The sequence below is a fragment of the Grammomys surdaster genome, unplaced genomic scaffold (assembly GCF_004785775.1).
Source record: "Grammomys surdaster isolate TR1022 unplaced genomic scaffold, NIH_TR_1.0 373, whole genome shotgun sequence".
NCBI classification, from domain to species: Eukaryota; Metazoa; Chordata; class Mammalia; order Rodentia; family Muridae; genus Grammomys; species Grammomys surdaster.
This window is the reverse complement of record NW_021604792.1, coordinates 11,053,380-11,124,735: the sequence shown is the minus strand read 5'-3', so window position 1 is coordinate 11,124,735 and position 71,356 is coordinate 11,053,380. Positions and strand designations below refer to the sequence as shown.

The 71,356-nt window shown below is 36.9% G+C and overlaps 4 protein-coding genes across 21 annotated transcripts in view; 2 read left to right on the top strand and 2 right to left on the bottom strand.

Moving 5' to 3' along the window:
- Positions 1-8,351: 8,351 nt before the first annotated feature.
- LOC114632530 (killer cell lectin-like receptor subfamily E member 1) lies at positions 8,352-16,116 on the top strand. Of its 4 annotated transcripts, none has more exons than XM_028781073.1 (8): positions 8,355-8,663; positions 10,369-10,568; positions 11,645-11,827; positions 12,600-12,701; positions 12,974-13,012; positions 13,667-13,812; positions 14,917-15,017; positions 15,874-16,116. In XM_028781073.1, exons 2-8 carry the CDS (start codon positions 10,388-10,390, stop codon positions 15,983-15,985), a joined length of 864 nt encoding a protein of 287 aa, XP_028636906.1. In that variant the 5' UTR covers positions 8,355-8,663; positions 10,369-10,387; the 3' UTR covers positions 15,986-16,116. The 4 variants fall into 4 exon arrangements, with proteins under 4 accessions (XP_028636908.1, XP_028636906.1, XP_028636905.1 ...); XM_028781072.1 differs by having other exon boundaries at positions 8,357-8,663; positions 11,642-11,827; XM_028781075.1 differs by lacking the exon at positions 14,917-15,017 and having other exon boundaries at positions 8,352-8,663; positions 11,642-11,827; positions 15,874-15,987.
- A 4,784-nt stretch (positions 16,117-20,900) lies between these two features.
- Positions 20,901-31,312, top strand: LOC114632527 (natural killer cells antigen CD94-like). 3 transcript variants are annotated; one of them, XM_028781068.1, is made up of 8 exons: positions 20,901-21,253; positions 21,639-21,697; positions 24,794-24,881; positions 26,153-26,245; positions 26,389-26,451; positions 27,905-28,056; positions 29,151-29,254; positions 30,886-31,309. In XM_028781068.1, exons 1-8 carry the CDS (start codon positions 21,232-21,234, stop codon positions 31,004-31,006), a joined length of 702 nt encoding a protein of 233 aa, XP_028636901.1. In that variant the 5' UTR covers positions 20,901-21,231; the 3' UTR covers positions 31,007-31,309. The 3 variants fall into 3 exon arrangements, with proteins under 3 accessions (XP_028636901.1, XP_028636902.1, XP_028636903.1); XM_028781069.1 differs by lacking the exon at positions 24,794-24,881 and having other exon boundaries at positions 20,902-21,253; positions 30,886-31,312; XM_028781070.1 differs by lacking the exons at positions 20,901-21,253; positions 24,794-24,881 and adding an exon at positions 21,307-21,454 and having other exon boundaries at positions 30,886-31,312.
- A 10,995-nt stretch (positions 31,313-42,307) lies between these two features.
- On the bottom strand, positions 42,308-53,229 carry Klrk1 (killer cell lectin like receptor K1). Of its 6 annotated transcripts, XM_028781062.1 has the most exons (9): positions 53,098-53,202; positions 51,807-51,819; positions 50,329-50,436; positions 47,682-47,720; positions 46,956-47,048; positions 46,466-46,501; positions 45,290-45,441; positions 44,591-44,694; positions 42,308-42,852 (listed from the first exon to the last, which is right to left on the bottom strand). In XM_028781062.1, exons 3-9 carry the CDS (start codon positions 50,432-50,434, stop codon positions 42,735-42,737), a joined length of 648 nt encoding a protein of 215 aa, XP_028636895.1. In that variant the 5' UTR covers positions 50,435-50,436; positions 51,807-51,819; positions 53,098-53,202; the 3' UTR covers positions 42,308-42,734. The 6 variants fall into 6 exon arrangements, with proteins under 6 accessions (XP_028636895.1, XP_028636893.1, XP_028636896.1 ...); XM_028781060.1 differs by lacking the exon at positions 51,807-51,819 and having other exon boundaries at positions 53,098-53,229; XM_028781063.1 differs by lacking the exons at positions 51,807-51,819; positions 53,098-53,202 and adding an exon at positions 51,967-52,018.
- A 9,260-nt stretch (positions 53,230-62,489) lies between these two features.
- Positions 62,490-71,356, bottom strand: part of LOC114632483 (NKG2-A/NKG2-B type II integral membrane protein-like) — a 41,079-nt gene continuing 32,212 nt past the window's right edge. The window contains exons 2-9 of one of the 8 annotated variants that reach the window (XR_003713096.1): positions 70,141-70,390; positions 69,710-69,811; positions 69,176-69,226; positions 68,494-68,669; positions 66,686-66,786; positions 66,183-66,337; positions 64,826-65,000; positions 62,490-62,636 (exon numbers count right to left, since the gene is read on the bottom strand). Coding sequence is in view for 5 of the 8 variants with exons in the window: in XM_028781008.1 (XP_028636841.1) it covers positions 66,208-66,337; positions 66,686-66,786; positions 68,494-68,669; positions 69,176-69,226; positions 69,710-69,811; positions 70,141-70,309 (729 nt within the window). In the remaining 3 variants the exon portion in view is untranslated. Of the gene's footprint in view, positions 62,637-62,696; positions 65,001-66,182; positions 66,338-66,685; positions 66,787-68,493; positions 68,686-69,175; positions 69,227-69,709; positions 69,812-70,140; positions 70,466-71,356 lie in introns of those variants that run through there. The other 7 variants (XR_003713097.1, XR_003713095.1, XM_028781008.1 and 4 more) reach the window with 7 other exon arrangements.

Here is a 71,356-nt window from a genome sequence, read left to right as displayed (position 1 = left end):
CAACCTTTTCAAACATTAATTATTTTCATACTTTGTGAACATATTTGCATAAGTCCTCTTTTCTTATTGCAGGGACCTACACAGGAGAACAAGTATGTAGGTGGCATAATTGACCTTCAGTGTTTGGAACAGCTGGTATTCTGTCACTCCAGCATACTCCATGAATACCTCCTTTAGATCAAAATAAAATGAGGTTTTGAAGAAGCTTTGGCCAATGTCAGATTCAGGAGTCTAAATCTTAGGCTAGAACAAAGAAATAATTTCAGACAGGAATATAAATCTTAGGCTGTAACAAAGAAGTAGGCTTCAGGCAGGAAAATGACTTTGGGCTAGGACAGGGAAGTTGTCTCCGATATTTTGGTCATCCTGATAAGCCCTTAGAAATAGTGCTCACAGGAGTGGTCACAGAACTTTGTTTATTGCCTTGTTTGCTCTTTGACTATTTGTGTTTATTGTTTTGATTATTCACTGACTATTTGGATCTATTGTATTGCTAGTTTCTCAACCTAGAACTGACCTTAATCCTTGCATGTGATTAAAATGGTATAAAGGTAAAAGGGAGGAGGAGGAACAGGGATGGAATAGAGGGTTTATGGGGACATAAGGAAAGGGAATAACATTTGAAATATAAATAAATAAAATATCCAATAAAAAAAGAAGAATCTTTGGAGACACGTGTCAGATGTGGATACTGCATCTTTCTTCCTTTGTTATTATAGTAACTGATTTCTAAAGCCCAGCATGAAATCATTAAAATGCATATGTCCGGTAGTTAACCTTATAAATTCCAATTTCTACATTTATAAACTGGAAATAACACAAAATTTTGTCATCTTTAATGTCTTTCCAGAGCCCTTAAATATCCCCACCTTCTCAGAAGTGTTCCTCCATTGTCTGGAGTCCTAAACTCCTACATTATGGTGATTCACTCCTGTTTCTTCGTATCTATCCCTTACTATAAAGTTTTGGTGATGCTCCAACAGCTGTGTAGTAATTAAGAGGAAATAGTGAACAGTTTATCATACTGTATAAATTATGAGCCATAAAAATGAGCCAACTGACAGTCCAGGAATTCTTGGAAGCAAAATTATGACTCTGAGGTCAAAGTCACATAATCCAAATAGTTATCCCCAGCCCTCTTTAAACTCAGGTCCTGAGTTCTCTTCCCTGAGTTCTCAGATGTGCCCCCCCACTCCGCCCAACTCCTCTCAACACTGATCTTTAAATGTCCTTTTCTTAAAGAGTCCTGTGAACTACGTTCATCAAAGTTAGTACTGTCATTGAAGAACTTGAAATCACCCCAGTCCTTGGGTGACATGGCTTTAAGGTAGGATTATCTACCCTGGAACATTTTCCTAAATAACTAATTAGAGATGGGGAGACAGGTTATGGGAGCTTTTAGTGAGACTAAAGTAGAGTAGAAGAATAGTATTCTTTGCAAAAGTGCAGCAAGGTGGGCACAGGAAAATAAAATCCACTAGCTGCTTCTATTTTTTGCCCATTGAAGCTTTTGTTGAAGTGAGCATGGACATGAGTCTGCCTAGAGCATGAACCTTGGGATTGAAAACTGTGGTATAACTCATGGGCCAACTATGGATGAAATAATCATACATTCTATATTGCTGGTTTAACTTAGTAGTCAGTTAAAGATAGTCTGCGTGACCCAGAACTTAGAGTGTCTGAGAGTATAAATATCAAATGTATGAATGTGATTTTACCTCTTAGTTTTGGGTCAGAAAGATACTTGTAGTTATGTTTATTGTCAGTTTAAACTTCATCTTCATGGAAAGTTGAGAGTTCCAGATCTTTTTCCCATTGGTTTATCATTAACTCTGCAGTGACAGACAGCTTGAGGAAGACTCTGTAGCAGGGAAAATATACATCATGCATTATATGGATCTATGCTTCTTTTCCCCCCGATGAAACATAAAATTAGAAATTCAGTTGTTTATCTGGAAAGTGAACCATTTGAGGGTATATCCAACAGAAGACAAGGACATGGGATTCAAGAATGATCTGTAGTTCCTGCCAGAGCTCTGGGGATAATGTAGGAGATACAGCTATAGCTTTTCTCCCTGACTCTGATAACAACACCTAATACAAAGACATCACACACCATTGCAGGTAGCACATCTTGCCTAGTGCTATGTTTTACAAAACTATCAAGGATGCTCCACTCAGGAGGTAGTGCTGCAGTGGCAGACTGGCAGAGGCAGGATTTCTTTTTCTTTCTTTTGGTTTTAAGAGAGACTGCAGGTTGCACCATCTTGCAGTCCCACCAACAATGGAGGCGTGTTCCTCTTTCTCCACACCCTCGCCAACATCTACTATCACCTGAGTTTTTAAACTTAGCCATTCTGACTGGTGTGAGATGGAATCAGTCTGGCGGTTCCTCAGAAAATTGGACATAGCATTACCTGAGGATCCAGCTATACCACTCCTAGGCATATACCCAGAAGATGCTCGAACATATAACAAGGACATATGCTCAACTATGTTCATAGCAGCCTTATTTATAATACCCAGGAGCTGGAAAGAACCCAGATGTCCTTCAACTGAGGAATGGATTCAAAAAATGTGGTATATTTACACAATGGAGTATTACTCAGCTATTAAAAACAATGAATTCGAGAGGTTCCTAGGTAAATGGATGGAACTAGAAATTATCATCCTGAGTGAAGTAAGCCAATCACAAAAGAACACACATGGTATTCACTCCCTGATTATTAGATATTAGCCCAATACCTTGAAATGCCCAAGATGCAACTCAAAGGCCACATGAAGCTCATGAAGAAGGAAGACCAAGTGGGAGTGCTTCGGTCCTTCTTAGAAGGAGCAACAAAATACTCAAGGGAGCAAATATGGAGACAAAGTGAGGGACAGAAACTGAAGGAGGGGCCGTCTAAAGACCATTCCACCTGAGTATCCATCCCATGTGCAGTCACCAAAGGTAGATGCTGATGTGGAAGTCAGGAAGTGCATGCTGATAAGAGCCTGATATGGATGTCTCCTCAGAGGTCTTCAAGAGTCTGACATATTCAGAGGCAGATGCTCAGAACTAGTCATTGAACTGATCATGGGGTTCCCAATAGAGGAGTTAGAGTGAAGGCCAGTGGAGCTGAAAGGGTTTGTGGCCCCATGAGGAGAGCAACAATTCCAACCAACCACAGCTCCCAGGGTCTAAACCACCAGCTGAGGAGCACTTAGGGAGGGATCCAGGGCTTCAGCTGAATAAGTAAGAGTGGAGGGCCCTGCTGGGCATAGGTGGAAGAAGAGATCCTTGACTTCGTGAAGGCTGGATGCCCCAGGGAGTGGGAATTTTGAGGGTGGGGAGGTGGGAGTGGGGGGTAGGCAGGGGTTACATCCAAAGAGAAGAAGGAGGAGGGGTGAGGGGATAGGGGGTTCCTGGGTGGGTGGGGGATGGGATAAGGGGACAACATATGAAGTGTAAATAAAATATCCATTAAGAAAACAGAGAAAAAAAAGAGAGAGACTGCAGGGTTCTATTCAGCAAGACTTAATCTGAAAACTTGAAAGCTGTCTCCTGCAAACACTGGTAGATCAAGCCTTTCCCTCAGGCAAAATATCAAGAAAAAGTCCTTAGGTATGAGCAGGGTCTACTCTCCCTCTCTGACTACTCCATGTTTCAACCCAGGGCACTAGGAGGGTTGAATCAAGCACAAGTTTTGAATTTTCTGATTTTCAATTCACTTGAAAGAAGCTTCTAGATCTTACTCTACTCTCATTAGTTGCTGGTTCTCTTCAGCTACAGAGTTGTTAGTCCTCTCCACCTACCCAAACACCATGTGAATAAATATGCACACACTGTTGACTTTACAAATCCTTTTGAGTTCCACTGCCAGGCAAAGTGCCATACTGACTCATGATGATATTCACTTAGCAGATAAGAAACCCACTCGAGGGTGTGTCCAAAACAGATACAGGGAGAGAGAGACATCTGCCCCTCTACCTTTAGTTTCCTTTTGTATGAAAATCAGAATTCCTGCTAAGTGTAGATGTATGGTCCTGTGAAACGAGAGGCACAAAAGCCCCAAGTGAAGCTCTTGTCTTGGGTGCCATCTCAGATTTCTTTTTCTTTCTAAGATTTAATGAGCATATAGCCTCAAGAAGGTGAACATCCAACTTACCACGTCAGGAGGAGACCAACCAACTTAAAAATGGATATTAACGCAGTTGTGGTTACTCACGTTCCGAATCATTTGGCTTTGATAAGCAAAGCAAAGGAACTGAACAGAAGACCACTCCACAACAGAGTGAATCTCATTGTTAGTACAGAAATCAGAGTAACCACCTAAGAAAGTACTAATACCATACTGTAAATATCTTATTTCTTGATATGAAATAATTTTTGACAGCCTAAACTAGCCTTGAAGTCTTTATAGAGTACAGATACTGATTTTGCCTTTTCTCTATGTTCTGTCTCTTTCTGCCAAATGGTAGATCAAAAGTTGCTTCATTTTCTCATGTCTTTCAAATTTGTTATCTTATTTACCACATAGGGAAGAAAATCTTACTTGGACTCAGGGTTTCAGCCCATGGCCTGGATATTGAACCCTTGTTATCATAGTGTATTATGGCAGCAGAAGCCATGCTGTGGAAGTAGATGGCTTACCCCATTCCAGCAGCAAAGCATGAGATCTCCATTTCCAGGATACATACCCCTTTCTACCAATAGGACCCCATCTCATGGTATGGCTATGATCCATTAATATCTCAGATGAAGTGAATGCCACAGGTGAACCAGTCTTTATACCTGTTGATAAATTCTTAGCAAGATGGAAATATTTGTGCATAGTTTTGATGGACAGGAATGAGGCTCCTATCTAAATCTTTCATTTAAATACATTAAATATGATATCTGTATATTGTTTCATAGTAGGGAGGCTTGGTTCCTTCCTCAAGACATGGACTTGTCAGACTACCTTACAGGATGAGACCGGGCTCAGAGAAAGATGGGTCAGTGATGGGATAGACCACACCTAACCTCAGGTCAGGACTAAGAAGCTGGGTGTGTGAGTGGGGAATGGCTACTGGATCTTTTGGACACATCAAATATATTTCTTTTTAAAATGATTTTTCTTACTAATGCTGTGCTTTCAGTTGATTTGTCAACAATATCATTATTCATTTGTAGGGAAATAAGCCAGTTATCATCTATGATCTAACATCTATTCTGACATGTGTTAGTGACCCTAATTAACTAATTTGCAAGGCAGTTCTGTGGCCCCAGATTTTCTTCACAGTTTGGAAGGCTGTGAGGGGGACCTTACAGGTAATCATAGTAGGCAGAGAAACGAACCTTGAAGAGGTGCAAATAAAAATTCAGTTCAGATTGACTTCATCAACCTGGATCAAGCCTCAGAGGTCTGATGCCAAGTGGTTTACTGCCAGCAGATTTAAACAGTATAATTTGGAAAAAAAGTTTCCTGGTACATTACAATTCCTGGTGTACAAGAAAGCATGATTACATTGAGACTCAACTTGTTTCCTCCAAGGAGATAGGTTCTAGAGATAGGCTACCTGTATTAGCTTAAAGGCCTACTGAGGATATGGCCTGGTCTCAGACATACACATAATGTAGAGATATTTTGGGCTATTGGCCATCTCTGGTCCTTGATGTGGGAGCTTGGTGAGCCTCTGGATATACAGATTACTATATATTACTAGCCATCTTTGGTTCTGACTGTAGGAGCTTGATATGACCCAGCCCAACAGATCAACAGGCTGTTAATCACTTCCAATTCCCAGCTTTGTAGATGGAAGAATAGGTTTTACATTTATTCCTTTGAGAAGATAATTATGCTTAACATTCTTAAGTTCTGGAGAACTGTAGGCACAAGAACTTTCATGTGGTGCCCTCAACAAGGCTAGATTTCTAAAGTAGCTATGGTTATTTTCTGCATAGACATTAGATGGCAGGCTAGATCCATTTAACAACTCCTTGAATCTGTAGCTCTCATAGAATAACCAATACCACATTAAAAACAAAACAACAAAAAGAAAAAACCCCAACAACTTCAGTGTATCAATATATCAAAGCATCAAATGCATCAGATTTTAATGTAAGACTTCCAACTTAAGTGTTAAGGGAACCAAACACCTTTTAAGTGAAAGTATATGTGGCCAATAATACATGGAAAAAATTATCCATAAAAATGCAAGCAAGATAGACTTCAAGAAAAACCACAGGCAATAGCCTTCTGGAGGACCCTAACAGTGCAGGAAATCACAGCTAGAATTGAAAAAGGAAATCAAAAGGTTCTGCACAGGTAAGGGGAAAACATTTCCCGAATGAGAAGATAGCTTAGAGAGTGAAAGACTTGCTAACTATTCATCCAATGACAAATATGCACATGAGAGTTCCTGGAAAGAATCTTGCCTGACTAGATTAGAATTGGCAGAGGATGAAATGTTGCAGATCCAGCCTTGTAGCTTCAAAACTCAAGTTTCTTCACACCCGTACTATGATGGAACTATTCATTCCTGAACTCAACCTATGTATCTATGGATGGATAAATGAGTGTGTGTGTGTGTGTGTGTGTGTGTGTGTGTCTGTGTCAATATTGCTCATACACAGACACACAGACACACACAGAGGAGTATTATCCAGCCATAAAGAAAAATAAAATTATGTCATTTTTGGGAAAATGTACAAAATTGAAGAGTGCTGTTTTAAACAAAATAACAGACAAGAAAGGAAGGAGGAAATGTTCATGAGGATCTTAGGAAGGGCAGAAGCCCTTATGCTCCCTTCCTTGGACTGTTTCTTGCTAGCTGAGTCAAAATTTCTAGAGTTTATACTTCCTAAAAATATCACACATATAATTGCTAAGATGGCTAATTAAGTATGCCCTGGTAGAATATGTTGCAAGATTTTGTTTGTATGTATATAATCTACATAAATTTTATTAATTAATTAATTTACTTATTCATCCATCCATCCATATTTTTGTTCATTAAAATTTTTTCTTTCTTGCATGTAAGCCTATCTAGTGTGTGCATAAATCACCCAGTGATTTCATTTATACTTCAAACAGTTAAAATGTTTTCTTTCTTTCCTCTACATAGTATAATTCCAAAATCCCCAAATCTCTTTCCATGGTTGATGACCCTGAGGAAAACTTCTCTGTGATACAATTCAAATTATATATACCCTTTCTCCTGATCAACAATCAAGCCAAGTTTGTGTCACTTTGACTCATCTTGAAATTCTTTACTGCAGTCTTAAGTCCAGAATCCAGACATCCAAGTTGCACATAAGTAGTAGAGGCACCAAGACTGTGAGTCAGGCTCCTCAAACTGTACAGCCAGGAGGATTGAGCCATTTCCCAGGCCACTGAATGAAGGGGAACTCTTAGGGATATGAAAAGAGACCCAGGATGAGAGCAGTTGGACAATATAAGACTTTCGACCAGACTGTGGTTCAGGGGATCATGGCCAGCGCCTTTCTTATCCTTCCATCCTCACAGCATTGGTAGCAGTGTTGGGGCTGCAACTTCTCAGAATCCCTGCCACTCTGTTGTCTATCTGGACTTCTCATTACTAGAATGTTAAGTCAGGCCTGGGGAGAATAACAGTAAAGTTTTGTTTCCCCTCTTTTTAGTTACTTAACTTTCAATTTTACAAAAAAGAAAGTAAAGCATAAGACAAAACTTCCGCATAAACTATTTCTGAATATGCAGGCAGAAAGAAATCCACTAGGAAGAATTAAATAGGCAAACAACTTGTTCAAGATGATAGAAATAGGGGAAAGAAATGGAGTTCAATTCTGAAGCAAACAGAAACAAAAGAAAGAGATAACATGAGCTGATGGGAAAATTCCAGAAGGCATTATGGAGGAGGTCAGCCAATGGCTTAGATGTTTGTTGTCCCAGTCTGTGCTTTCTGAAGCTGAGCTGGACAGAGAGCTTATTTTTTTCTCCTTAATGACTATATTAGTATTCTAAAGGAATGTCTTTACCTGAATCTTTGACACAGACATTTCTAGGGCACAAGTCTGGGAATAGGCTGAAGATTTATATCTCAAAACACACAAATCCAGTCTTCAAAAGTATGTACTTTGGAAAATATGTAGGTTAGCCAGTTATAGTCTGGAAGAAAACTGTCTAAAATTTAGTTAAGTTCAAAGGAAGGTTAAGGGTGACCACACCTTAACACACAGGCACGTGTACACACACACACACACACACACACACACACACACACACACATCATTCTCAAGCCATCCTGACTTGATTGAGTTTAAGCTGAGGTTCTAGAGAGTCAGATATAACAACATTTAGTGAATGGAATACTTGGTCACATCAATGTCTGCTTGTTGCTTTCAAGATCCAAGACTTGGTGTGCCTTGGAATGAATGTGTGGCCTCACTTGAGTAAGCTGTGAATGAATGCACAGCCTCCTGAGTACTAAGCAGTAGATGGACAGGTGATCTTACTTGAGTTCTAAGCCATGCTCTCACCCATATTGTGGGTGCTAAGGGGAAATGTAAAACAACCGTGAAGACTTTGTTATGGGGCTCTGAAGCGTGATCAAGCAGCTTCCTCCCCTGCTCCCAGTTGTGTCTTACATGCTCCTGACTCTGCTGGTTAGCACATATTAATGTTTTAGCGTCTGTTCCTGGACTTTCCTCCTTGCTTCAGGTATGTCTGACCATTTCTGGTTAAGAGTTTGGAACATATAACTAATACAACCTGTTCTTGGGGGAATAAATCCCCCTCAAGGCATGGTTTTAAATTGTTTTACTATATCTCTATTTTTTAAGTATGAGTGTTATATCTGTATATATGCATGTGCACTCTGTGTGTGCCTGGTGCCTCAAGTAACGACAAGAGAGCATGGAATATCCTGAATTGAGAGTTACAGAGGATTGTGAGTTACCATGTGGGTTCTGAGAAGTCCCTTGGAAAAGCAGCTAGTATTCTTAACTACTGAGCTATCTCTCCAGCCCTGGTTAAGGAATTTTAATTAAAAATAAACACTAACCAGAGTATGCCAAAAAGCAAGGTTTCATTTTATTTGATTCTTATTCCCAATCTACAGAAATCAATGACAGACCAAAGTAAGGATACCACGACCTCTATCTAGGCATAGTGACTTTCAGATATAACAATTTTTCACAGTAAAGCTTCTCTGGAACCTGAGTCACAAATGAATTATTATATTTTGGTCAGTGTTCTCAAGCTCTGCCATGGAGAATCAAAGTTAGGAAATAGCATACAACGAAATTTTCTTCCCATTTTGAGTTTTAGATATTTTGGTATTTTATCTATCTTGCTTGTTTTGTTTGTTTGTTTGTTTGTTTGACAAATCACACTCCTTGAATAACAAAGCAGATTTAAATTTTTTCACAAGATATATTTTGTCTTTTAAAATATGTTTTAATTAATTCTTGCAGATTTGTTTTTTGCTTTGTTTTTGTTTTGATTGTTTTTGTTTGTTTATTATTTTTATGGTTTTGAGAAAGAGTTTCACTATGTAGCTGGTTGGTCCAGAACTTGCAATGCAGATCTGGTGTGGGCTTCAAACTCAGGAATCTCCCTGCCTCTGCCTCTTGGATCTTTGAATTTTTTTTCAGTTTATATTATAGACAAGAGTTCCTTCCTTTTTTCTCCCTTCCTTCCTCCTTCCTTCCTTCCTTCCTTCCTTCCTTCCTTCCTTCCTTCCTTTCTTCTTTCTTTCTTTTCTTGCCTTCTTTTGTGCATATGTGCTTGTGTGTGTGTGTGTGTGTGTGTGTGTATGTGTGTATGTGTGTTTTGATAAAGATAGACTTAGCACCTCATACGTGCTAAGCACGGACTGTAAACTACGCAACCAGCCTAGTCACATTTAAGAACTAAGTTGGTAAAGCATAGTGATCCATGCTGGGAAAACTACCTCCTTGGGAAGCAGGAGAATTAGAAGTTCAAGGCCTGTCAGTTGTGTAGTGAGAATTTGTCTCAAAACAAACAGACAAACAAACAAACACCCAAACAGAAAACAAACCAATAAAACAAAATCAAAACAAGAAAGACCCAAGGACTGGGAATGTAGCCCACTGGTAAAGCATTTACGTAGCATGATTTTACTTAATTACATAGCACATTTACAAGGTGCTTGATTGGAGCCTAAGAACCACAGTGCTTTTAGAAAATAATTAACTAACTAAAATTAATTTACTTCTAAAGTTTCAGTAATCTGTTTTCATGTATTTTAGGCTTCAAAGTTAAAAGCATGCACTCATAAAAGCATATGGTCATATCTATTCCTCGACACAAATGCTTTTAGAATTATCGTGTTAAGCATTTTTTACTAAAATACACTTTCCCAGACTATAATATGCTGATATTTTCATTCCTTCCCTTACAGCACTTTTGTCTTTATAAAGATGAATGAAGCACCTGTAACCCGTTCTACCCTAAATGTGACTTCGCAGCAGAAGAGCAAAGCAAAGAACAATATTAGGAATACATTTCATTCGAATGAATTTTCATCCATTGAGCAGAGGCAAAAATACAAAAAACATTTTAAGAAAGACAAAAACACAGCAGAAGACATCACTGGTGAAGGTATGATATTGTATTCAGTAAACACAGGGAGACTGTTGAAAATTCAGGTTAAGGTTTGTTATATGCTAAGGTTATAAAAAGGGGGCTGAAAGGTTTCTTCCTCTCCTCTCCCCTCCCCTCCCCTCCTCTCCTCCCCCTCTTCTTTCTAAATCTAGTTAGAAACACAGAAGTTAAAATGAAATGTCAATTTAATCTCATATATAAGAAATACCAAATGATTAATATCACAATAATTACAGTTATGTAGATAGTTTACATTGTTTATTGTTAACGTGAGAATTGCTTTAGCCTTGAGTAGAAAAATAAACTTTAGAGAAGTTAAAAAGGATGAAATTGAATTCCCTAGCTGCAGGATTATGGAAATTAAAGTATGAAAAAATTACTGGATGTAGCTGGTTTTGGAACTTGTTCTGGGGCATTATGAATTTGATGGGGCTGATGGGTTTCTGACCACAGTATTGTGTACAGGAGACTCTTTGAAACTTTACTCTCGTATTATTCGGAAACAAACAAAAGATGGATGCATTTCCTACAGACTTGAAGCCCAAAACAAATTGGATATAAGTAAAGATAAAATCAAGTCTTTGTGATGGTTTTATACAGCTAATGTAGTTATAGGTTATGGCTAATTTCTGGAATGTTCCTTTGATTATCAGAGGCTTGCCTTAAATGTCTGGAAGATACAAGCTTAGATAGAGAAAGGGAGATTAGGAATTGGCAGAGGCCAATTCATAGATTGCTAAATAAGGAAGGAAGAAAGAAAGAAGAAAAGAAGAAAGGGAGGAAGGGAGGAAGGAAGAAAGGAAAATCGGAGCTTGAGTGACAAAATGCTAGGAACAAGAGTGCCACTTTCATCTTCAGTCTTGCCTTATTTTTTAAAAGACAGGAGCATTCCCAGTGAGGAACACTGCTAAAGTGGAGAGAGTAAAATATGAATTAAGTTTTCCATAATAACTCTAGTAGTCTGAAAACTTACCCCCAAATGAAAAGACAGCAAATCCCCATTACAGTGAACATAGGCTCCCATAGAATGTTCACTTAGAACACGTCTATCTTCTTTTCTTGCTCCTAAGAAGAGGATGTGTCCAGTCAGTGGTATTTGGAGGAGAATATTAGCAGCAAGGTCAAAAGAAAGAAAAGTCAAATAGATGAGAAACACCAAGAGGAAGAGGACTGCTGTGTGACACTGAGCATCCGGGTGAAGCTTGAGTCTATTATGGATGTGACTCAGTTCCAAGCTGCTTGCCAGCAGAGAGAAGGTAGAATCCATTCAAGTGTGGCCAACCCCCATTCTCAATTCCATTACTAAGTCTCATCCTTGCATGACACACTGTAAACCTTGAAACATGCTTGCTGGGTTAAAGAAAAGAGTCAGTAAGTATGGAAGGGAAAAGGACTGATCAAAAGACACTCGTTTGGCTTCCTAATTCAGAATGCAACCACCTGTACAGAGAAGAATTCAGAGCTAAACCAATCGTTCCCCATTTAGCTTTCAAACTGTATTCTTGTTTAGCTCCCCCACCACACACAGTCTCTTCACCCTAAAGAGGGTGGTAGAGAGTAGGGTTTGAGGCCAAATATAGGACTAAAATGCTGTTCTGTTAATTGATTATTTTAACCAAAAAAGCTTTCTACTTCAGTTCCTATATTATACAAATTGTGAATTAGTTACTCATGTTTTTGACTTATCTTTATCCAGTGGTATTTGTATTTTCTATATTGACTACTAACCCCTGTTTTAAATTAAAGACATTAAACTAGTTCCATGGAACATTCCAGATATATTAGCTTTCCATGTGATGTTCAATAAGCAAATATATTTCTGTTTTCAGGTATTTTTTTAAACTAATGTGCCATTGTTGGCTTTCAACATTGGGTGAAAATATTTAACAGGCTGGCTATGAGAATCAGAAGTCAGTCATTAGAATGTTCTGCTGATGAAAGTAACCCCTGGAACAAACTTGCCCATCCTATAACCTCATACTCACTACCTGATGCCTTTGATCCCACTCTTGGGTTTATCTTTCTCAGGGAATTGCTCACCTCCGTGGAGGCTCCTCTCTACTGTGCTTGGTGCCATATGTCTTCTCCTGATGTCTGTAGCCATGGTGATGACAATTTTCACCACACACTGTGAGTCACTCTTTTCCTCCTCTTGAACAGGTTTACAGAAACTTATCAAGTTCCTCCTTGACTCTGGGTACAATTGAAGTGCTAGTCTACTATTTATGGGACATTGGCTTGGATCTCTGGTACCATCACCAGAAAACAATCATGGAAACAACTTCATTTTTATCATTGTCTCTAAAATTGCTTATTTGTTATTCTAGAACAGAAGTTATTTTAGTAGTTCTGTTGATATGTCAATATAAAAGAACTAATTGTGATCTGGACTATTTTTGTAGTGTCTTCTGAAAGATCATCTTCTACTTTTCAGCAAGAAGGTAGGTATTGCTTTCCCAGCCTTGGTGCACAGATTTAGTCAGGAAAACATATTTATTGCTTATATTACTTCCACAAGTAGCAGACAGTCTTCATAGGCACGACATTTAAGAATAACTTAGAAAGGATAGAACATGGTACCAGACATTTAACATCTTACATTAATATGGAACAGAGGTTTTTGGATTAACCAACTGTAACACAATACAGAAGCACTGCTGGTATTATTACATAACTCTGTATACAACAAGAACATTCTTGTGAAATTCCATGGTTTTCAATGGGAATAGGATTAACATGAGTACAAATTTTGGATGGGCAATTTCTCCAACAACAACAACAAAAATAAAATGAACCTAATGATTATATAAAGGGGTGCTTCCACTCTGGCTTAGAAAAACTAATTGTCAGCAGTGAGAATGGATCAGTCTCAGCAGAAACATGTTCTATGAGATAGAAATGGTCTAAAAGTTCAGATAAAAATAAAAGCAGAAGTATGTGTTTCCAGATTAGAGTTTTATTATAATGACTTTAATTGTCTTTATATAATATTGTTACACTGTTATAAGTGGAAAAGCTCTCTGTTTTGAACAAGTAAAGAGCACAGTTGGGGTCTGTGAATCTCTTCAGTAGAGTGACAAGCACTCCTTCTCTAGGACTCCATCATCCCTGTCCAGAGAACTGGGTCTGGTTCAGGTGCAGTTGTTATTACTTTTCCAAGGAAGAGCTAACTTGCAGAGAGAGTCAGCGTGCCTGCTTGTCTCTCAACTCCAGTCTCATAAGGATGAACAAAAAGGAGATGGTAAGTTCTGCAACTGTGAGTCACGAGATGTGAGATCCCCAGAGAGATTAAATACGTTAAATGGAATGCCACCTACACTTGTTTAAACTTAGCACTAGATCCAAGGTTGAGGATAAAACTGTTTTATCTTTTGTTGCACTCTTTATGTCAAGTAGATCTACGTATTATGTGAAAAAGATAGAAATAGTAAAATGATATTGGGAATTACATTTCATGAGAAAAAAATATTGAACTTGGGCCTGGTGGCCCAGGTGTGTAATCCCATTTCCTTGGGAACCCAAGGCTGGAGGATCACAACTTCAAGACCTGTCTAGGCTACAGACTGAGTTGAAAGCAGGCCTGGGCAACTTTTAAAAAAAGCCTTCTCTGTCTCTCTCTTAAAAAATTAGAAATATAGGGAATTGAAGAATGTAGCTCAGTGATAAAATATTCATAAATGTAGAGCCTAAAGTTCTATCCTCAGTAATAGCAATAAACAAACAAACAAACAAAATATATAAAGGCATAAATATGTGGAATGAATTCAGAAAGAAACACTTGTTTTCAGTAACAAATCAGGCAGAGAGAAAAGAAAAACAAAACAAGACAAAATGGCACTGCGTAACCCAACATGGTCTAGAAGACCAAATGACAGTGACAGAGAATTTTTTTCTAACTCCAGCCATGATGTCAGAATAAAATTAAAATGTCTATGGTGTGCTTCCCCAATACCAAGTCTCGTTATTAGATACCTCAAGCTACCACAGTAAAGTTGTAGCTCCAAGAAACTTGTGAAAACAGTGTAAAAACTAAACCTCACTCTCGTCCTTTTGCTCACATTATTTGCTTATTTTTCAAATCTCCCAGGAGAACAGAAAATTTGTACTTTTCATAGCTTGGGCATGACTTGTAATACAGCATCATGTGAGTGAGGCTGCGGACTTCAGACATAGAATCAGTATGTACAGATGGAGTTGTAATACAGCATCATGTGAGTGAGGCTGTGGACTTCAGACATAGAATCAGTATGTACAGATGGAGTTGACATTTCCAAGGTCACCTCCATAGAGCTGATGGAGAAGATAATGATGGGAGCCCTGAATATCTTTGTTTTTTCACTTTCAGAATTTCTTCTCTTTGAAGACTTTCTTTTGGGTTGGAGTTTACTATAATGAAACTCGCAGACAGTGGCTGTGGGAAGACCATTCGGTTCCACCCTCTGGGATGTAAGTAGTCACGTGGCATCAGGTGTTTAGAAAGCAGTCCCCGGGCAGATGAAGATTATCCTCACACAGTTGTCTTGACATCCTCGTTCCTGATTTGGATCCACCAACCACCAGTTTCAACAGTCTTTTTCACCCCCTACGTTCCCACTCCACCCCAGGAAAGATTTTTCCTAGCCACTTACTCAAAAAATGATGGATTTAGCTAGCAATTCCTTTCATTGGATGAGGATAAGTTAGCACACTTTTATATAGCATGAATTCCTTTAATTTTAGGGTTCAGGAGCAACCTCATTAGTTCAGTGTTCTGCCTCTAGACTGTCAAATCAATGGCTGTATTACATAACTTTGGCCACAATATGTCATTAATATCCTCCTGGTCTTTAATATTGCACTTATCATGAGACCAAATAACTGCGGTGCATGAATGCATATTTAAGTGAGTTATTCACAGTTTGTTTTGCTCTATTTTATTTTTATTGTTGTACTGTGGTATCATGGATCTATTTCAGGTTCTTGATCTTGTCAATATCATGCTCCACCACAGAGCGATACCTCTCAGCCCTACTCACAGTTGTCTTTATTTATTTTTAAATTTGTCTCCCTCTACTCTGACAACCAATTGATATTCTTTGCCCTTAGACTCTTTCTTAGTTGAAATATTAATTGATATTTACAATTACATACTGATTTGATAACTTTGTGGTTTACTATCATTTTACTGATAAGAATTATGGGTTATGGAAATCCTACAGATTGGATTTTGTAACATTTATATGTAGGGCAACAGTTATGTATTCTCTTAGGCATTTGAATGCTATATCATTTCGTGATAACACTGGAATTTCTTTTATTTTAGGTTTTCTTATCTTGAAGCTAATATGAAAAACGTCTGTGCATCTTATAGATCAAAAGAAGCTTATTTGGCAGAAACCTGTACAGCTAAACTGACATATATTTGCAAGAAGTAGCATATTTAATCCTATGAGTTCATAAAAGATATGAAAATGAAACTTTTCTTATTTTTTCCTGGGGTGCTTATTTTATGAAGAAAATATGGCAAATGTTTGCCTTTCTTTAAATAAAACTGCATTCAAATATATTCCAGTGTCATTCCTTGTCAATGTTTACACTAACAGATTTATTGCATGCATTTTAGAAGATACTGTAATAAATGATTTCTGAATGAAATAATTAGGTAAAGCTGATGAGGTCAGGTTAAAGTGTAGCATATACCTTGTATGAAGCTTGCTTCTGTAACATGATATTTTGAGACATATTATTGTTGTGTGTGCAGCATGTCCAGTCAGGCATACAATGATGTCAAGGGCCTTGGTTTTCCTCAGATCCTCCAAACTTTATTCTCTGTGTCTTGAATGGCCTTGGCAGTCCTACCTCTAGGTCAGTATTTCTTTTTTTTTTCTTTTTTTTATTGGATGTTTTATTTACATTTCCTATGTTGCCCCCTTACCCCATCCCCCACCCACCCCGGAACCCCCAATCCCCTCACCCATCCTCCTTCTTCTCTGTGGATGTAACCTCTATCTACCCCCCCACCTCCCCACCCTCAAAATTCCCACCCCCTGGGGCATCCAGCCTTCATGAGGTCAAGGTTCTCTTCTTCCACCTATGCCCAGCAGGGCCCTCCACTCTTACATATTCAGGTGAAGCCCTGGATCCCTCCCTAAGTGCTCCCAGGCTGGTGGTTTAGACCCTGAGAGCTGTGGTTGGTTGGTATTGTTGCTCTCCTCATGGTGCCGCAAATCCTTTCAGCTCCTTCAGTCTTCACTCTCACTCCTCTATTGAGAACCCCATGATCAGTTCAATGGCTAGTTGTGAGCATCTGCCTCTGAGTATGTCAGACTCTTGAAGACCTCTGAGGAGATACCCATATCAGGCTCTTATCAGCATGTACTTCCTTACTTCCACATCAGCATCTACCTTTGGTGATTGCATATGGGATAGATACTCAGGTGGAGTGGTCTTCAGATGGCCCCTCCTTCAGTTTCTGTCCCTCACTTTGTCTCCATATTTGCTCCCTTGAGTATTTTGTTGCTCCTTCTAAGAAGGACCGAAGCACCCCCACTTGGTCTTCCTTCTTTATGAGCTTCATGCGGCCTGTGAGTTGCATCTTGGGGATTTCAAGGTTCTGGGCTAATATCCAATAATCAGTGAGTGAATACCATGTGTGTTCTTTTGTGATTGGCTTACTTCACTCAGGATGATAATTTCTAGTTCCATCCATTTACCTAGGAACCTCTCGAATTCATTGTTTTTAATAGCTGAGTAATACTCCATTGTGTAAATATACCACATTTTTTGAATCCATTCCTCAGTTGAAGGACATCTGGGTTCTTTCCAGCTCCTGGGTATTATAAATAAGGCTGCTATGAACATAGTTGAGCATATGTCCTTGTTATATGTTCGAGCATCTTCTGGGTATATGCCTAGGAGTGGTATAGCTGGATCCTCGGGTAATGCTATGTCCAATTTTCTGAGGAACTGCCACACTGATTTCCAAAGTGGTTGCATCATCTTGAAGTCACACCAACAATGGAGGAGTGTTCCTCTTTCTCCACACCCTTGCCAGCATCTACTATCACCCGAGTCTTTAATCTTAGCCATTCTGACTGGTGTGAGATGGAATCTCAGGGTTGTTTTGATTTGCATTTCCCTGATGACTAAGGATGCTGAACATTTCTTTAGGTGCTTCTCGGCCATTCGAGTTTCTTCCATTGAAAATTATTTGTTAAGCTCTATACCCCATTTTTTATTAGGGTAATTTGGTTGTCTGGAGTCTAATTTCTTGAGTTCTTTGTATATATTGGATATTAGGCCTCTATCAGATGAAGGATTGGTAAAGATCTTTTCCCAATTTGTTGGTTGTCGTTTTGTCCTATTGACAGTGTCCTTTGCCCTACAGAAACTTTGCAATTTTATGAAGTCCCATTTGTCAATTCTCGATCTTAGAGCATATGCCACTGGAGTTCTGTTCAGGAACTTTTCCCCTGTGCCCAAGTATTCGAGGCTCTTCCCCACCTTCTCTTCTATTAGTTTCAGTGTATCTGGTTTTATGTGGAGGTCCTTTATCCACTTAGACTTGAGCTTTGTACAAGGGGATAAGAATGGATCAATTTTCATTCTTCTACATGTTGTCCTCCAGTTGAACCAGCACCATTTGTTGAAAATGCTGTCCTTTTTCCACTGGACAGTTTTAGCTCCTTTGTCAAAGATCAAGTGACCATAGGAGTGTGGGTTCATTTCTGGGTCTTCAATTCTATTCCATTGATCTTCCTGCCTGTCTCTGTACCAATACCAGGTAGTTTTTATCACTATTGCTCTGTAGTACAGCTTGAGGTCAGGGATGGTGATTCCTCCCAAAGTTCTTTTATTGTTGAGAATAGTTTTCGCTATCCTGGGTTTTTTGTTATTCCATATGAATTTGAGAATTTCCTTTTCTAACTCTGTGAAGAATTGAGTTGGGATTTTAATGGGGATTGCATTGAATCTGTAGATTGCTTTTGGCAAGATGGCCATTTTTATTATATTAATCCTGCCAATCCATGAGCATGGGAGATCTTTCCATCTTCTGAGATCTTCTTCAATTTCTTTCTTCAGAGACTTGAAGTTCTTGTCATACAGGTCTTTCACTTGCTTGGTTAGATTCACACCAAGGTATTTTATATTATTTGCAACTATTGTGAAGGGTGTCATTTCCCTAATTTCTTTTTCAGTCTGTTTATCTTTCATGTAGAGGAAGGCTACTGATTTGTTTGAGTTGATTTTATAACCAGCCACTTTGCTGAAGTTGTTTATCAGGTTTAGGAGTTCTCTGGTGGAGGTTTGGGGGTCACGTAAGTATACTATCATATCATCTGCAAATAGCGATATTTTGACTTCTTCCTTTCCTATTTGTATCCCTTTGACTTCTTTTTGTTGTTTAATTGCTCTGGCTAGGACTTCCAGTACTATATTGAATAGGTAGGGTGAGAGTGGGCAGCCTTGTCTGGTCCCTGATCTTAGTGGGATTGCTTCAAATTTCTCTCCATTTAGCTTGATGTTGGCTACTGGTTTGCTGTAAATTACTTTTACTATGTTTAGGTAGGGGCCTTGAATTCCTGATCTTTCCAAGACTTTTATCATGAAGGGATGTTGAATTTTGTCAAATGCTTTCTCAGCATCTCGTGAGATGATCATGTGGTTTTTTTCTTTGAGTTTGTTTATATAGTGGATTACATTGATGGATTTCTGAATATTGAACCATCCCTGCATTCCTGGGATAAAACCTACTTGATCATGATGGATGATTGTTTTGATGTGTTCTTGGATTCGGTTTGCTAGAATTTTATTGAGTATTTTTGCATCGATGTTCATAAGGGAGATTGGTCTGAAGTTCTCTTTCTTTGTCAGGTTAGGTCAGTATTTCTAAAACATGATATTCTCATCTCATGCATCTGAAAAAAATCTGAACCTCAAAACAGCTTTTACCCCAAGAATTTTGAATAAATAACTTCACATTTATGTTTGTACAATATACTTTACTAACTTCGAGTTCTTCTTCCTTAAAGAGTTAGTGGGGAATATGGAGTGTAAAAGAACAATCACTGGCATATTTTAGATTGATTTCACTTTTGATGTTTTGACTTTGTTGGCACGACTGTGCCCTGGTCGGGCTATGCTCCTTGCTATCATAGATTAGAATACCATTTCCATATTAAAAACAAACTTAATCTGACTGCACCATATATGCATGTAGCATTTCAGTGTACTCAAAATACAATAAATTATTGTCAAACAGGAATGATGAGATACTGTAAAGTGTAAAATCTAAACTAAAAATTTCTACTTATAAAAGTTCTTAATCTAATATTGAGTCACTGCTAAATTATTACAGAGTGGTATAGCCATGTGGCTGACTGATAATAGTGAGTGGAATTCTTCTGAATCATCCTCCAGCCTTTGCCTGTTCATTACCTCTGCCCACAGGGATTTTGCCTCTGAGTCCTCTAGGAGAAGGAAGTGAAAGGATCCCATGGAAAATAGTGACTGGTATTTACAGTCCACTCAATGTATCATGTTCTTTAGGTTATCTTTGTGGTTGACACATTTATTTTTAAAGCTTCCTTTTATAGAGTAAATAATGTTATGGGCTCAAATGTTTCCTGTGGCCAGATGTTGTTAGAATCTCATCAGTGTTGCAGTTACAGAGATAATGATCAACCACAGCGACATTTACAACGCTCACTTATGGCCCCTTCTTTCTTCCATACTACGTCTTCTGCTACTTGGTCATGGCAATACTCTATTCCAGTAGCTTTTTTAGTCACATTTTACTGTTAAGACAGAGCATTCTTCCTGTCAACGCCCCTCTATTTCTCTCCTAGAATTTGTTGTCACACCAAGGCTTGAAATGCTGTTTCAGGTGACGGTACCTCTGTGATTGGAAGTATTCAGGAGTAGACAGTGATATATGTCAGGCCTACCTTTTATATTCATGGAGTGAACTGAGCGATTGACTTAAGCCAGACCCAAACAGTGGCTGAGCTCCTATCAGGATCCAGAGAAGTCCTTTAAGAGATCATCTCCAAGCCTGGAGCTTGGAGCTTAGCAGCTAAAAGTGCTTGCTGTGCTTCAAGAGGACCTAGTTTCTAGTATTTAAGTCTGGAGGCTCACAATGGCTGTAATCCCAGCCCCAGGGGAATCTGATACCTGTAGCCTTCACAAATAATTACTTTCATGTAACATACCCCCACATCTAGTTTAAAACATAATATAATTAAATCCTTTCAAAGAGTCAGTTTTCAAACTCATTGTAGCCAGTGATTATTGGCCGTTTTCCTGAACCAGGAATGCTAGCTGATACCTGCAGTCTCAGCCCTTAGGAGGCTGAGACAGGAGAATTACCTCCTCGACTTAAGAGTGAGCTCCAGGAAATCCTGAGATAGAGTGAGACCCTATCTAAAATTAAAGAAATGTGCAAATTGACACTCACACCCCAAGTGAAAGATTAGTCTCCTAAGGCTGAATTCTGAGCTCTTTACGTGGCCTGTCTGATTCTTAGCCTCTGTCTGGGTGCAGATGTGCTTTTTGTTTATAGTTAGGGAATCTTTGTAGTTGCCACATTCTATTTTCTTTCTGTCTGGTTTTCCTTAGCAGGTAGTGACCTGGTTAAGAAGCTAGATGATCTGCTGAAGGGCAGAGAAACAGACTCAGTGCTATGGCATTGATACTCACTCCATGTAAGTGCTTGAGCTTTGGATGTCAAGAACTGATCAATATATCAACCTTGCTGTCATATTTCAGAATGGGACCCAAAGACACACCAAACTCACCACAGTTAAACTATTTTCAGCTACTGAAGAGGTGAAGAGACAGCTCTTTCAGGAAGCTCTCACATTTGCTTAGATGGCCTCTGTGGTGGACAAACTATAGTTAGAACGGTACACTTGGGACTGAAATTACAAAGAAAATTGTATATGTTTTTTACTTTGGCTTTATAAATTTTCTTATATCCTAAATAACCAAGGAGAATGTGAATATTTTTGTCTAAGTTATCATTATGTTGTATTAATCTGGACACTTCCACAAAGAAATCACTCTTGGGTAAAATAATCACCTTGACAGGTCGGCACTCAGAAGGAACTTCAACATCCCATACCGTATGGCATCACTTCTCCTCCAGGGTAAGTAAAGTGTGACTGAACAAGGTGTGGGCTGATGGTTTTATTTTCTTAATTATCTGTTTAGCTTCTCATGAGATGTGGGTTTCCTGCTACTTTTAATTCATTGTGAACACAGAAAGGTGGTAGTTTATCTTATAATGTCTCTGGTTAATATCCATGATTAAATCTGCAAACAGTATTGAAACTGTAGAATGATATTATTGCATTTGTTAAAAAATAAGACAGATGCAAGCACCCAAATGATAACTGTAAAATTAGTACACAGCATATCAGAGGGCAAGTCAAACATGGTATGGGATTAGAATGGCAAGCACTTCTACTCTGTAAATTCTTCTTTGCCTGGATGGCAGGTACTGGGTGTTCATTGCTAAAGGACTTTAAAGAAGTACAGAGAAAGGTCATGAAAGAACAGTCTTAGTAAATCCATTGAAATGGTCAATGGCAGGGATGAATGACTTGATGCTTAATTAAAATCATATTAGAATCTTAAATTCCAGGAAGAATATTCAGGATAGGAAGAATTCCTTGTTGCTGGGTACATTTGTATGATCCTTTTGACATACATATACCATTATGGATAATTCTTTTCTATCAGTAAAATGGTGGAATGCCAAAATACTTCATTAAGACATACATCTATTTATCCATATACTAATGTATGTGTATATATATATGTATATATACACATATATAGCCACATTCATGTACATGTGTATTGAAATGAGACATACAAGTCAAACACTAAATTGGCATAAAATGTGTTAAATTCTCCTCCATTGAACGAAACTATTCACTCAAAAATTGGTCAACATTGGTAAAATTTTATGTATATCCTGTTTTTTTTATAATGAAACTGTACTTCACATTAACAAACTATTTAGTAATTATTATTATTTATAATACAAACAAATATATTATATGGTCATGATTACAAAATGTATACACTATGTGTGGTTTTGTACATACATCCACACATCAGCGTCTCCTTGAGATGATTGCTACTATCTGTTCTTTCTATTCTGAGTGATTTAGAAGCTCCAGGGCTGAAAGTGGGACTCACATCCATGACATTCAAGTCTCTCAGAGTTTCTGATCCACTGACCACAGGAAGTGTCTATTTAGCCCACTCAGACATAAAGCAGAGGAAAGAGTTTATGGATGACTTGTATGTAGACAGGAGTAAGCTTGCATAGTTTTCTGTTTCAGGTATGTGTCTTTTAAAAACAGGAAAACTAATCTATACTATTAGAAGTCAATAGATGATTCTAAAATTCATAAAGAAGAGGGAAGTGACTAGAGAGATAAATGGGGAGTGAACTCTGAAAATGTTTTGTTTCTTGGTTTGTAGGCAAGAAGAGGGGGAATTTTTAGGAAAAAAGCATATGATTTTATAAATTTATGATTAATAAAAATAGTAACATATTTTGAAAGATACCTATATTTCTGTCAGAGTTAATTGGCCTTAGTTATCAATAAAACACACTTATTCAACTTTCTTAGTCTTTTCAGTACACATGTATTTAAATATATTAGTTGAGACTGGTTTTGAACTCTTACTCTACATTCCAGATACTGGGATAACAGGTATGTGCCATTGTGCCTGGCAAGAAATGACAACTGTCTAATTTAAAAACTAACATAGCCTAATGAAAATATAAAATATGTAAGCGATTTAAAAAGCAAAGCCCACTAGAGTTTGTGAGGCTTTTCATTATAGTGATTACAAGAGACTTTATGGTAGGCTGAAATATTCCTTTTCAGGAACCCTCCATTAACGGAGTTTGCTTTGCAGCCTGGTGCACAATGGGAAGGCACAGTCTTTACAAGCACTGAAATGAAAATAAATATCTCCTTTGGAATGCTTCTTACCAAGCTGTTCTAGAGTCTTAGGTGTACATGTCTAGTTAAAGAAAATACTCCCATGCTCACATCTTCAGTGGACATTAAATTCCTTTCTCAGATCTTTCCTCAGTTTCAAAGATGTAGTTACTAAAGTCACCACTTATTTTGAACAAATTCGCTTTGTTCAAAGGACAGTAGACATAAGACCAGGGGATACAGAGGGAAGAGATGAACATTGGAAGAACGCATTATTGTTAGAAATAGATACAATGAAGCCCAATATTTCACTGAGTATTCTGTAAGTTATGAGATGCTCAATACCCTACATTCTCTTGTCTCAATGGCAACGTTGGTGAACTGTGTCAAATCCTGATAAATGTCCATAAAGGTCAACTTGGCAATAATTAGCCAGCACTCTGTACTCTCATGTGTGGGAACATCAAGGTTTCCAGAGTTCGTAGTTTAGAAAGAATTAAAGAGAAGGTTAAAAGTATGTTTTGGGGAGAGAGAGGTGGGATAGAGGGCGGGAAGAGGCAGAGAGATGGAGGAGGAAAGAAAAGTGAGAAAACATAGTGACACTGATTACTACTTTCATTCTCTCTGGGTTTTGCCAGATGTGGTTGAGTTCAGTGATCAAGGATTAGAAACAAAGAACAAGATATGGGTATTCCAACCAGTCTGTACTAAAGATGTGTGCAAGTACAAGGAGGTGCTTGGTTTGAGATAAATTCTATGTATGCTTCGGTAAAAGCTGGGCATCAAGCTTAAGTAACCTTAGTCAAATCAGTGCTACTGTACCTCAGTTTCCCCACTACCCAATTTCATATTTTCTTTATTAAGCCATCAAAAGCACATATTTTGGCAGATAATAGGTGATCTAAAATTTGTTTAACACAAAGAAAATAAGTATTTGTTATTATAAAGCAGAAATTCTGTGTGAGATTTATGATACTAAGTGGATTTACCACAGTTTATACACCTTGCCCTTGTTTTCTAAACTGCTTTTAGGGACAACTTTGTTGTATATGCATTGAAAACAATCTCCCACTAAACTTATTTTGCTGTAGTGTTTTGTAACAAAGTTAGAAGAGCAAATTTCCTGTGTGCAGTGGTTCCTGGGTCTTGTTCAAAGCTTGTGGTCTTTCTTCTGCTCATTCCTACTGTGCATCTGTGTACCACCAACAGATGATTCAATAGCATCACCACAACACACAATGTTTCTTCCTCTTTTAATGCTTACTGTCTCCTCCTTAGCTTCCTGCTCAACTCTGTGATCCACACCGTTCTTTCAAAAGCACAACCACATCTCTGCACCCTCCTTGGATATCACTTCTTATGGCAGGTACGTGTGTCCCTGTCAGCAGATGTAGTAGGAATGATAAAATAATAACCAGGAAGGATGCCTCATGGATTAACTAACTTCACAGCAGGTTTAAAAAAAAAACAGAAAGTACATAATCAGCAGTAGATATTTTTAGACTTTCCATGCTTTGATGCTTTCTGTGTTCATTGTTTTCCTGATTCTGTGTTTTGAAACTTGAGCATGATTTTATGAATACTTTTGAAAACTTTTCCTGAGTTAGGAAGTGATGTCTATTAGACATCATGTTATGTTCAGAGTAAAACAGAAATGAAATTGATTAACTGACACCATATTTCTAACATGGGAATAAGGATGGCCAAATATTAAGGACATTCACAAGTTTATAACTTTTCTTTCTGTGTTGTGGCCTTGATAATCACTCAGGCTCACTGGGACTGTGTACTGTTGTTAGTAGTAGAACTGTATTTGACAAGATTGTGTTACTAATTCAGATTCTTCTCATATTGAAATATCTGAGCCAATGGGAAGTGATTTTGAATATGACCTAACATAATGTTGAGAAAACAGAAACTCAAAGGCTGGTTTTGTTTCATAATTCAAAGTGCTATGAACTGAATCCAGATCTCCATTTATACTTGCTATGGAATATCCCACCATATTAGGTCTAGAAAGTTCCTCTTTATTTTCCTTCAGACCTTAACAAGCCACTAGTTAAAACACTGTCTGGATTCAGAAGGAACATATTGCATGATGGTATTCTGACAAGGATGGTATTTGATAAATGACAGATTCTAGGTCTTGACAATATTCTGTTTGATTTCGAGTGGGCATTTACTAACTTTATACCTTAAGAAAGTACATTGTGATTAACCTTTTTTTTCAATCATCTCTCTAACATAGAAGTTTTGATTCATGACATTCTCAAGAGAAAAAATGATTATTAAACAATCACAGCAAGCATCATGACTGCTTGTGGATCTGTTCTAAACGTAGAGATAAGTCTCACTGCCGATTTAAAGAGTCAGTGGTAAATGAGTCTAATGAGGCAGAAAATGTGTATGAATAACCTCATCAAAGAACAAGGTACACCACTTCAAAAGATTGCTAATGGGTGGTGTTCTGAAGGAACATCTCCATTCTCCAGTGTTTCACCAGAGACATGTCTGCGCCACAACAGGAAGAAGTCTTCAGATTCATTCTTACTGGTTTCTGTTCTTAAGAACATCATCTTCTATTGTTGTACTTTAATCTGTTAGTCATTAATCTATGTTTCTGATATTTTTCTATAGTTTTTAGGATCACTCGGTGGAGGTTGATGTCCCTGATCTTTGGAATAAAATGTCTTTTCTTGATGGTTACTTTGGGAGTTTTGGTGATAAATTGTAAGTGTTCCTAAGCAAATCTATTGAAAAAAATCAACATTGTGATGAAATAATTTAATAATAAACATTTAATTTTCTAACATATAGTATTTTATTTCACAAATACATGTCAAACTAAACAAATCTATCATAATTTCTTATAGCATTTACTATACAGAACACTCAATCAACACCTTCTCCTTCCCTCACTGTAGAATTACAAGAAGGTAGGTTCCATTTTTTTTCACAACCTTCATGACTCAGAGAGGATAAAACAGTAGCTAATTTTTCATGTGCAGTAGCATAGTTTCACTGAATAACATGGTCCCACTTTATAGTTCTATAATAAAAAATAAATAAAATTACATTGATTCGGGTATATTAAGCTAGCTTAAGAAATACTTTATGTAAACACTACATAGAGCAGAGGTTCACTTTTTCCTCAGAGGTTTAGAAGTTTTTGTGTGTGGTCATCTGGGCCTGTCATTCTTGCAGCTAAGCTGAGACATTGTGTCATGGTGGAAGCATGTGTGGGTGCAGAGCCACTCAAGTCATAGTTAGAAACCAGAAGAGAGGAAGGAGAAAATGAAGAGGAGAATTTCCACTCTTTGTGTAAGAGCCTCCCCCAGTACCCCAAAAAGAACCACTGTATTCTACATCTAAAAGGTGGTGTTGCTGCATCATCTCAAGTTGGATGCAAATGTTCTTACATATGGATCTTTAAGGAAAATTTCAGGTCCAAAGTCTAGCATAAAAATGTCATAGTTTTCATGAAAAGAGAAGATACTAGTCTGAAGTAGTACATACATGTTTTCTAATGAGTATTCATGAGTAGCTAAATGACAAAACACATTACAGACAAGTCTTATTTTGTGTTTGCTAACAACCTATGCTTTCATATTCTTTCCTTTCTTCAGTTTCTGAGATTCAGAATACAGTGTAGACATCTCTGTAATAATAGATATTACTCATAAAAGATAGGCTCAAACTCTATTTTAATATTCCCTTTGAAATGCTCCTCAAGTTTATAGCTTTCTGATCATAGGTACATAGGTACATAGGTAAATTTTATCTTATCTCAAATTTAGTGCCATTTACTTGATAAAGATTTGAGTGCCTACTATGCATTATGAGGTTTATTACTGAGGAAGAGAGAGACTGAGGATACACTGTCACCCCTAAACTATCAATGAGACTTAAAGCTAATTGGCTTATATATACTCATTTTTTTCAAAAGAAATTATTTGAACACATAAAGATTCTTTTAAAGAGCTGTCCCCTTCTTTGACTTAAGGAATTCATAGAGTGCATCCTCTGTAAGTCTCTTTCCCCTGACTACTCCTACATTCACCATCAGCCTCAGCAGTGGATACATCTTCAAAATTGTTCTTCTGACTCGGGTCCAATCCTGTCCTCTGCTATAGGCTGGATTTCTTTTGTCTTCAGATCTAGTTATCACAAAACATAACAAAGGATTGAGAATGGTGTCATTCTAAATCTATCTTTAGAATACCGTCTCCACAAGGCAAGATGTTTGGCTGAATAGTTCAGAAATGTGACATGTATAACACATTTTGAAGGAATGTTTGTAGAAAAATAAATAAATAGTGACAAATTATCTTTGAATGTCAACAAGCACCAAAGAAGTTGAAATCTGTAATGATGTGTTTTGTCTTTTAGTTTCTGAATGCTGTTCTTGCATGGAAAAGTGGATTGGACATCAATGCAACTGTTACTTTATTTCCAAAGAAGAAAAGTCTTGGAAGGGAAGTAGAGATTTCTGTGCTTCTCAGAATTCCAGTCTTCTTCAGCTCCAAACCAGAAATGAGTTGGCAAGTACTTCATTGTGTCTTAAGTCTTTATCACAGACATGTGCTATCTGACTAAACTGACCACTCTTACGTAAGTCTTTATTACCAAGTAGACAATGATGTTTCTGTCTGAGCTCATGACCCTCAGTTTGATGTACTTTGAAATATATACTTAGAAAGCCTCCAATGATGTGTTCAAAAGTTGTATTATAGAGGTTAATATTTTAATAGAGTAGGAGCTAATGTGCCCCCCCCAAACTGTTTCAGAATTAGTAGGCTAGTATTCTTAACAGTGCCAAAAGGACCCGAAGAGGAACTTTTAATTATCATTTATTGGAGCAGACTACACAACCACGTGCATATGCTATATAGCTTTTTGCCATCTTTCTGGAATATAATGTAAAACCAGAAATGGATGATATGATCATGAAATTACTCAAATCATTACTGTTCATATTGTGTGTGTCATAGGGGATTGAACCTAGGAACTAAGGCATGCCAGACAAGCACCCTACTATTTTTTTTTATATAAAAATTTACTATATACTTTGAGACAGAGGCAAGTATCCCTGCCTTTCCTTTAAGCTCCCTTTATAGCCTCCAAAATGAACCTTTGCTTCAGTCTCTTAAGTGCCAGGGATTATAGGCTTGTACCACCAGGCACATCTTGGAAATAACTCAGCTCTTATAAAGAAATTCTCAAGTTGTCCATGCCTTGCTCAGGTTGCAGAGGTTACAAGATGCTGACATTGGGGTCACATTTAATCTTTGATCCCATGAAGGAACCATAACATAGAATGAAGTTCTCGCCCTTTCTTTGATAATTTTCATCTTTCAAGAACCAAGATGTTGTAGAGTTTTTCTACATGAGTGAATGGCTTCATAACTGAGAAATTTAAGGTGTGTGATAATGTCTCCCAAATCAGAAAATCAGAATGATTTGAACCCAAGTCTGAATCTTATTCTGAATGCCTTTAAAGTACATGGATCTCAGAGCACATTCAAATTTCAACTTGAGTACCTACAGTCTGAATCTTATTCTGAATGCCTTTAAAGTACGCGGATCTCAGAGCATATTCAGATTTGGTTAACTTGTCCTTTCTGTCTCTATGTAGAGTTTTATGAGCTCCAGCCAAACCTTTTTCTGGATTGGAATCCACTATAGTGAAGAAAGAAATGCCTGGCTATGGGAGGATGGATCAGTTCCCTCAAAAGATTTGTAAGTTTCTGATTATTGAGGACTTTGGGGGTAGGTTTTGTGAATTTATCCTAGTTATGGTTATTGAGAACTCCCAGCCAGGGACTCAGAAATCCAAATATCTTGTGTGGAGCATGAGACTATATAAAATCCCTAGGGAAGAGCAGGGCAGCAGCCACTGCTCTACCCACAACATTCAAGTTTATGTTCAAGTGATATGAACATTGAGTGGCTGTTACCATAAGAGAATTTTAGTCTTTTTCTTACTGAAACATAATACAAACAACATATGTGTCTATGCATGCTCAAGTGATCTCAGATACAGGCAGGCTCAGACACCACAGCATATCCATTTTTTTGTTGTTTTGGTGTATCCTATATGTTTTATTATCTTTAAATATTCAGAAAATAACATTTTATAATATTTTCAGAAAATAATATTCAAATATTATTTTATTTTTTGTTTTTCAAGACAGGGTTTCTCTGTTTAGCCCTGGCTGTCCTGGAATTCACTCTGTAGACCAGGCTGGCCTCGAACTCAGAAATTCACCTGTCTCTGCCTCCCAAGTGCTGGGATTAAAGGCGTGCGCCACCACCGCCCGGCCAAATATTATTTTCTGTATAAATGTTATCCTGGATCTCATTCACAATCATGAAATCTAGAGACTCATATTATGACAAAGTTTATGTTTATGCTCTTTCCCCTAGATTAGGTCAACTCATAAATGTGTGTATATATATATATATGTGTATATATATATATATATATATATATATATATATATATACATACATATTAGGTTTTCTTTTATACAGTGTAATCTGATAACAGCTTTTCTTAACCTAACTCCTCCCAGATTGTCATTCCCTCAAAAAATACAAACCACACTTAAGGGCAGCCCCCATTATGACCAGAAGTATTTCAGAAGTATTTGACCAGTAAGCAAGTGGTATTTTTGGAGGATGTTTTTTTTTTTTTGTTTTGCTTTGAATGCTTTGTCAGGGCACTTTTTTCTTTAGTCTTTAAGATATGTTTTCCAACTTTGTTTTTATGGGTTTTCTGTGTCTGCTAATATGTATATCTCAGTGTGTGCATGTGTTTCTTGGGCTTTTATTTTGTTTATTTTATTTATTTATTTATTTATTTTTGTTTGTTTGTTTGTTTGTTTTGCCTTACTCATACATCATAACAAAATAGAACCCAGAATACTGTCAAAACCATTTCTGGCCAGACATGGTGGTACATACCTTTAATGTAAGCACTACTCAGTCTGAGGCAGGCATATTTCTTTGAGTTTGACGCCTGGTCTACGTAGTGAGTACTTAGAGTATCTCAAAAAGCAAAACTAACAACTCAACCATTTCTGATAGAGGGAGAAGCCCACAAACAAACACATAACAGAACCACACTTAGAATCACATTCTGTGGTCTTAGTGCTAGGGGCCAGTGAGGGAGTAACTGAGTTTCATGTAGCATTGTACTTCAGAACTGTGAAAGCTGATGCTGAAAGACAGCCAAGCAAGACCGAACAAACTCTCAAGCCACTCAGTAAATTTCCCCCTCAAGTGGTTTCCTACATCCTGAGTTAATAAAAATAACCTTAAACATCCTTACTGTTTTACACTTGATAACACTTTCTTCTTCGTTACAGATTTCCAGAGTTCTCAAATATCAGGCGAGAGCACTGCATTTTTTACAGTCCAAGCGACACAGTTTCCTCTGAGTCCTGTGAAAATAAAAACCGTTATATCTGTAAGCAACTGTCTATTTAAATGTTTCTTAAGGCAAAGGGTATAGACAAGAAAGGTCCAGGGTTACTAAAAACAGTAACAGCTCCCAGTGTTACTACCTTTGCATCTTGTGTCTGTAGAATGCTTCTGTTTGCTAGCACATCATTTTCATACATTTGAACCCGAGTAATTTATGCTTGATGACTTTTTCACACTTGTGCGTAAAATTAGGATGAATCAAAACAGAGAGGTTCTATAAATAGTTTGATTTATGAAATACAATTTTATTCACATGTTCCTGTAAAGTTTTCTTGGAAACATTAAATAAAATTTATTCCAAACCAAGTCATGCATCCCTGTGGTTTCAGTGTTTGTACCTGGAGATGAGTTGGAAGAACATGATCACTTCAGAACAGTAATTCTAGTCAACCATGAGCACAGGGGAAGATCTTTTCATCTCCTTGCAACTTCTTTTTTCCTTCAGCATTTCAAGGTTTTCATTTTAGATGTCTTATATACCTTGGTCAGCTAGGTATTGTTTTTAACTATTGTGACTAGATTTGCTTTCCTGATTTCATTTTCCACACATTCTTTATGAATTTTTAGAAAAGCTACTGATTATTTTGTTGATTTTGTATATTGTTTTGTTTTGTATATTGTTCAGGGAATATATATATATATATATATATATATATATATATATATAATTTTAAGCACTATATTTAATCATAAAGTGCCTTGTACCATTCTTGATTTTGAGTGAAATAACATCAGTTTAATCTCCATTTATTATCATTTTGGCCATAGGTTTATAATATATTAAGACATATTATATTGAAGTGTGCTCCTGATATTTCTGATTTATCTAGGGTTTGTACTTTGATGGGAAATTGAACTTTGTCAGAGGCCTTTTCTGCATCTATACAATTGAGAACAGTCCAAAAAATAACCTGTAAAAAAATGATAGATTACTTGATTTCAGTATGTATTTTCTAGGAAAAGTTAAAATCTTAGTAAATTATGCATTGTGACCAACTTGCAAGATCCACACCAATATAGTACTGAGTAATTTTCTTCTATAATATATCCATGAGAAAAACCATGACAAAGCAATTGAACAGAAAACAGAGTATATTGTGTAAAAGGCTAGATTATAAGATATTATTAAGCATTTTCTATCTCTTCAGTTGATCTAGAAGGACCCAGTGACAGTACTGGTAACAGCCCTGTTGAGCAGATTGTGTAAGGAAGAAAGACTGAAGAACACTCTGCAGGAGCTGACATCTTTTTTTGTCATCTGTGTAATGAACATGGATTTTGTAGCTCAGGGGAATCTTTCACATGACCCTAGCCCAGTAAGGGTCTTGGTGGCAATCTCATCCCTTGGGCATTTCCAGTAGGGCCAAGAAAATAGCACAGAGAGTAATTTTTTTCACACTTCATTTGTATGATTATAGTGGTATCAGCTAAATATAACCTGGCTAGAATAAGTGGTTATAAAGATAAAAATAGAAAACTGAACTATTTCCAATTTTCTGAGGAACCACTAGATTGATTTCTAGAGTGGTTTTACCAGTTTGTAGTCTCACCATCAACAGAGGAGTGTTCCTATTTCTCTACATCCTTGCCAGTATCTGCTGTTACCTGCATTTTTTATCTTAGCCATTCTGATTGGAGTGAGATGGATATTAGGGTCGTTTTGATTTGCATTTCCATGATAACTAAGGTTATTGAACATTTTTTTAGGGACTTCTTCTTGGCCATTCGAGATTTCTTAGTTGAGAATTCTCTGTTTATCTCTGTACCCTATTTTTAATAGGGTTATATGGTTCTCTGGAGTCTTAACTAATTGAATTCCTTGTATATATTGGATATTAGCTCTCTATTGGATGTAGGGTTAATAAAGATCTTTTTCCAGTCTGTGGGTTGTCAATTTGGCCTATTGACAGTGTCCTTTGCCTTACAGAATCTTTTCAATTTTTTGAGGTCCCATTTGTTGATTGTTGATCTTAGAGCATGAGCCATTGGTGTTCTGTTTCGGAAACTTTCCTCTGTGCTGATGTGTTCAAGGCTCACTTTCTCTTCTATTAGATTCAGCGTTCGTACTTGGTTTCATGTAGTGGTCCTTGATCCATTTAGACTTGAGCTTTGTAAAAGGAATATGAATAGATCTCAATTTGAATTCTTCCCCATGCTGATTGCCAGTTGAAACAGCACCATTTGTTGAAAATGCTGTTTTTTTTCTCCACTGGTTGGTTTTGGCTCCTTTGTCAAAGACCAGTTGATCATAGGTGTATGAGTTTATTTCTGGGACTTCAGTTATATGCCATTGATATACCTTCCTGTCTCTATACCAATACCATGTAGTTTTTATCACTATTGCTCTGTAGTACAGCTTGAGGTCAGGGGTGGTGATTTCCCCAGAAGTTCTTTTATTGTTGAGAATAGTTTTTGCTATCCTGGATTTTTTGTTACTCCAGATGAATTTCTGAATTGCTCTTTCTATCTCTGTGAAGAATTGAGTTAGAATTTTGATGGGGATTGCATTGAATCTGTAGATTGTTTTTGGTTAGATAGCCAAAACTATGTTAATCTTTCCAATCAATAAGCATGGGAGATCTTATCATCTCCTGAAGTCTTTGATGTCTTCAGAGACTTGAAGTTCTTGTCATATAGATCTTTCACTTGCTTGGTTAGAGTTACACCAAGATATTTTATATTATTTGTGACTATTGAGAAGGGTGTCTTTTCCCTAATTTCTTTCTCAATTAGTATATCCCTTGAGTAGAGGAAGGATAATGATTTGTTAGAGTTAATTTTATATCCAGACATTTTGTTAAAGTTGTTTATCAGTTGTAGGATTTCTTTGGTAGAATTTTTGGTGTCACTAATGTATACTAACATATGATCTGCAAATAGTGATATCTTGACTTCCTCCTTCCCAACCTGAGGACCCAGCTATACCACTTCTGAGCATATGATGCTCCAACACATAACAAGGACATATGCTCCACTATGTTTGTAGCAGCCTTATTTTAAATAGCCAGAAACTGGAAACAACCCAGATGTCCTTCAACAGTAGAATGGATACAGAAAATTTACACAATGGAGTACCACTCTGCTATTAAAAATAATGACTTTAAGAAATTCAGAGACAAATGGATGGAACTAGAAAATATCACCCTGAGTGATATAACCCAGTTATAAAAGAATAGGCATGGTATGTACTCACTGATAGGAGGATATTAGCCCCAAAGCTCAGTATACCCAGGGTACAACCCACAGACCATATGGAGCTTAAGAGGAAAGAAAACCAAAGTGTGGATGCTTCAATCCTATATAGAATGTGGGGCAAAATAATCACTGGAGGTAGAAGGATGGAGAAACCTGGGAGGGAAGGAGGAAGAGGAAGGAAAATGGGCAGAATTGGGTACTAGAAGGGGCAGGAGAGAAGTAGAGATGATCAGGAAATCAAATAGAAATATGTAGAAATTGGGGATTGGGAACTGGGGATCACCACTAGAAAGTTCCAGGTGCCAGGGAATCGAGAGGCTCCCAAGACTCAACTGGGATGATTTTAGCCAAAATATGAAGCAAAGGAGAGATAGAACCTGTAGATACCACCTTCAGTAGATATGAACAGCCCCCACTTGTGTGGTGAGGCTATACACCCATCTCAAAATTGTTAACCCAGAAATGTTCCTGTCCAAAGGAAAGACAGAGATAAAAACTAGAACAGAGACTGAAGGAAAGGCCATCCAGAGACCAGCCACCTAGGGATCCATCCCATCTGCAGATACCAAACCCTGACATTATTGCTGTTTCCAAGAAGTGCTTGCTGACAAGAACCTGGTATGGCTGTTCCCTGAGAGGTTCTACCAGCATCTAACCAATACAGATGCAGATACTCACAGCCAATCATCAGACTAAGACTGAGACCCCAGTGGAAGGGTTAGGGGAAGGACTGAAGGAGCTGAAGGGGATTGCAACCTTATAGGAAGAACAATATCAACTAACCAAACCATCTCAGGCTCCCAGAGACTAAACCATCAACCATAGAGTATACATGGAGGGATTCAAGGCTCCACCTGCATATGTAGCAAAGGATGGCCTTATCTGGCATCAATGGGAGGGGAGGCCCTTGGTCCTGTGGCAGCTTGATGCCCTAGCAAAGGGGGATGCTAGAGCAGTGAGGTGGGAGTGGGTGAGTGGGTGGAGGAGCACCCTCATAGAAGCAAAGGGGATGGGAGAGAGAGGGAATAGGATAGGGAGTTTGTGGAGGGGTAACTGGGAAAGGGTATATCATTTGAAATATAAAGGAATAAAATGATCAATTTAAAAATAGAAACCTGGGAGTATTTGTACAGTAGAGATCACATGTAAACAATCAGACTAAGTCACTGATAAATGTAATGTAACCAATGATACCTCAGTAAGTTAGCAGATTACCTGAATGAAATTAATATGCCGAAACCAAATAGCACTGGCTTACATCAATAGTAACCAGTTGGGAAGACATAATAGATGAAAATCTTCACTTACAGCAAAGAATAAGACAAAATATTTAGAAATAAAACTTAAAAAGCTATTAGAAACATATGTAAGGACCAACTGAAAGATAGAAAATTAGATAAGCATATAAAGACATTGATTTTTTGAGCATTTTTTACTAACTTTTTTTTTTTTTGAAGAATAAACTGTTCCCTTTAGAAACCTAGGGATATATTTGGTGGAACTGAGCCACTTGACAGAGATAATATGTAAATGTAGCCTCAGTGATTAAGCAACCTGAGACGGTACAACCATGATCAACAACAGCATCAATTAAGTGGGAGGATACATTTGTAAATATTAAAACAGACAGACCAAAGGAAGAGGCTAAAAAGGCACCCCCAATAGTCTCAAGTTCATATACAATAAAGTTGCATAGCCAGTGTGTATTATTAAATAAAGAAACCTTAACAGTGATGACTCTTCCAATCCATGAGCAAGGGTTCTCAATCTCTTTGCTTATGTTGTAGCTCTCCTAGAACACCACCCTTTTTTTTTGGTTTTGACAGAAATGACTTACTTTTATTAGACATTTATTAGACATTTTGTTAGACACTATGCATTTGACAGTTTTTGAGATACTGGGAAATAGACTTCAAATACTTTCATTTCCTAAAGAGTTACCAACATAAAATTATAAAACAGTTCTTTCTCAACTTAATTAAGCATAATTTACATGTACCAATGGGCATATATTCAAAGGGTACATTTGATTTCTTTATATATTCATATATCCATTAAACAACCAATAAGGTAATAACCATATTCAGATCACAAATGTTCCTGTGTCCTTAGTTTCTGTGTATGGTTGTCCCATGGAAATTCAGATTCAACCTTTCCTATTTCTGAGGATAGAGAGGGTTATGGGTTAGATGAACCAGTGGATTGACCATGGGAATTTTAATGTTAACATAGCCCATGTTGGGTGTGCTCCATGTTTATGGAGTTTGTAGGTAAACCCAAGACCTTTGGCCACACACAGAACTAATGGAACTTCTTTTCCAGCTGCCTCTTCTCTGATAGTATCCCTATATTCTATACCGGGTATACCTTTTTCTAGTTTGGGCAGATATGTCTCTGATTTCAGAGGGTCATGTGTCATTGCATTCTGAGAGTACAATGATATTAATCTTAGGTTTGCTGATATTATATGACATCGCCTCTCTGAAAATTATATTTCTTTCTTGCCTTCAGTTTGATTTTTACTAAGTTATTATAGCATCACAATACTAAGATTTCCCTGTAGTTCTACAGTTTAACCACTGAGTATTTGTGGTTTTTTTAAAAAAATAACTTACTGCATATGAATTCTTAAATTTCTTTGTTTATGGATCTGCAAATAAAAATTAAATGTGTTAATAACAAAAGCTGAGTTCTGCACAAAACTAAAATAAATTAAAAAGACATCGTCTAAGAGCAAAATGTAGGATTATAAAGCTAAACATTTGATAACAAAACACTGGTTCTGTGGCATGAGTTGAAATCCAAGACTATCATTAAGTTCTATTATACCATGGCAGTAAATTACAGTGATTGAAAGGTAGAAGGCAGTTGACTAGCAATATGTAATACTGGATTATTCTAGAAAAAAGACAGAAAATTTACATACTCATAATTATTGATGTAATTAGAAAGAAGCTACAGACAAATATAAAATAGAAGAGATTGATGATGCCTCTACATTTAGATTTTATACAACTTTTAAAGAATTATTCATCATCTAAAAGGTTGCAACGCTTCAAATTTGCTTTGTTCAACTTAAAAGCAAACTATAGGATACCTTCACATTTCACATATCAATAATATTTGGAACTTCCTGTGTCTGTCAGAGTTCTTGCTTCACCTTGGTACACTATTATTTTGATGTTACTAGCTGATACTGGAGTTCTCTAAACATCTAGGTTTTAGTACTTATGTGCATTGGTGTTTTGCCTGAATGTATGTTTCTGTGAAGGTGTCAGATCGCCTAGGACTAGAGTTATAGACAATTGTGAGGGGCCATGTGGGTACTAGAAAGTGAACATTTATCCTCTGGAAGAACAGCCAGTACTTTTAACTGCTAAATGCTAGTCTTAAGACAGCAGAATTGAGCTTTAGGAGAGAGTTCATGAGGCAAGACATTCACCCAGTGACTTGTCTTTTCTGTGTATATCTGTTTCATGCTTCTTACACATTCCACATATCCATGGTAATGTCTTCTACAGTCATGCTGATTGCCACAATTTCTGCTTCAACTTTTTAAAGTGTCAATCCTTGCTTTTCAGTCCCCTGTTTAAAATGTATCTGGCCCATCTCTATCTAATTTTCAAGGATTTCCTTTTGAAGTCTGTGGGTGAAGTGGGTGAAGCCTGCAGGTGGGTGAGCTTTTCCCCCATCTCTGAGAGAGCTGCCTAGTATCAGTGAGATCTTGGGTGTGAATCAATTTCCTGTTTGCCAGCTGTGGTCTTCTACTATGTACCACAGCTGCGTCCAAGCCACAAGGCAGTTTCCTGCTTCATTTCTAGAAGCAGATAGCTCTAACTGCTATCAGAGTAGTCTGGACAGTCTGGGATTCTGTGTTTTTCCCTAAGAGCAGCTGAGTTCCTTTTCCTAAGACTAGAACAAATAGGGTAGCTTAGGGTGCAAGGTTCCAAAGTGGTGTTGAAGAATCATCATGTTTGAATGCTTTGCACTGACCACTTGTCTTTACCTTGGTCCTAGATCAGGACACTACATTGTTTTGTGTCTGTTCTCAAAGAGAAACAAATCACTGTCCTATACTCAGGAAAAAAAAATCAGGGAAAGAAGATGCTGGATATCTCAGGGACTAGCTAGCTAAATACAGTTTCCTTCTGATGCCATCTTGTTTCTCTTTCTTGGTTTTGATCTCTCCTGGTTTTTTTTTTTTGAATTTATTTTTAATTGTTTTAATTTTTTTATGAAAAAGAGTTTGACTATGTAGCCTTGGCTGGTTTTGAATCACGACAAGGCTGGCCCTCAAACTCACAGAAACCTGCTTGTTCTGGTACGGAATTAAAGGCATACACTGCAAGCCTGGACTTTTATTTCCTACAATTACTTTGTATCTTAAGAACAATAGATTCTTAAGATTGGTGAGCATTTTCAGAAGGAGGAGGGAAGCTAAGCAACAGATTTGCTTTTGCCATAACACCACATGGAGGATTCTGAGAAAGCTCCAAAGTAGTGTCAATACTGACAGACAGACCAAGATGACCAGGACAGATACCATAAAACACCATCACCCCAACTCTTGCCCTGTTTTTCCTTCCTACTATCATAAGCACTTTGAAGAAAGATGCTAAATTGTGAGACTTCTATTCTTGCTGGTTTGATCATGCTTCAGTAAAACTCCCTTTTGCCTTTGATACTGCTGGTCTCTGCGTGACTTTCTAGGGCCAGTACTGATCTCTGTGCATCAGGACTCTTGGATCCAGGGCTTTTGACTTCTATAGCATCAGAGGGTCCTCTCTAGAGTTTCCTTGAAGCCCTAGACCTTTGCAGGCCCTGCACTTCTGTGATACATAGAGGGTAGATATGCTCAGTGTTCAACTGCTCCTTTCCAATCTTTCCATGGAATATCAGGTTGGAACTAAAGAGAACATGATTGGCAAGTAAGTGTTTGCTCTCTTGATCTGGGCCTGTAAGAAGCCCTAATATCTCAGAACAGCTTCTTCATATAGTGTTGGAAATTGAGCAATGCTTTAAACTCTGTGGTTCAAAACTTGCATGGGGCGCGGGCGGGGTCAGTGCGCACCCACGCTCACTGGGGGTGGGGGCGCAGGGCGGGTCAGGGCTCACCCGTGCCCCTCGACTGACTCCGTCCCGGGATCTGCGGTTGCAGAGGAAAGAGGGAGCATACGGCTGGGTCGGGGAGAGCGGGGACCCCGCACGCCTGGCAGCTGCGGCTGAGTTCTGGGGATAGCCCAGGAGAGGGTACAGGGACTGCTGCTACAGAGGAGAGAACCCCGCAGATGACTGGAGCATGGAGTGTGGGGAGAGGCTTTCCCCACTTACACAAAGAGAGTCTAGAGTCCCAGGAGACACGTGGAATTGAAGATATAGAAGTTTTATTGCCATGGTGATGTATCTGAATGGTGGTGCTCTCCCACAAAATACCAGGAGGGGATTGCTTATATTGGGGAGCAGGGGGAAAAGGGAGGGGCTAGGGCCTTTAGGTAATATGTAAATCTTGAGGCAGAGACCTGTTTCACGCCCTCTACCTGTGCCTTACGTGACCCACTACATGTTAGATCTCTGGGTCTGGAGGCATGGCCGAACACCCCAGGATTTCTACAGTCCCACATAACTGTTCTAATGGCAGCTGCCTTCATGCCTGTGAGTCACTTACCTGGGACTCTCAAACATTTAAACATAACCACCAAGTGGTAAGTTGCCCTTCCCCTAGGCACAATGGAACCTGTTTACATTGCAAAACTAACTCCATTTCTTGACCAAGTATAACACTCTTTGAACTAACCTGGAGACGGTAACCACAGAAATATCAAGTTGTTTCCTAAGCACAAGATGAAATGTACGTAAATTAGTTACACTTTTGCCACAATGTTTCTTTATTAGAAATGTTTTTCAAAACCTTTGGTTCTGGTAAAGCTACTCACACTGCTATCACAACAAGAATTTCTTCCCCTGTGGCCTGTTATATCAGACTGCCTTGCATTCTAGTGTGGATTTTATATTTTATTGAAGTCTATATTGAGCTCTTGGAAGCAAGTGGAATTTTATTGATTTCTCTTTTCATTTTCAGATTGAGTACATGTCTGGAACACAGAAATTCTCTGTAATGTTTTTCTTGTAGTGTAGGGCTAACTTTCTTTAACTATTCAATAAATCAGAATTGTACCTATCATCCTGGTTCCCTGGATACTGAAACACTGCCGTTAGCAAACTAACTGCCTCTCTCACTATCACTATTCTGCAATTTATATTTTACTCTTTAGGCTATGTATGAGAAATCTTTAAGGTCCGAGGTGAAGTTCTCTAAAAACAAACAAAACAACAAACAAAAAAAACCCACAAAGTGTTGTTGGGTGACTCTTGGCCAAATGGATACCCACTAGACTCGTAAATTAAATTGTTACAGGTAGAGTGTTATTTATCATAGACTTCTTTAAATTTGTTTTCTGGCAAACAGTGCTAACCAGACATTAGACTGTAAACTTAAAGGAAGCCCTTTCATGGCTGCAGAGGTTTCATGGAAGTTTTCTCTCCCCTCATCTCGTTAAAGGTAAAGATAGCAAGGATTCTTGTAGCTACTTTCTAAAGTGTGGATCTTACTTGTTATTCCTTGTATAATCTTATAGCCTTTGGGGAAATCCCTCATTGAGATGGTCCCAAAGATAAGGCTCATGTTTCTACTGCTTCACAAAAACTTTCAAAAGAGAAACCAAGGGCTACTACAATTTTGTTACAATCTCTCAGGTGAAAGACAGTTTCTGTGGTTGCTTTTTTGTTGTGATTCCCTGTCTTACTTATATGTGATATTCTACAGACGTTTTAACCTGTCTCTTGGTTTATAATATCTTCTATGTTGTAAAATAGTATATAACAATATTATAAAACTTTCCAATTAAAATTTATTTTTTAAATTTATGTGTGAGTGTTTTTCTTCATGTATATATGTACAAGGTGTGCATGCCATGCAGGTGACTGCAGAAGCCAGATGAGGGCGCTGTATCATTTTGGAATTGGGGATACAGGTGGTTGTGAGTTGTCATATGGGTGCTATGAAGTGAACTCAGGTCTTAACCTCTTGATCAGTGTTCTTAACCTCTGGGCTACCTCTTCAGTCCTCTTTTTAAATTTTTCAGTAAGACCTAATACTTAGCTATTTTCCCCTCTAGTTTCTGATTATTTGGGGTTCTATTATAAAATACCACAGACCAAGCTGTAAACAACAGAAATCTATTTCTCACAATTATGAAGCTTGGGAATTGATGACGGTGGTAACCGCAGATTGTATATCAGAATTATCCTATATTCTCTTATAGCAAAGAGAAGAGAGAGAGATGTCTCCCTGCATGCTTCCTTCAGAGACAATCCCACTTACAAAGGCTTTACCCTTATGACTTAAGACATTATATTCCAATGCCTGTCTCCTGGGAGTTAGGATTTTTAAATATGAAATTTGGAGGCATAAAAACATTCAGTGTATAACGTATACCTATGGCCCCAGGAATCCATCTCCTCATTTGCAAACTGTATCCATCCCACCCAAACAATGGGAGAGCTGGCAACATCTTCCAGCACCACCTTTCTGACTTGTAGAGTGAAACAAGCTATATACTTTCAAAATACAGTGACTTGCCTTCAAAAGACATTGTCATCTCAAGTGGAAAACATATGAAAGAATGGAAGAGTCTCAAGAAAGCACAAAAATTAACAAAGCCATAAGACTGTCAAGTTCAAAAAGCAGTCCTGCTTGACCTTTCTCAGACAGTCCCGTCTGTCTGTCTTTCCCAGCCAGCAGGCTGTTTTCTTGAATCACTGAGACGACAACACTGCTAGCACTGGGCTGACTACCTGTGGTTTCTGGTGTGGCCCTACACAGCCAGCAGTTTTCCATAGTGCTGGAGTTTAAACTCCTAGTGTGCTATATGGCTGTCGTCTCCAGTTCTCACAGACCCTCTAGGTGTTGGTTCCATCTTGAAATCGAGGCTCCTCCTTGCCTTTTTTTCATATCCTAGTAGTGGCCTGATCAGCTAGTGATCACAACAGCAGACCCCGAGACGGGAAGTGAGGCAAGAATGACTAGGAGTGAAAAGACTCTAGAATCTCTGGAGGCATCATGAATGAGATAGCTCATTTAATTGAGGGGAAAGGGCTATTTAAACCTTTGGGGATTGAGTAGCAGATAGCCGGGGTTGGGGGGGGGGAATTCCAGGTGCTGATGGACTTGAACTTATAAGGGGAGAAGCTACTTGGCAACATGACCTCCTCCCGTAGGGCAGGACCAGGTTTCCAGGGTTTGGATAGGTCTCAACCATACTCCTGGTCCTCCCGCTCCCTCTACCCCCTGTCTCATGGTTCCCTGGCCCCAAAGGCTTCCATTGTTTTATGGGACATAGTATGTCCAACTAATCATTTTGTGGAGTGCACAGACTCGCTGTTTTATTTTCGCCTTATGTTCAGTCTCTTATTAGTCCCTGCTTCCCCTGAAACAATTCTGTTGTCCTGGCTGTTGCTGAGATGGTCAATGAAATTTTTATGCTGCCCTTTTCATGCAGATGTATGTGTTTGGATTTGAACAGTCTTCTGTGTAGGCCTTAAAGCTCGAGCCATAGACAGCGCAGGATCCGTTCGGTATTTCCACGAGTGTTAATCTGGAGCAGAGAGAAAGGCATGTGAATCAGACTTGGTTAATGAAAGCTATAAACATAGAATCTTATTTATAGGATTTGAATGTGGGAATTTCAAACATATTTCAAATATTTTTAGAACCATGTATATTCCTCCTAACACATATGCAAAATAGTGCCAATCCAGAAGATAAAAGTAAAAATATCATTCTTAATGTGCTTATATCAGAAAATAATCACCTCAGAATTCTAAAACCTCTACAAATGTACCTGAGTAAAAAAGCTTCAAAATGTTCATTTAATATTAAATATTTACATTAGAAATGGACAGAGAATTAAACTTCAATTTCAATTGCTGTAATGTTTTGTGTAAAAATTAGCAGTCTTCCGTTGGTAAATAGGTTACCATTGTCAGATACAACTGACTATAGATAACAACCAAAACAAAGCCCACACCCATAATGGACATACAGTTTGCATCTTGCCTTGATTCACTAAATAATGCAGTGTGAGAATTGTTTATACAATATTTAGATTCTACTTGGCATATTCAATATAAAAATGACTTAAATTATACAGAATTGTCTGTATACAAGCAGGTTCTACATCATTCTGTATAAAAATGATAATTATTCATGGAATTCAGTATCTATGAAGAGAGCAATGTTTGAAGCCAGTCTCCCATGGATGGCTGCATACAAAATTTTATATGGTAAAGAAACAAAAGTAATTGTAAAATTCTCAACATAGATGCACACGTATATGCATGAATAACTGTATATGCATATGCATGTATGTGTGTGGTATATATGTGTGTACATATATATGTGCATGTATGTATGGTATATGTGATGTGTGTATGTGCACACTGGTGTGGTGTATGTGTGACGCATATGTATGAATGTGAATGTGTTTTACTTTTGTCTTAATGTTTGGAATTCCATGATTAATAAATAAAATTTCTCCTTCCCAGGAAAAAGTCAGAAATAGAAGACACAAGGAAGTGATTATGTCACTTCAGTGTAAAATTTAAAACCTATAAAGAGAAGGGTCCAATGTTATCTTTGTTTAAAAGGACAAGGTACAGAATACTATTGGTATAGAAACATACAGCTGGTCCCTGCAGGGAAATTCTACTAGGAACCGCTCTTTGTCGGTTGGAATCCAAATACACTAGAGCATCATTTTTAATTTTTAAGTTGAAACTATAATTGTGTCTATTTGGGGGGGGGGTACAACCTTATGATGTGTTACGTGTAAATGCTGTGTATTGATGAAGTAAAGACATTTAGCTTCTCTGTGGCCTCATGCATTTGTTATTTCTATTGTCTCATTGTAAAATAGAATGACCACAGCTAGCCATATGCTACTTCATATTTGAAAGTACCTGGGACATAAAAACTGACAAGAGGCTACTAGGGATGGAAGGCTACAGCTTATTGCATGTCAGTTTTATCTCCATTATTTGAGTCACAAATATACAAAAGAAAATATGTGGTGCTTCAGCCTCCTACCTAAAAAACTGATGTAATATTTGATTGATGTTTCTCGATTTTAACAGGTAGTAATTAATTTATGTCACCCGTTAATGCTCGTGTTGGCTACTCCACCACTCTCCCTGTCCTTTAGATTTAGAGTCGAAGAATTTTTCAAATCCTGTTAGAATATGATGATGTGTCAGATTGTGAAAAAGAAACTGAAAAGAGAGTGCCCATAGGGACAGCTGAACAACCCCCTTGAGACCTGCTGGGCAGAGACTCACTGGTTGGGTGAGAGAGAGGAGCCATCTTCCCACTGCCAGGAGCCATTGGATGGGATCTGGACTAGTCCCATCCAGTGATAGGACTTAATCAGCCTTAAGAAATCCTGTGAGAAACCGGAAGAGAAAGACAGATGAAATCCATGCCTAGAACATTAGAAACACATCACCAACTTCTCACTGAGCAAGGAGACAGTATCCCAGGGCCTCTGTAATTCTCACTTAACCATAGGCACTTGAATATCTTTGCACTCTTAATTTTTCTGTCTCTGGAGGCGATCAGCAGTATATATGTATATGAGTGTGCAGTTGCTCATCCTGCACATAGAAGCTAGGACAAAACATAATGTATCTCTCTCCATTGCTCAATGTCTCATTGTCTTGAAACATGGCCCCTCGATGAAGCGAAAACTCACCTTTTGAGCTAAGCTGTCTAGTGAGAAGCTTTTGGGATCTACCTGCCTCTGACCCTAGAGCTGGGTGTACAAGCATGTGCAGTAATGCCTAATGGGAGCTGTAGAGTTCATGTTCAGGTCCTTAAGTCTAACTCACTGAGCCGTCTCCCCAGGTCCTACTTTCTTATTTTTTATCACTGTTGTCTGGAATGAGGATTAGAACACCTTGGTGCCTGTTGTGTGTTCTAGGTTTGCACTCCAGTGACCTTCCTCAAGTATTGGAACTAACTGGAATTAAATACTCAACCTGCTCTTCTTTACTGTATATCTTCAAAAGGCTGGAATTTTGAGACAAACAGGAAGCTTGACTCTGGTTCCAGCTTTTGTTCTCATTAAAAAATTGGTAACAGTTGTTTCTGTGACATATCCAGTTGTTCGGACATGGGCCGCAGTAACCCTCTAGAAAGAGATTAGATTAATCCTGTGCACAATTGACTATTGAAGCAGATCTCATCTATGCAAGTCAAATACCTTTCTGTTCCAACTCTAAAATTCTGAATAATTGAATCATTATATATCAAGGAAGGAAGGTCCCAAAACTAAAAATTAATTTCTTTCTTTCTTTCTTTCTTTCTTTCTTTCTTTCTTTCTTTCTTTCTTTCTCTCTCTCTCTCTCTCTCTCTCTCTCCTTGTTTGTTTCTTTCTCACTGTCTTCCGCTCCCTCCCTCCCTCCCTCCCTCTCTTCCTCCCTCCCTCCCTTTCTTCCTTCCTTCCTTTCTTTCTTTCCTCTTTCCTCTTTCTTTCTTTCTTTCTTTCTTTCTTTCTTTCTTTCTTTCTTTCTTTCTTTCTTTCTTTCTTCCTCTTTCTTTCTTTCTTTCTTTCTTTCTTTCTTTCTTTCTTCCTTTCTTTCTTTCTTTCTTTCTTCTTTCCTTCCTTTCATTTCTTCCTTTTTTTCCTTCTTTCTTTCTATTATTTTACTGAAAACAGATTATTTTCTCATGCAATATATCCTGATTAATAATTTCCCTTCCTCTTACTCCTCCTAGTTCCTCCCCACTTTCCCTTCCCTCCAGATTCCCTTCCTTTCTGTTTCTCATTACATAATAACAGGCTTCTAAGAGATATCAACTAAATATAACAAAATAAAATATAATAAGATGAAGCAAAAACTATTCTTTGTTTACTGTTTCCAGATAGGTGCTCATGTAACCCATTCTGGCTTTGAATTTTCTACACAGCCAGGCTGGGATGTGAATTACTGATCCTCCTACCTTAACATGTTAAGTGCTGGATTTAAAGGAATACAATACCACAACTGGCCCTCTTCTACCAATTTCACAGTAAAAACAATAAAGTTTACAGTCAATTATGCACAAAATTCGACTATGTCATGTCTCTCTTTGGAATGTCTTTGAATATGCGTTAAATCCTGATACACATAGCTGTTTGCAATTTGTGCTTAATAGTAAAAAGATTCACTTACCTCTTGAGGAAACTGGAACTTGCTTGTTGCATAACACTATCAAAATAATTATAATTGTTAAAAGTTAGTAACTTCTACTGTAAACAAATGTGACTTGTATGTTTGTAGAATAGCAAAGCTATGGTTTAAACCACTCTTGCTTTTACTACTGTATGTTTCTGTGCTTCTGTATTTTCTTTCACTTTTTAAACTCTCTTTCTCTCTGTGATATGTGTGTGTGTGGTGTGTGTGTGCCCACATGTATGTGCGATCAGGCATGCACATGAGGATACCCCTGTGCCAGGGAGTGAATATGGAGGTCAGGGGTCAACTTTGTGGAGTCAATTCTTCCTTCCCCTTTCCTGTGGTTTCTGGGGAAGGAATTCAGGTCATAGGCTTATACAGCAAGTATCTGTACTTGACTGAGCCATCTCTCTGATTGTCTGTGTGCGTCTGAAGCCTAATTAAGGTAACACATTACACCTGATTGATTATCTGTCTTATCACTTACAAGTTAAGAAAGCGGTAAACCACATCATTGTGGTAACAATGAAGCGAATTGCCATGGCTACAGCAAGGACTCGAACAGCGAACAATGGAGATACTGTCGATGAAAAACAGGAGAGGTCAGAGCAAAAGGAAAGACCAAGGTGGCTTTCTGTTTAGTATAAATGTGCATCTCTATGAGAAGGTAGAGAAAATGCGTTTCCTTAGACCAAGCAGCATACGCACTCAAGTGACTCAAATATAAGAGTACAAAGTGAGGTATCCATTCCAATCCATTCTCCTTTGCAAGTTTTCTAAACATTTTTTCCCCCTTGTTAGGCAAAGTTTCACTATGTAGTGTCAGGCTGTACACAAATTTGCAGTCCTCCAGCCTCAGATTGTGAGATTACAAATTATGCCATTATTTTCTGTTCCCTGAATAAATCATACTACTCAAATTTTTTTTTACTATGTAGAATCAAGAGCTATTATGTATGAGTACTTTTATAGTAGATGCTTTTAGAACATGCATTTTAGATATTAGTAAAACATTCTGTATCTTTTTGTTAGGACAACATCCTAGGATCATGCCATATTTTGACATATAGTGAAGTCGAATTATGTAAATACTTTTATTCATGTTCACTGATAGCTGCTCAAACTCTATTAACAGATTTTTAACTTTCCCAGTAGATGTTTTAATAGCATGCTAAGTTTTGGCGTTAGAAATAGTAATACTTTTCATACTCACTTTTGAGTTCTTCTATAGGGGACCTTCCTCTTATGATACCTAGTGTATAAAGAGCACAAGTGTCATGCATTCTAGTGACTGAAACTTTTGGTACACAAATGTTACACTAATTTTATAGTAGCACAAGTAAATAAAATTTCCTGGTTCATTGCATCTTCCTCAACAATGAATATTATTTACATGTTTTTATCTATAAATTTGGTATGCAATATTTTTGTTTTAATAATTTTATTTCCTTTCATGATAAGGTTAGGCATTTTTATTTATGTTTAAATAATATGTATTTTTTATTTCAATGAGACTTTTCTTGTTTTTATTAAGTTACTGGCTTGTTCTATACTTCTCAGTTGGTGACTACAACACCATACCTTGTCACGTATTTTGTATACATATGTTTCAGATATTCTTTCTGTTTTATTCATGATACCTTCAGAGAGATGAAATGGCTTATTTTTTCCAGGTTAATTTTGTCAAGCTTCCTTTCTTGGCTCATATCTTAGATATGAGTAAAATGAATTTATAATAATGTCATATTTATTTTATTGGTCCAATTAATTTTGTGTTTGTGATATTTGGAAGGAATGAAATTTACAGAAGATATTCTTTGTTGAATGAACACTAATTTTTATATTATGGCTTATAGAATAAACTTGTGTCCTGCCACTGACATGAAGTGCTTTCATCAGCAAATTATGGCTTCACTACATATATTAGCATTTTAATACACATGCTAATCAGCCTGCCCATTTCCTACTGGTGTAACTTTCCTACCTTCATAACATGCTTGAATATTCAGTGACCCCTACAATATTACCACATATTTCCTTTTCAGAGTAGAATGGGGATTACATCACTTTATTTCTTCCTTAACATTTTAAAATAAGGGTCCTGAAAATTGCCTCATCAGTTAGGAATGAGTATGATTCTTTTAGAGAGGCCATAAGTTTTATTTCCAGCTCACAATAACCTGAGATTCCAGCTACTTGGGATTTGGCCCCTCTTCTGGGCCCCATGAGTACCTGGACACACACACACACACACACACACACACACACACACACACACAGGCAGAGATAGAGAGAGAAATGAAATAAAAATAATTATTTTTAACAAATCTTTAAAATGAGTTCTTTAAGAATACAACATTCTAAGCTATGATGTATTGACATCCTGATAGAATCACATTAATGGTGCACACACGCAAATATTTTATCTGTAAAATATTGTATTTATCCTTGAATTAGTTTCTATTTCTGTCATGTGTGCCTTATTCTTTGTTCATTAGCAGTTCAAAGTAAGCAATAATTTCTAGATTACTTTTAATATAAATGTTTATTTTACCTTTTTAAAATTTTTGGTCATAAAATTTTATTCTATTTTAGCTTGTTGATAGTTTCAGTTATGAAATAAATTTACTTTCATTTATGTGTTAATTTTGAACCAAGTCTACATTCAGATTATATTACTAATTTTAACATTTATTAAGTATTTATTTGTAAATTTTCAAATATTTTGATTTATATCTTTTTGCTTTTAAACTCTGGTGTGATAGATATTAGCAACATCAAAAAAGTATTTAACAGTGGGAATAATATTATTACATTTTAATTATTACATTAATAAACTCTTCTGACATTTAATAATATAATTAGCAATTTATACATATTCTATGTGTCTATATGTTCATACATATATTAAAGGCAACATTTATGGTTATAAAAATTTGAAAATCAAAGTTTCATAAAATAAACATTTGTATTGAATTTTATTCAATGTCTTTTCAACATCATGTACACAATTACATAAGCATTTGCTTTTGGCTACTACATATCACATGATTGAATTACTAAAACTAGCTTTTTAATGTAACTTTTGTTAATTTATTTCTTAGTTTTTATTTTATTCATTTATTTGAATTTACATTTTTTTTTTATTCTTTAATCTTTTTTTTACAGTTTAGTTGTCATCTTCCTCCTGGTCTGCCCTCTGACCATTCCTCATCCCATTCCTTCTTCCCCATCTCTAAGAGGATGTCCCTAATACACCCCCTCAGATCCCACCAGACCTCCTCACTCCCCGGGACCTCAAGTCTTTCAAGGTAATCCAAATTTATGGATGAATTTGTTGGCTTTCTTTGAAAGTTATTTATTCTATCTTATTTCTTGAAATGGTGTCTCATGTAACCATTTACTTCTGAAGATAACCTTCATTTCTAAATTCTCCTGCCTCTGCTTACCAAGTCCTGGGATGGAAGACTTGTGAGAATACACCAGACTCAGGTTTCCTCCTTTGTATCAATTGTTGCAAATTTTAATACTGATAATATTCTGGCTTGAAATGGTTTGAGTACAGATTGTCTCCACCACATTCATAAAGGTCCCTAAAAATTGCCTCAATTTATTGAGTTTATCATGCTTAAGAAGATAGTTGGATAATTTTTAAAATTTATTTTCTATAGTCTACCATATGTTGTTATGGAAAATTGTCTCATCACCTCTAACTTGATTATATGTTCTAATATTATTTAGAGCAAATACAGCTTACCTCTCTGGGGAGGTAAAAGGAGCCATGGTTGTAAACGACAAAAACAATGTTTCCACATTCACTTCAGCCCATCTTGAGGAGACAAATGTAAACTAAGACGTACCATTTTCTCTAGGTTGGATGGTAGTTAATGCTGATCTTTGTTTCTGCTGCCCTTGAGAAATATCCCACTTTACTGGCTTGAGGTCGTAGTTAGGACATTTGCTCATCTCTGCAGAAAGCAATTCAAGCAGATTCAAGTTCACGGACTTTCTGCCATTTGAAGAATAAGTCTCTGACTTTGACCTTGTGTTTCTATGGATGCACTTCCCATGAGCGGTCTTTGAAAAGACAGCACACTGTTCCTTTGCTTTTTGTTACCTTATTAAGATGCTTACACTTCCTAGCAGACATGGCAATGCTCATTCCTTGGAGAATTAGAGTTAGCAAAATAGTATGGACTTTTGAAATAAACCAGTTTATAGTATACAATGAAGTCTAGCATCAAAGCTAGAGATCTCTACAGAAGAGAAAAGGCATCAAAACAATATCCTATGGACATGATAACAATGAAATAAAGTGTGATGACCTTGGTATGAATAATGTCAACTGCATACAAACAGTAAATACTAGTGTGCCAAATTCCTTGAGAGTCAGGGGCATATAAAGACCTGAATAGTAGATTTCTCAGTCTCAGAATAAATATGATAGTCTTATCTTTGAAAAAAGCAAGTTGGAAAAAAACATTTTGCTCTTTTCTTAAAATTTCCATCATCAATTTGATCATTGTGTAAATGAAAAAAATATTATCCATTTTGTTTTAGATTTAAATATTAGCCTTAAACATTGTTTTCATATAATTTAATTATAAGACCTGAAGAGTACAGTCATTATGTTTAGTGAAAAATTTGAATACCAGAGATATTTAGCATAATATCTATGAGTAATTCATAACACTTTTAGAATAAGAAGCACTTTTAAATTCTATATTCCATGAGTTGGATAGTTTAGAATTTATTTTTTTTAAAGATTTATTTTTATGAGTACACTGCAGGTGTCTTCAGACACATACTAGAAGAGTGCATCGAATCCCATGGCAGATGGTTGTGAGCCACCATGTGGTTGCTGGAATTGAACTCAGGACCTTTGGCAGAGAAGTCAGTGCTCTTAACCACTGAGCCATCTCTCCAGCCCCTAGTTTAGAATCCTACTAAGGTAAATCCATCATGATTTATTTTTCTGTTAGTATAAAAAAAATGAAAATGCACAGAGATCGTGGACTGCTGTAATTTAAAGATGGAAAGCTTGGAAAGTTTGATTAAAACCCAACTCTTCTGATTCCAAATCCTCATGCCCTTTCATTATTTCAATCCATCCTATGTTATAAATGATTTCACAGTGGAGTAGGTAGATGATGAAGGAAAGAAAAACAATCTTTTCACAATCTCAAAAAACTAAATTTTTAAATGCAATATAACAGGAAATGAACATAATAAGAATAACAGTAAGTGGTTTTCCGTGCCTTACATTGCCTTTTATAGAGTCTGGGTAGGTTAACATTATAGAGCAGTAGACATACACATTCACATGGATACAACATACCTGGGTGATGAGACTTTCGATCACGAATCAATGCCATCATGTGATAATTTGAGAGATTTACTTCAGAGATTGATCCAGGTTCTAGTTTTTGTTATTTATTAATTAACATTTTTAAAAAGACAATGTGTCTCTCTGCAGCTCTGGCTATCTTAGAACTTACCTTATAGATCAGGCTGGCCTTAGATTTACAGAGATAGCCTGCCTCTGCTTCCTGAGTGCTGAGATTAAAGATATGTGACACCACTTCTGGCTGTGGCCTAATTTCTATAATGCAAAAGGACTCTTAAAATAGACAAGGTAAATTCTAACGGATTTTTTATGCTATTTCTGTGGTAAGATGAAATATTTGATTAGACAAGTGTAATATAGAAAAACTTTCCTTAAACATGAAATAATGGAAATAACAGCTCATCAAAGACAAAGGAAAATAAATTAACATTTTTATTGTAAAATAAAGAACCACTGTTTCAAAATACCAAAAAAATCAATTAAGTATTTATAATTTATTTTCATTGAAATATTTAATAAAACATTTTGGTTTCCTGACATTAAAATTTAGCACATAAGATTTTCTTTTTGTAGTTTTTATTTGGTGATGAGTGTTTTTTGTAAGGTAAATACATGTCAGGCACATAAGTTTCTATTGTATATTTTCTCATCATCTTTTAGTAAAACTTCTGTCCATTGCCATCAATAAAATGTTACCATTTTCATCATGTTTCATTGTTACATTGAATGATATAACATAAGAATTCAAATAATTTTATAGATTGTATATATTGTAAAATTTCCATTGTCTAGCAGTGTTCCCCTAGAGAAGATGTTTAATATATAGTGCTCAGGTCTCTTAAATGGGCACTATTCATATGTGATTATGATAATTGAATGAAATGCATACAACTTGTCTCTTCATGAATGTGAAGTTGTGTTATCTCTGAAGCAAATCGACCTTCCATAAGATTATTTCATTTGTGTGTTAATTCTCATTCAAACTTCAGCATTCTAATCCCCCAACATAAGTTTTGCTTAAGAGGTAGGGCTTATTTATCTCAGAAACACAATTTCTTACTCTTCAGTAGTACTGCCCTGATTCTGGACATCGGATATCGTGATACAGAGTATATTAAAACCTCAGACAAGCAAAGCACTATTTACTTTCAGTATTTCTACTTAAACATGTAAGCTAGAATTACCTTACATGTAAATAGAACTTTTCTAACTTGACATATCACTCCTATTTTCTGGAAAACCGTTTTTAGAAATATATGTATAAGCATGTACACTCACAGACCTGAGCAGAGAAGGGTCCTGTTTCTTGTGAATCAAAGCCTTCTACTCAACTAGAAAATGTGGACTTGTCACCAGAAAAGAATTGGAACTGAAAGTAGAGATGCTTGAGTAATTTCATCTCTGAGACTAATGTGATAGGGTTAGCTTTACCTTCCTGTAAAGAAACACCACAGAGCTACAACACTGCTATATTTCCTGTCACACACAATCTAGCTTATTTGGTGAATGAGGTTTGATCACAGTTTGTGAATAAGTGTCAAGTACTAAGAGCCTTTTAGGGCATCAAAGAGAAAAAAATATAAAATATGTTTTCAATCTCTGTTTGAAATTAATAGAAGAAAAAATTAAATGTTTTATACAGCCTGTGAAGAAGCTTTTGCTCATTTTATTGGAATCAAATCTGCTGCAATGTTTAAGTGGGAACCATGGGAATTATCTTTCTTGACATACACAGAAACTTACACATATATATACTATATGTGTACATATGGAAATAAAAATGCATAGTAATAATCCTATAAGGGTTGATGATTTGTTTATGTGCATAGAAAATAAAAATAATTTAATAGTCATTTAATAGGACTAGTGTTAGCATAACAGTGTAATATTACTTTGCAAGTATTATTATATTGTTAAAGATGAAAGATTAATAGCAACAACTATCTTGTTAAATGTATAGTTAAGATAATAATGAAAGCATTGTGAAACATTCGTGAGGAAATACAAAGCTTCTGAATATTCATAAAGCTGTCAAGTATTTGTAGTGTGCTTTGTATTTTTGTTTCAATTTTAATAAATACTCCAGATTTTGTTGTAGAAGAATCTTAAATATGTGTTAAGTACACAGTCAAGATCCAAGAAGCCACGATTGAAGAAACAAAAATTGGTGGCACCATTTTTATTGTTTTCTATTTTGTTATGCTGGAGAGATGACTCAGCAATTGAGAGTACTTACAGCGCTTGCAGAGGACTTTGGCTTAATTCCAAGCACTCACATGCTGGAGCATATAATTGCAGTTCAGTGGGAAGAGGGGTGGAGTGTCACCCTGTTCTGGCCTCCTCACATATCAGATATCTACATGGGGCACTTACACACATAGTTGCAGGCAAAGTACTCATATACACAGAATTTCAAAACCTGATTTTAAAAAGCCATTTTATTTTAAAATTTAAGTTAAAATATAATTACATCATTTCCTCTTCCCCATTCTTTACTTCAACCTCTCCCATGACCCCATATCCCCCTTTATTCTCTCTCAAATTTATGTTTTTTCTTTATCAAATGCTTCTGTTTTGTTATTCTTTAAATGTTATCTATCTATCTGTTTATCTATGTATCTATCTAGCTATTTAATATGCACATATATATGTATATATGAATGTATAAGTACAACTTGATTAGTGTTTTTAATGCTACATGTATGTATTTGATTATTTGATTTCAGGATCAACCACTTGGTATTTGTTAATGAATTCAGAGGCTCATTCCAAAGAAGACTCTCTTCCCCAAATCTCAGCACTTCTTAGTTGTCTGTAGTTCTTTGTCTATGGTAGAGTACCATGAAATTTCCCTCTTCCGTGTCAGCAATGTCTATAGATGTTATACTTGTACATATCCTGTGTCGTCAGCCATATTTGTGAGCTAGCATGACTGAAGCTTTCTATCATTTCTATAATCTCACAGCAGCTCTGAGGGTCCTCTGGCTCTCCGGTCTCCTGACCTGTCTTCCTCAGTGTTCCCTGAAATATGAACCACAACAATGATCAGGATGGCACGATATCCCTAAGGGTGCCACAATGGCATTCATATCTCAGCAGTAACTAACAGCTGCATAACTAGATGTAAGGCCTACTCAAGAGGATGGAAGTCAGGTCTAGTACTGGAAAAGTAGGCAGCTGGTTTCCCAAGGCTAGTGAGTTCATGGTTCTTAGAGGAGTCCATGGTATTATTGCTATCTATACCAGCCCAATTCCTAACTTCATCGTAAATACACTTTCTTACACCCACAGGTAAGTGGAGGTCACACCTCTCATAAACGAACCTTTTCTTTTTAACAGAAAAGCTATTTTAACTAAGAGAAACAAATAAGAGAGTAGAGATGGGCAAGTTAAAAGCGGAAGCATACAGACAAGAATAGATAAAAAATAGGAGGTCATTTTGCACACAATGTAAAAAAATTGAGGAAGTAGCTCCAGCAAGGCAGTTGGATCACATCCACAATTATGAATCTGAAGCTCAGCATTATTGGCTGCTAAGCCCTCAGCCTCAGTGCGTGAAGCTGGCAGAAACCTTCACAGGAGGCAAAACTTCAAGCCATGTCCACCCATTTAACATACCTTTCAGTAAGAATTCTGATCCTTCAGACTATCCATAGGTCATACTAACCTTGTTTTTTCCCCAGGACTTCAGACAAGATCAGAGTTTATCTTTATCGGGGACTGTTCCTGAGCTGTGGACAGTAACAGCCTGAGTTTTATGAGTTTGAATAGATAAGAAATGTCATGTAAGAGTTCCTACTCCAGGGCCGCATATTGGAATTCTACACAGACCTGCAGCAGCTCTGAACCTTGCTGCTTCATCAAGCATGCTGTTCAGCAGAACTCACTCCATGTGACAGACAAATCTGGATGCAGGTATTTATTAGGCCACACATCAGTTGATGCTCCTTACTAAAGTACTACTGTGTGTCTATGCTCAGGTCAAAGTAGACTCCCCATGCCTTGCTCTGGTGATGCTGATGGCCAGGCTGCTTTTGTTATTATAGTGGCTCCAAGTTGCCCAGAGTTTGACTCTAAGGAGTGACAGCTGGCTTTTATCTGCACCCCTGAGGGCAGTTCCATAGCACTACTTTCTTAAGGCCATGACTTTACTTCAAACAGTAATGTGTAGCCTTAGTCAGTCAGTTAAATACACTGGTAAAGAGAAAAGTTTCACAATAAACACCTTGGTGAAGCTGAGGATAAGCTGGACACTGAACCATCCCAAACAAGAAAATGTGGAAAGTAATTTTTTCAATATTTTTTATAGATTTTATTTATGTGTAGAGGGCAAAAGAGGGCATTGAATCCCTCTGAGTTGGGACTGCCTTTGTCAGGACACCCAACTTGTAAATGTAGATGCTGGATGTGAACTCCAATCCTCTGATTACACAGCAAGCACTCTATGTATTGAGCCATCTCTTCAGCCCTGGCAAGGAATCTTAAAGAGGAGAAAAAGAAGATGAGTCCTGTGCGGTGGGTTAAAATATTAGTTAAATAGAGAAACACCATGTTTAAGAAAATTCTCCCATTTTCAGTACGGAGCACAGGTCACTCTCCAACCATCATGTGGGAGCCATCATTTGGGCATCATTATTCTTGATTTGTGGAATTGCTAGAGGATGCAGTACAGTCATCAGAAGACATCCTTTCATATGTTTTGAATAAACCATAAAAGAATTTGTGGATTCTTGGCTGTCTAATTTCATGTATGGGTATTGTTTGGACAAGGTGCTATCCTTGTGAAATGCCTGGGATCAAGTCACTTGAGAAAAACCATCAACACAAAAGACTACAAATCTCTCCTATTAGTTGAGATTAACCACCAAGATGTAATTAATGGTTTTCTTGGCCACCAACCTCCTGGCACACCAGTTCTTCCTGTACACACCACTGAAGCTAATGTGCCCTTTGAGGTGAGAAAGATAGAGGCAGGCAGGATGCTTACCTCAAACTGTGAATCTAAAACTGGCTGTTATCAAAGGTAGTCACTGGACACTTGCTCAGAAATGAAACTAACAGATGTGTGGTTATGGCTAAGTGAAATTTCTCAGCCTTTCCAGAATTGTGTTTGAATTAATGAAAGACAAAAAAAAAGGGCAGACACTTGAATGTATCTTTGCAAAATGATATACATATGAAAGAAGAGGAAAATCAGAGTCACCCTGAGTTGTTGAATATGTGTGACATATTGCAGAAGAAGTAAAATGGTGCATAACCTTTAAAAGAGAAAGAAGATTTGAAGAAATATGTATTCATTTTCTCTCTCTGGCTAAGACTCTAAGCTCCATGTTGAATAACAGTTGAAGTTAGGAGACAATCTTGTCTCCTAACTTTAAATGATATGCTTTCAGATTTCACTGTCTGGTATAATGTTGGCTATAGGCCTTTATTATGCTGAGTATATTTCTTCTACGTTGTCTAACTCTTTCTGTGTCTCTGAGTCTCATTGTGTCTCTGTCTCTGCCTCTCTCTCCTCCCCTCCCTAAAAATGTTATGATTGAATTCAGGTTGCAAAATATTGTTGAGATTTTTCAGCTATGGTTATTGTGTATACTTTTATTTTTTGTTGTGTCTGTATCTAGTTTTGGTATCAGGGTTCTGGTAGAACTTTTTTTCTTAATTTTTAACATTTACTTTAAGTTTTTTGAGTATTTTGCATTCTCTCTATTCCCTCTTCTCCCTGCTCCTCAACTCTCTCCCAATTCACTACCTTTAATTGTTACTGACATATATATCATATATATATATATATATATATATATATATGATATATATAGATATATCCTAATGAATCCATTTAGTGTTGCTCATGGTGTATATGTTTAGTACTGACCACATTAGATAACCTATTAGAGAACTCACCAGCAAAGAAGATGATTCTCATTTGTTTACTAGCCATTAGTTGTCTGTACATCTTCACCTAAGGTTGGAGTTTCTGGAAATGTCCCACATCTACTTTAGAGACCATATTGTTGAGAGTTCATAAATGTAACTCTCTGTTATATATAAATGACACTATTTCACAGCAGACGCCCTGGTCCTCTGGCTCCTAGAATCCAGAAGACACTATCTTGATATATTAATTTCTTTTCTTGTTATTGTGCTAAAATAACCTGACAAAAGAAAGTTAAGGGGATAAGAGCTTATTGTAGCTTGCAATTCAGAAAAAACTCAAGACAGCAGGAGCTGGAAGTAACTGGTCACACTGTACCCACCGTTAGGAATCAGACATTAATGAATGCATACTGCCATTCTGTTCCCTTTCTCCATATATACAGTCCAGAATTCCAGTCAGCAAATGGTGCCACCGACAGTAGATGGGTCATGCAATCTCAATTAATGCCATTAAAATAAGAAGCATGTCCAAAGGTTGGTCTACCAGATTATTCTAGATTCTGTAAAGTTAACAATTAACACTCACGATCACAACTCCACCCTTTTGCACCTTGAGACCCAAACACTTTAAGCCACAATTTTTCACTCATTGTCTATGTAGTTTCTTGACTATGTTATAGCATAAAATGTACTCTGCCTAACTTTAAAGTTCCCATAGTCTTTAACAATTCCAACACATTAGAAGTCCAACTTCTTTTAACTGTGAGGTCCTATGGTTCAAGATGTCTCAGATGTGGATCAGTTATGAGCACCACACTATTGCAATTCTCAAGTGTGCAAAATTCTAGAGCAGTTAAGGGAATGCTTTTCCTCTCCTAAACATTCAAATCCTTCATCAGATGTTTGGATATAGGGTGACATTTAATATTTACATTTCTGTCATAAACAGTGTGAACAAGGTTGCATTCAGGGACCTAGCAGAGCAGAGCCACTGGTAGCCTGAACTGCCTACCTGGGGAAACTACTGATACCAGTTTTTAACTGCACCCAAGAAAATGGACTCAACAAAACACTAGGGGCAATAATACCTGACACACTTTGGATCCTTGTCTGGCAATGGCATACACTCTTTTGACACATTTCTCTTTTTGAGGACAGGAACATCTAACCTGACTCCTTGTCACCATTGCATATTGGAAGTGGACAACTTACTTGATTTCACAGATAAAATTTCAGACTTTAGAATTTTGAGTTAATATTGGGAAAAAAAATCCCTACTTTCATCAACTGAGGTGGAATAGCAATGTCTTACCTTATGCAGGAAACCATGGGCAGGACAGGGAAGGGAAGGGCAGGGCAGAAATGTGATGCTATGGTTTTATGTGTTTCTTCTTCAAAACTCATATTGAAATGTTATTTCTAATGCAGCAGTAAGAAGAAGAGAGGAGACTTTCAGAGGATCTTTGCATCACTGCAGGGACTACTGATACAGGAGAAGCTTGAAGTCAAATCTGACACTTCATAGGATGTGCTAACATACATGCTTAGGAAGTATTAAGTTACGCAAAGCAGGATTTAGCTAAAGGAGTGGTCACTGCCTCCAATATGACTAAACTTGTTAAAAATAGTAAGAGAGAAAATTTTGATGGTAATTGAAGTTTGGAGTTGCTGAGAAAACCACTTCTGCTAATGTTTGTTCTGAAAATTAGGTTCCAGTTAGGTTTTATTCATAATACAAAAGGAGACAACTGTGACTTAGAATTGGCCATTAGAACAACATTCACATCAAGGCACCTACCTCTACAGGCATTTCAAGGGGACAGCACAGGCTCACAGCCATCTTTAAGACCTAGTCTGCCCCTAAGTATCTGGTGCTTTTCTTGGGAGAAGCATAATTCTGTTATGTGGATAACATGAATCTGGATAACAACCATTCAAAAGAACAGTGCTACCAGACAGATCTTTTGCTTATATATTATGGTTTGTGATCTTGTGGTTTTAGTGATTTCTGTTGGGCCAATGTGTGTGTTTTTATATCTATCTATAACATTTCATGTGATTATTTTGTAAGGTGAGAAGGTGGGGAGGATCTTGAAAGAGTTGAGATAGGGTGGACCATGGTAAGAATGTATGAAAAAAATCTACTTTTGGTCAAAATTTTTAATTATTAAACTATCGATTAGTTTTATAGAAATAGGAAAATGGAATGTGTTTCTTTATAATTGGTAAATAAACTATATTCACTCATTCACAAAAAGTAGAATAATAAAAAAGAAAATATATGTGCTTTAAGAATGGAATATTTAGACCATATCTGTGTAGACTTTGCCAGCGTCATAATAGAATTTTGTCACCAAAAGCGATTAAAGTGGTACATATTTTCCTACATGACATAGATATTTAGAGAAAAAGATTGATCTCTAGCTAATAATTCAAAAAAGAGAGGGGAGAAGGAAGAAGAGGAGGAGGAGGAGGGGAGGAAGAAGAAGAAGAAGAAGAAGAAGAAGAAGAAGAAGAAGAAGAAGAAGAAGAAGAAGAAGAAGAAGAAGAAGAAGAAACAGAAGCAGAAGAAACAGAAGCAGAAGCAGCAACAGAAGCAGAAGCAGAAGCAGTAACCGAATCAGAAGCAAAAGCAGAAGGAGAAGGAGAAACAGAAACAGAATCAGTATACTGCGGTACTTAAAAATAATCTTGTCTAATTTTTCTTGTGTAACCTGCTTATGTGGCCGGACTAGCAGTCTTCTGTCTCTGATCAAAGGGGACAAATACTGTAATATGACTGAGATGCCTCACAGTCCTGCTGCCTTTACTTCCACACAGAATGAACTGTACCTTTACTATGTGTTAAACCTATGCTCTACAAAGTTGATTTTGTCATGGTGGATTGTCACAGGATCAGGAAAAGAAAATAAGACAGAAAGATCATTCTGTCTTATTTATTATTGTTCAAAGTATAACCTGAGTCTAGGACCTAAAGAGATTTAAGAATATCAGCATATGAGAAATATATAAGTCTAACTTGTATAAAGGTAAATTTTTTGTTCAAAGCTGGTTCCCTTCTATGTATTAGCTAAAAAAAAAAGTCATGCTCTGTTATTAAAGATCTTTTCCATTACTGATCTCTATGTTTGCAGTGTGATTTCTTACTGAAAAGACATTTTAAGTAAGCAACACTAATGCCTTTCTCATGGAAGTAGTTCCTAACTGTTTCTTTGGGGAGCACATGTTTTGTTCTCCTTTTTGTCTCAAGTTCCGCAGCTTGACACTGTCCAATGCCATCTCTGGGCTCCCATAATACAGAACATAAATGAGTATCAGCCTTAGAGACTGACCAGTCTGAGGTATTGTGTGTGTGCGTGTGTGTGCGTGTGTGTGTGTGTGTGTGTGCATGTATGAGAGAGAGAGAGACAGAGACAGAGAGAGACAGAGAGAGAGACAGAGAGAGACAGAGAGAGGAACAGTGAGACAGGGAGAAACAGAGAGACAGAGACACTGAGAGACAAAGATAGAGACACAGAGAAACAGACAGAGGCAGAGACATAGAGACAAAGAGAGACGGAGATAGAAAGAGACAGAAAGAAAATTTGGAAGGAAAAGGTTTTTAGTCTCTTTGTCTTTCATAAGAGTGGACATTTTTTATCTGGCATCATATTAGAAGGAGCTAAAATTTATATTGCTAAAACGTGGCCTTCACAATCCAATTGACTTTAATTCCATATAAGATCATTTTTATGTATGAGTGAGATGAATACATGAGGGGAGGAGATTGAGGGTTTTGAGCACTAAGAACAAAATGTCAGTTTTTACAAATAGAATTTAGTAGCTACATCATTTACTAACTATATATGAAAGATACTAAAAAAAAATACTTCTTTAGAGTTCTCATGTATTTGATATTGGATGAATTAGTTAAAGTAGATTGACTTTTGATGTCTGAATTTTAAGAAGTAATAAATATCTGATAGGTTAAAAGAATACCGTTTTTTAGAACTTGAATCTTCTTAAAAATTAAATTTGTTGAGTATTTGATGATTTAAGTACTGAAGACTTAGTGAATATTTTACGTGCCAATACATGTCTTTTAAGAGCTTTTGCAAGTATGCTTCAATAATCTCAAGTAACTCTATGAATAAGATGTCTTTTCTGTCATTTTGTAGGTCAGAACAGATGCTTGACTGATTACATAAACAATACAACACAACTAGGGTTAACAAAATGAAGTTAGATGAGTCAAGGAGAATGACTGTGGATTACAGAGAACTGAAAATCACAGCACCTCCATCTGTGTTGCTAAACCAAACATATTCTTTAGATGTAAAATAGCGGAGTGGTAGGATCTTTTCATATTGAGTTGGAATTTTATATAGTTTTGTCTTTGTATCAATTGTTCTGAATCTACTGACAAAATATTTTATCTTCAGTTCGTTCTTTCTGTCTTATTTTCTTTTCCTGATCTTGTGACAATCCACCTTGACAAAATCAACTTAGTAGAGCATAGGTTTAACACATAGTTCAGGTACAGTTCATTCTGTGTGGAAGTAAAGGCAGCAGGAGCAGGACTGTGAGGCATCTTAGTCATATTACAGCCACAATCAAAGAGCAGAGAGTGACAAAAGCAGGAGACTATTCACTTCCGTCAGTCTACTTACTAATTCCAAGATCCTGGGCAGGAAATGGACACTACCCACACATTGGCTTCGTCTTGTCACATCAATTAACCTGTATATTCCCCAGGTATACAACAACCCTGGTAAACATGAATGACTTTTGAAATACATAATATATGACATAATAAAATTTCCATTTTATTACGTGTTTTTATCTTTGAGAAATAGTAGTCTATGTAAAGATCATGTGCCAGGTTCTGAGAATAAGATACTTAAAACAGAGTTCAGCTGAAATTGTAGACTGAAGCCAAGGGCAGGCAAGTTCAGTTTAGGTCATCTGAAATCAAGGAGATCACAAACTCTGAGTGAGAAATAAATCTCTATATTTAAACATCAGTACAAGCTGGTGATTTTTATTATACAACTTAACAATTAGGTTTAGAAATAATTTATATATTTTACAAAATTTACTTTGAATACATAGTTCCTATTTGGGTGTCAAAATTTTGAGTACATTGATCCTATTTGGATATGAAAATTAAAAAAAGACATTACAAGACATATTTGAAATATAACCATAAAAGCATTACATTATTTTGTCAGTGATCTTTTCCCTGTTTTAAATAAACTACAGTCCCCTAATCACTATTTTTCCCAACAACAAGAGTCTTGACTTAGGAAAATCTTTTTTATCTTTTTAATTCTTATCTCTTCATTAGTTAATATATTGTTTTTTTTCAATTAAACTACTTTTCTAAGCATTACAGTTATGATAGAAAGGGAAGACATATAGAGTACAATTAAATCAACTGTCATAGTATTGTAAATACACTGGCAGAGAGCACACAAGTATAAAACAGACATAACAACGTTGATTATTCATGAAAACATCTGAGGCTGAAGATAGCTCCGTGTTTAAGTATATTTCATTGCTCTTGCAAAGGACCTGGGTTCAGTTTGCAGCACACATGTTAGGCAGCTAAAAATAGCCTGTAAGTCTAGCTCCAGGGGATCCAACATAGTCATCTGTCCCCTTTGAGATACTTCTTTGTCTCTTAATATGTATTCTGGAACGAATAGGAATTTCTGTGTGTTTCCTGAGGAAAAGTAATTCAACACATTGATACCCAAACAGAGACCCAACTGAACCCAAATGTGTGGGCGAATGTCCTTTTTATGGGTAATAAAGCACAGGTGAGTTTGAATGCTCTGGTAGTGGTATGTTTGTGAAGACAATTCCAAAGGGATCATACTTGCCTTTGTTGAATGGAACATGATTCCTAGCTATAGTGGTTATTACAAAGACATGCAGGAGACACCCTCTGATTCATCAGGGAAATTTGATGTGAAGATGGGGTGACATAATGAGTATGAGGAGAGAGGTTATTTTCAGATCATGTAAAAACTGATTCAACAAGGTTTTGGTTGAGCTTGAGTTTCTAAGGATAATCTTGACAGAATGTCAAATGTTATGCTTATGGACCTGATGGGATTCAAAGAATAAACAACTGTTCCTTAGTGGACATATTGAGTGACTATGGTTCTCACTGCAACTATTGCTCTGAAAGAAGATTTTCCTGTGAAACATTCTTAGCCATTTCTATAATGGGATGGCCAAAGTTGCCTACAGATGAGGATCATGCAGGGTAACTAGAGGTCCCAGGGTACAGTTGTGAAATTATTGGTTTTCTACTGAGGTTCAGATCACTGTTTTAGCATGGAGGCTGGGTCCAGAAATGCCTTGGATTCTGATGTGCCTCAGTGAGCTTTACAGGCAACAGGCAGCAGTATATAGATATGTTGATAGAATAATACAGATAGAAAGCTGGTTGTTTCCCCAACTCCAGATACTGTGTTCCTTTTTCCCAAGCAAGAAAATAGGTTGGGGGTGCAGATATCAAGAAGTGCAATCACAGAACTTTTGGTAAATTTCTCCTGAGGGTGAAAAATGAAGCTAGATGACTCAAGGAGAATGAATGTGAATTACAGAAAACTAAACAGCATGACATCTCCATCGATGTGGCTATACTTAGCATTACTCTTTGGATGTAAAATTGCTATAAGTTTAGGGTATTTTCATGTTGTGTTGTAATTTTATAAAGTTTTGTTTTGTCTTTGTATGTCCTTCCATCCTGAATTCCAAGCCAATTTGGTAGTGCCTTGGAGATTTTAAATATTTTAAAGATTTAGAGAAATATTTCAATGAAATTGTCCATATACACAGAGGGTAAAAGACAAAATATCATTCTGCACAGGATACAGGGCCCAAGCAGTAGAAATTCTTTGAAGTTTTATGGTTGGGTAATATTTGGATGATGCTTAGCAAGATGGTTGAAAAAACTCCTACAGCTTGTGTCTATGAAAATAAAACTAGCAGTTAATATATTTAAACACAGAAGAGATAGTACACAGGGGAGCTCAGTAATTCCAGTGAAGTAGAATTACTTTGCTTCACATTATTGTCTAAGGAGGTTCCTGAAGACTCACACATTATAGAGATTATTGCAATGGATATTGGCTACATACGAACTTGATGATAACTTCATATTTCCGAAGTCCTCCCCTCCCGATGCTCTAGTGGCAGGGCACATGGAAATCAAGCTGGATTTCCTAGAGGTTTCATTTTTTTCTGGGTAGTATGTAGTTCTGGAAGGCACTATGCAGGCCGTTGGGTAAAACTGTCACCAGTGACCCTGTTAAACTACAGAACCTATGTGTTAATGATATGATCATGACAGGCAGAGTGTGCCCTGTTGTGCAATAGTAGCATGAATGATATAGAGTAACCAAGTGCCTTTTAACTTCTGTAAGGTGCCCTCTGACCTCTGTGCATGCTCCATGGCATGGACGTGCACTCATATGTGTGCATGTGTGTGTGTGCAGACACACAAACACACAAAAAACCTAACGGACATAAGTAAAAGACATGTGAAAGTTTAAAAACCAAAAAGAAGAAACAAAAGACAGATGAAGATGATTATTGGTCCTTGAAAATATATTAAGGAGCTGTAAATATCTTATGTCTATATTGATAAAAACATTTCTTTAAAGTTTTACATACCTTATATATTGTAACTATATTAAGAAAACATTTAAATAGAGCTATGAGACAAAAGGGTCTTAGAACACATTTGTATGTATATACAAATATACACATGTGCATGCACATGTGTGCATGTACACTTGTGTGTACATACACACACACATACACACATGAAAATGTAGATAACAAGGGAATGAACTAAATATACTAAAGAAGTTGAATTTGCAATGTATAACCTGCCATTCTACAAAGTCCTACAATAGTACATTGAAATGTAAATTTGAAATGTAAGTGATTCTCCACAAAGCCTCTTGAGATATGTGTAATCTGTTAAAAATATTAATATTTTAAAGAATATCTTAAGCAAAAAGGCTCAGATACAAAAGTAATATTTGTTACTTCTGTGTGCTTACTACACTCCAATGATTGTTTTTGAAAGAAATGTGTCATTAGAACAAATAATATAATCCAGTTTAAGATATACACAATCACAACTCTATTTTCAGGTTATGAAATGTAACATTACCTGTCAGACTTCACAAGCAGGTGTTTCAGATGGTGTGCTTACACTTGCAAATATATGTGTGTAAAGCTGTACAGTTATCTGCTGTGAGAAAAGAAACTGACTGACAGCATGGCACAGTCATGTTCATCATGGGAGGTCTCTGCTATCCTACAATAGTGTAAACACAGAATTCACACACACACACACATGCACACACACACACACATACACTAATCTATCAAATGACTAATTTGTTATTAGAGCAAATAATGTAATTCACTTTAAAATATACACAATCACCAATTCTATTTTCATGTTATGAAATGTAATATTACCTGGTAGATTTCATATGCAGGTGCTTCAGTTGGTGAGCTTACACTTGCAAATATAAGTGTGTAAAGCTGTACAGTTATCTGCTATGAGACCAGAACCTGACAGCAGCATGATACAGATGATACAGTCATGTTCATCATGGGAAGTCTCTGATATCCTACATCATTGAAAACACAAAATTATTTATCTGTCTCTCTGTCTCTCTGTCTCTCTCTCTGTCTCTCTCTCTCTGTATCTGCACTAATCTACCAAATGCCAAATGAGTGAATCTTATAAGTCATTGCAAAAGAAGGGTCTCATAAAAGTTGTGAAAGTGGGCAATGGCATATTCACTAATAGTGTGGTAAGAACTTATTTGTTATAAAAGCCAAGTAGACTATGAGCAGGCTGAGAAGGTCCACATCATTCTGCCAGTCTATAATTCAGCTTCATTTATTGATACTATTCTTCTGAGGTTTTCTTTGTATGTTTTTTCTTGTCTATTGTATCATTCATGTTAACTTACTGTGAATTGAAAGTTGAGTCTTTTATCTGAACCCAGGGCTGACCTCTGCTTTTCTGACAGACTCTAGCCCATGAGACCAGTGAAAGGGATTCCAGGAAGTCCTACCAGAGAAACAAGGAATTTTCATCATTATGAAGGCTTTTACTATTTTTAAAATATGTTAGTGTATTCTGTCATACTATGGTTATTATCTAATACAAATCAAATTATTGAAGTGAGAACACTTCTTATGTTTCCAAAACATTCACGTATGTATAGAATTTTGGCTTAAAATTAACTTGCAAATGCTTATATTTAGAAGTTTATTCTTCTATTAGAGGAAAATGTGGTGATCTTTTTAATTTAATAGTTATTCATGCTAACAATATATACATAGCAAGTATTTAAATAAAGTTTCAGATACTATGGATGAAATTCTCTGGATGCTGTGCCCAAATCAATCTGTTTTTCTATAGTTTCTTAGAGTTCTGGGATGTTATTGAAGAAATGAGTGATGTAATACATTAAAATCTATTTTCTGTGTACTTCCCCTGCTGTTTTCTTCGAGTGTCCTGATGCATTAATATGCAATTGAATTAATGTTTCTCTTGGCTACTGTGATAAAACAAGGATAAACTTAGAAAATAATCATCAAAAGCACAAGCAACTAATTGGCAAGTCCAGAAATAGATGTTGAAATGGTTTTGCACCTAAAGGTGAGAGAAGATAGATATGCAGGCATCTTTTGTTCCTCACATGACAGAAGGAAATGACCTTAAATGGCCTTAAATGCTGTCCTTAAGTGCCCACTCTCCAGCAGCTGAATCCTATAAGTTTATCCCTCCTGTGTGGAAGGGAGTCTCACCAGAAACCACAGATAAGACTAAAGGTGCTAGACTGTAGGATCTGTCATCCATCCTGGGCCAGCGTGACAGCTTACAAAACTGGTAAGCATGGTTAACCAGAGGGAGAGGATTTTTTTTTCTCACTAAAGGACACCATGGTAGGGCTGTGGTAATATAAATCTTATGTGTAGAAAAACTCTGTGCCCAAAAGTATGACTTTCACCGCTGCTACACAGGAAAATGGTTTTCAGAATGGAATACTCACATAATACAGAGTTGATAGCAAGCTGCAGATATCAGGGCAATAATGTGGATGTGCTTCCACAAACACCGTCAGAGGGCCAAATGTACTAAGATAAAAATGCTCGTAGGCTGATTCTACTCACATACAGCTCAACAGCAAAGATAATTTATGAAAGCAAAAGTTAGGAAAATTGTTTTGGACAGAAAGGCCTGATGAGAGAATGCAGAGGGGAGGGCCATGGAGGAAATGGATACGTCTGCCTAGTGATCTGACTATAATAACCTCCACCTATCACTCTGAACCCTCAGTACTTATATAGATTTTTTTTCATTTACGGTAAAACTAAATGGCAAAGTTTATTTCAGACTAAAAGCTCTTGTACAAGGATGGGTTTCGTAAAATCAAAAACTAGAAATAGAGATTTGTTACCAGTACACAAATACAAATAAAACATTGTACAATAAAACAACCAAATATTTTTACAGTGTTGTAAATAAATGATACATGCATATGGATAGGAGCGAGCATGTCAGTGGTGGCACACACCTTTATTCCGACCACTCAGGGGGGAGAAGCAGGCAGATCTCTATGACTTTGAGGCCAACATGGTCTACAGAAGGAGTTCCCGGACAGATAAGGCTACACAGAGAAACTCTGTTTTCTAAAAACAAAATAACATGAATGGCTCTATGAACATCATATTGACAAAAAAGTAATGATTGACACATGTGAGCTCTTACCATCTCCTCTTCACTATCTATATAAAGCAGACTGCAGTTTTTGGAAACACAGGACACCAAACCGTCACTCCAAGATTTTTTCTCCACACTGATGTAATAGCAATTATGAGAATATGATATCCACTCCTTAGGACAATGAGCACAAGGTTGTGCTGAAGAGAGGTTGTGGTTTATATCTAGAAGCAACATAAACTTAATAATGAAAATAAGTTAATGTAATTTTGAACATCCATGTATAAATTATTCCTATGTACCCCATATGCTTGTACATAGAAAACAAAATGCACACTCAAATACACTCAAACACAGAGTCAACTTTTGGTCTATAGTTTATATAGCCACAGAAAGCACATAAACACATGACAAATACTCTCTGTACAAATTTCTTCATATGCACTGAATATAACTTCTATTCTAGAAGACTGAATTCGTTTCTGGCTCATCATAGTTTGCCAGTAGGAAATTTAAGTCAATTATCAAAATTATTGTATAGTTATTTTATATGATTATTTCTTCTTATTGTTTGACAGAAACAATTATTTTACTTTAATATTTATGAGAATGTAGTGTGAATGTTTCTAGGTTATTCTTTTCTTAGAAATTTAACTTTTGCATAGCTTAACTTAGACACAAAATAGAATGTGCATAAACAACAGAACTTTGACAAGCAAGGTATGTGTACCTTTCTGGTTTCTAACCTGGAAGGGGGGCATCTGCTTCTTCTGTTCAGTATCTGGAGAGTTAAAGCCATTCTTAAGAAATTTGAAATTTAAATTATCATAACAAATTTTAGTTTCATAGTTTGAAGTTTATGTACTATTTGAATCAAAATAGTGAGTACATTTGCAATTACTAAAATACAAATAATGTGTTCAAAACTTGGAAAAGTTAGTTCAATGAAAGCCTACATTTCAACATCTTCAGTGTTCAACCCATGCTGGGGTTTAAAACTTTCAAAACTTCATTTGTATTTTTCAGTGAAGTATTCTAAAAGGTGCTGTTGAATTATTAAGTCATAATTGGTATACTTAACAGCAAACATATTATAATAACAACCCTGTCACTTATAAGTTTGACAAAATTACGATAACCATTCCATATTTAACTAAAATATGTACTTGAAAATAAAAGCTGTTCCTTAATAGCAGGGAATGATGACAGACACTTGGTCAATAAAGTGGAGGGCTCTCTTATAATCTCTCAGAAGCATGCTTACATGGAGAAACAATTCTGGTTGAGATCACCAAAGCAATCAATAAGGCAAACCAGATGATGCCCAGGATCCCAGAGATGAGCCTCTCTGGAGGTGATAAAACATCTGCAGAGATAAATGGAAGCGTTAAGAGAAAAAAATGGACACAGATACTCATAGGCTTTACACAGAAGAGAGCTCAGAGAATCAGGATAAATTCAACCCCAGGCTCTCCTCTGTGCTGCAATCATTCTGTAGCAAATATCTTTGCATTTTCAGTGAACAAAATGATTTATCTACTCTTGTGACAATATCTGAATGAAAACTGTGTTCACAACTTACATTATAACTGCATGGATCAAGTCACAACTACTTTCCTTCCCGAAGGGGCCTATTCCCACCTCTGCACCCTGGCTGACACTATAGAGCAGTTAAGTTGAGATTCAATGCCTTACTTTTGCAGTAGCCATGCCTGCTGGTCTTGAGATGCTTCTGGGAAGCACGTTGAAAGCTAAACTCCAGCAGTTGATCTCTTGCTCCATTACTGAAACGGAGCTGAGACTGGGTTTTCTTTGAGGCTTTCCTGGGTTCTGAGGCACATTCAGTTCCAAGAGGGTGACTCATGACTCTTGTCTGCAGGCCAGTGGGTGATAATCAATTCTGTGCTCTGTGGTAATTCTACTTGTGCTCTATGCTGTGGTGATCCTATCAAAGAAGCTACACATCCTGATGCAGTAAAAAAGGAGGAGCCCAAAGAACTGCCACTTTCGTATAGTTGAAGTATCCAAATTTTTCTTTGGAATTTGAACTCATTTGCTATCGTTTAAACTGTATTCCTTGACAATTTATTTTTAGTAGGGAACATGAAAAAATAAATTAGGGAGACAAAACGGTTCACAAATACAGGGCAAAAATTATACATTTGATTCAATTTTCATAGGAATAACACCATGAAATATTTTAATATATTCATGAATAAGACCCATGCTGTAATAGAAAATAATTCTGCATACATTTTATGATGTTTGAATTCAATAAGGACTAAAAACTGAATGCTTTTAATACAGGAAGGTTGCTGTATTAAAATTATTTGCATTATCTTGTTTTTAGTCAACAATTCATATGAATTTAATAAAATAAACCAGGTGTGATTAAATTAGCATCTATTGGATTAATGAAAGTGTTCAGAGAAACTACAAAAAATGAGGATATTGTAAACAATGGAAAATGTTTTGTGTCAAAATAAACACATATAAATTAAACAATATATGGAATATTTAATGTTATTTTTATCAAGAGTGATTTTTAGTTCTTTTTTCACTTGAGAAAATAATTAGTTATTGATTTGATGGCTAAACTTTGAAAATATAAAGTTGAGGTACTCTATAATTGAATATCGTTGGCTTATGCATGCTCATTGAACCTATGGTTCTTAAAATGTGCCATTCTAATTGGTTGTTAATTCAATTGTAATAGAAGATTTCATTTATTAATTTAATTCATGAGTCTTAGAATCAGTGATATCTAGCAGTAATTCTGGCTTTGAGACCTGTAACTGTTGAAAAGTTATTAGTAGTTGGAATCTAATGATCTTGTTTGTTCTTCTAAAATGTAAGTTCAAGTATATACTATGAATGCATGCAAGGCATTTAGTACCCAGCTTAGCCTGTC

What these genes read in the sequence shown, in the direction of transcription:
- Klrk1 (XM_028781059.1), bottom strand. Translation starts at nt 51,846, where the DNA reads ATGATGGCATTGATTCGTGATCGAAAGTCTCATCACCCAG. An exon ending in GTTTACCGCTTTCTTAACTT is followed by an intron (nt 46,502 to 46,955) that starts GTAAGTGATAAG and finishes TTATTTTGATAG; the next exon opens with TGTTATGCAACAAGCAAGTT. An exon ending in TATACAGTAAAGAAGAGCAG is followed by an intron (nt 44,695 to 45,289) that starts GTTGAGTATTTA and finishes GGTTTCTCACAG; the next exon opens with GATTTCTTAAGGCTGATTAA.
- LOC114632527 (XM_028781068.1), top strand. Translation starts at nt 21,232, where the DNA reads ATGGCATTGATACTCACTCCAT. An exon ending in GGCATTGATACTCACTCCAT is followed by an intron (nt 21,254 to 21,638) that starts GTAAGTGCTTGA and finishes TCACCTTGACAG; the next exon opens with GTCGGCACTCAGAAGGAACT. An exon ending in TCCAAACCAGAAATGAGTTG is followed by an intron (nt 28,057 to 29,150) that starts GCAAGTACTTCA and finishes GTCTCTATGTAG; the next exon opens with AGTTTTATGAGCTCCAGCCA.
- LOC114632530 (XM_028781072.1), top strand. Translation starts at nt 10,388, where the DNA reads ATGAATGAAGCACCTGTAACCCGTTCTACCCTAAATGTGACTTCGCAG. An exon ending in GACAATTTTCACCACACACT is followed by an intron (nt 12,702 to 12,973) that starts GTGAGTCACTCT and finishes CTATTTTTGTAG; the next exon opens with TGTCTTCTGAAAGATCATCT. An exon ending in TTCTACTTTTCAGCAAGAAG is followed by an intron (nt 13,013 to 13,666) that starts GTAGGTATTGCT and finishes CTCCTTCTCTAG; the next exon opens with GACTCCATCATCCCTGTCCA.